The 72089-nt window shown below is 44.6% G+C and overlaps 1 protein-coding gene across 1 annotated transcript; it reads left to right on the forward strand.

Annotated features, from left to right (window-relative positions):
* Positions 1 to 5885: 5885 nt before the first annotated feature.
* LOC308164518 (rho-associated protein kinase 2-like) lies at positions 5886 to 47250 on the forward strand (the record flags this gene model as incomplete). The annotated part of the gene is made up of 13 exons (XM_080538588.1): positions 5886 to 5921; positions 28719 to 28870; positions 29221 to 29407; positions 35133 to 35226; positions 35537 to 35631; positions 36034 to 36225; positions 36724 to 36892; positions 40037 to 40107; positions 41941 to 42029; positions 42700 to 42778; positions 43550 to 43817; positions 46048 to 46103; positions 47092 to 47250. The coding sequence occupies 13 exons, from the start codon at positions 5886 to 5888 to the stop codon at positions 47248 to 47250; spliced, it is 1647 nt and encodes a 548-aa protein (XP_080394714.1).
* Between the last annotated feature and the right edge of the window lie 24839 nt (positions 47251 to 72089).

The following is a 72089-nucleotide window of genomic DNA, read 5'->3' on the forward strand; positions in this document are numbered from 1 at the left end:
CTGAATGGATGGGACAGTGTAACGACCCTGTATAAGGCCAAGCTGCTGAAGGCTGTGAGTTTGTAGCTTGCCCATTTGTATCTGAACATTCAAGGTTAATTTTTTATTGCCGCTGTTACCTTGATAAACTTGGGTTTGCTCTAAACAAAACATGACTGATTGATTGGGCTAATTTGTGTTGGGCTGTGTTTTAAATAATAATAATAATAATAATAATAATAATAATAAAATAGTGTTTTATTTGCCATGCAATCAACTTGTCAATCAATTGTTGGAATGTGGTATTTTTTTGCTCTAGGCACAGGGTCAGCCATAGTCAGTGCCCCTGTAGCGATTAGAGTTAGGGTTAGGGTTAGGTGCCTTGCAACAGCAGTGGTAGGCGCCTTAGATATAATGCCAGCAACCCTCCAGTCACCAGCAGCTCCCTCCTGAGGCTGGGATCGAACCAGCTAGCAATTGCTAGCCTGCCTCTCTAACCTCTAGGCTACCGCTGCCCCCACTTTTTACTTGTTCAGTTCGCCTTTGGAGCACAAGGCCGTCGTATCACATACATTTCTCAACCCTGTCTGGTCTATAAACATGTGGCAACTAGTATAGCATTTGCACTCTGTCAAGAACTAGGCTAACTAAATCTATAGTCTATATCAATAATATCATTCTCCATTAGTTCCGCATGTATTTAATTTCAAAGCTGTAAATGTGTTTCTAGCAGTAATACATTCTATACTAACTAATACTCAATTCGTTTTTTTATCCATGTTTTATGTTCTGTTGTCATGTTCATTCATAACTTTCATCAGGCTACTGTAGCCAACTCTTGTCCTCCATGCTTGTTGTTTGTGTCACAAAGTGATGATGTCAGGACTAACTGTCCTATAGGGAGTGACGAAAAATCACTTCAGGGCAAATAAGTTTGAAATGTGGTTTAAAATAGCCTATTCCACGTGGTTTCTGTATGTTCAAACATATTTTCGAATCAGATAGGATTTTTTTTTTTTTTATAATAATAATAATAATTCATTACATTTATATAGCGCTTTTCCGAGGCTCAAAGACGCTGACAATATAGGGGATATGGGAAACACAAAAACAACAATTAACATGGAACACAGAGTCAGCGAACGGGGAGGGGGGGGGGGGGGGTGGTGGGGACAGGGGAGGTGGTTAGGGGTAGGGGGGGCTGTATGCATATCAGGGGGGTGGCAGGGTTAGGGGAGATGGGTAGGGGTAGCGGAGGTTGTATGGGTGTCAAGGGGGGGGGGGGGGGCGGGGGCGCCGGGATGGGGGAGATGGCTAGGGGTAGGGGAGGCTGTAGGCAAGGGAGAACAGGTAGGTTTTGAGGTGGGATTTAAAAATGAGAAGTGAGGGTGAGTCTCTGAGTGGTTGGGGGAGAGAGTTCCAGAGGCGGGGTGCAGCTCGTGAAAAGGCACGGTGACCGAAGCCTTTGAGTTTTGAGGGTGGGACAGTGAGGGGAACAATGGATGAGGATCGGAGGGTACGGGTAGGGCGGTGGGGGAGAAGGAGGTCAGTCAGGTAAGGGGGGGCCAGGCTATGGAGGGCTTTGTATGTGAGGATGAGGATTTTGAATTGGATGCGTTCTTTGATGGGGAGCCAGTGGAGAGAGTGGAGGACAGGAGTGATGTGGTCACGGGAGCGGGTGTTTGAAAGGAGGCGTGCAGCAGAGTTTTGGACCATCTGGAGTCTATGGAGGGAGCGGGAGGTGATGCCGGTGAGTAGGGAGTTGCAGTAGTCAAGGCGGGAGGAGATGAAGGCGTGGATGAGGGATTCAGCAGCGGACGGGGAGAGGCAGTGTCTGTTTTTTGCTATATTGCGGAGGTGGAAGTAGGAGGTCTTGACGATGGAGCTGACGTGGGGATCAAATGAGAGGGTGGGGTCCAGGATGAAGCCGAGGTTGCGAGCCAGGGGGGAGGGGGTGATGGTGGTGTCATCGATGGTGAGTGTGATGGGTCCGGTTTTATTGAGGGTGGATTTGGTGCCGATGAGGATGACTTCGGTCTTTTCACTGTTGAGTTTGAGGAAGTTGTGTGTGAGCCAGGTTTTTATTACCTTAAGTATGTACCTTAGGTATGAATTAGCAGTCGAATGGAAGAGGCGAGTAGGCTAAATTCATCAAATAACATACATGAGGTACTTCAAATACAAACACGATCTTGAACAGAATAAATAACACAACAAATGTATTATTGTTTCACATAGGATTCACCATTATACTGTGTTGCAACTATTTTATGGAGCATTTTATTATTATTTAAAATACCTGTTTCCATCAGTATTTCTGAGGAAATAATGTGCTGTAATTATGAGGAAACGTCCATGTCAATGCCATATTGCAACAATGGCTACTTTCTGGCCTGCATAAACAACACAAAAAACGATTACCAAAGACTACCAAGTGATGCTGTATAAAGGTTCCCAAACAAACAAACAAGTATCAATACAGATTTGCTATTCTACTAATTTCACACAAATCACCATTAAAACACTGGCTGATAATACAGTGCATTAAAAAGTGTTTAACCTCAAACCGATTAAAACAACAATATCTTATGTGCAAGACTGTTTGTATACTTCTATAAAATCAAAGAAAAGAAAACATGAAATACCAATAAGAAATCATCACAACAAGCACCTGGGGAAACTCACAACAGACAAAATCAATTATACCAACTGTTTTCAAGTGTTAATTATATATGCTAAATAAGATGCTGTCAAATGAACAATCAGGATGCAATGTCCCACAGTGTTATCTTCGCCTGATTACTTGTCTTTTCTTATAGTAATTGTTGGATAACAAACAAGAGACATTCAATACAGAATAGGAAATAACGTATTTGCAAATTCAGTTGAATCTTACAGAGCCTGCAAACTCCCCAACATAGTATGTATGTGTAGTTGTATATAACATCTCGCCCACCTCTTGTCTATGAAGTGATTATAACAAACTGATAGGGTTTCATCATTGTGAAAAATGATTGATCCGTTTATTCTGATGTGGGCTGTGGGCCTTCTGCTTCTGATGTGAACAGAATAACACACTATAAGTGACAGTAATCTGTTTATAACAACACTGACTTAGATCAATCAATCAATCACACTTTATTTATATAACACAAGTCATGCATTGAATGCAAGTGCTGAACATAAAAACAATAGTAAATATATTACACTACAATAAGAGGTAGGAGATATGAAATAGATACATTGTATTTGTGTAAAATAAATACAACACAATAAAACCAGGAATAAAACAAGATATAGAAGATAACATAGGAGTAAAAGTGCAAGTTGACATATACTAGATAAAAGCAGGCTAAAACGTTTTTTTTTTAAGTCCTCCGGCAAGCCGTTCCACAGTGTCGGGCAATAGTGGATAAAAGTGGCCTCGCCATGGGTCTTAGACCGGACCCCTGGAACAGTACCAGAGGACCTGAGGGATCTATAGTCGGTACAACTCATCCCTGCGAGTTATTTCTCAGGTCACCTTAGGAAGCAATCCCCACCAAATGAAGAATTTACTTAGATAGGGGATAGATGTCCAGTGCCTCCATTCAGAGTCTGTGTTCTATGGGATGTTTTGTCTCCTACTCTTTACCTTACAGACTTACCTTATCCGACCGGTCTCAAAATGTAGCCTATAATTAATGCAAGTGCAATCAGGCTAACGTTACTCATTCTCGCAGTTCCAAATTAATGAACGTTGAAGCGCACTGCCGTCGGGTTGTAAAATAGCCTAGTTTGATAGGCCTATTGACAGCGAATAAAACAGTGAAGATGACAATTGTTTCTGCTGTTGTTATTAAAATCTGTTCTCCGTTGGTTGTATCTCAAAATGTGGCCTATTAAAATCTGTTCTCCGTTGGTTGTATCTCAAAATGTGGCCTATTAAAATCTGTTCTCCGTTGGTTGTATCTCAAAATGATGTGGCCTAACTAATGATGTGGCCTAACTAATTAATGCAAGAGCAGCCAGGGGCGTGTCCAGGGGGTGGCCTGGGGTAGCACGTGCCACCCCTGAAATCTGATTGGCCACCCCAGGTGCCACTCCCCTGATTGATTGGCACACAGCTGACATGATGTATATAATTTGATGTAAAGAACTCTCAAAAAACACATACGAAATATTGTTTTAAGTACAATAAAGCTTTATTTATTTTAAGAACGTGTGGAGTGCATCTCCAGCAGTGCGATATCTGTAAACATACTATCTGTAGACTCTCCGCTCAGGGTTGCCAGATGGGATTGACAATTTCGAGCCTAACCAGTCTAAAAACAGCTAAATCCACAAAAAACCAGCCCATCTGGCAACCCTGTCTCGTTCTGAATGTCGTCAGTGAATTGTTACTGCTGGGTCTTACCCCTCTCTCTCTCTCTCTCTTTATCTCCTTCCTCTCTCTCGCCCTCCTCTCTCTCCCTATCTATCCCCCTCTCTCTCCCTCCCCTCTCTCTCTATCTCCCTCCTCTCACTCTCTCTCTCCCTCCTCTCTCTCTCTCTCCCTATCCCTCCTCTCTCTATCTCCCTCCTCTCCCTCCTCTCTCTCTAACTTCCTCCTCTCTCTCCCTCCTCTCTCTCTCTCTCCCTCTCCTCTCCTCCATCAGTTACCTGGTTGTGTTCATCCCCTCTACGGCTCCTGTTGGTTCTGAAGTGGACCAGGCAGAACGCGACCAGGCAGAACGCGACCAAGACCCAGAGCAGACAGGACCAGTCCTGGACCAGCCAGGAGGTGGCCTCACTCTGGACCTCCTGGGCGGGCCACCCCGCCTGGGGGGGCATCTCCATACCCACCTGGGACCAGGAGGGAGACTCAGACAGCATCTCACGGATCATCTCTGATCTGTCTCTGTCTCTATACTGTTTTCTACCACATCTTTTCCTTCCCTTCGCCTCTCTATTAATTTGCTTGGACACAGAGCTCTGTGAACAGCCAGCCTCTTTAGCAATGACGTTTTGTGTCTTGCCCTCCTTGTGCAATGTGTCAATGGTCGTCTTTTGGACAACTGTCAGGTCAGCAGTCTTCCCCATGATTGTGTAGCCTACAGAACTGGACTGAGGGACCATTTAAAGGCGTTTGCAGGTATTTTGAGTTAATTAGCTGATTAGAGTGTGGCACCAGGGGTCTTCAATATTGAACCTTTTCACAATATTCTAATTTTCTGAGATACTAAATTTGGGGTTTTCATTAGTTGTCAGTAATAATCATCAAAATTAAAAGCAATAAACACTTGAAATATATCAGTCTATGTGGAATGAATGTATACATTATACAAGTTTCACTTTTTGAATGGAATTACTGAAATAAATCAACTTTTTGATGATATTCTAATTATATGACCAGCACCTGTATTAATGGTGGGACACGTGACAGAACGGACATTGTAGGAGGTAACTGCCTCCAGCAGAGGGCAGTAATGCAGCATCAAGGACGCACGCTGCCGTTAAAACCAAAAGAAGAAGAAGACGACGAGGTCTATTCCCGCGATACCAGGGAACGAGAAGTCGATCTAAGATGGCGGAGTCAGTAAACACACACCGTGCTGAAGACCTTACGAGTGATTATTAAGTTTACAACTGTGACAGAGGGCAAACATTAGTCACATCTCTGTATTTGGTTTCCTTTACTGCGTAGGAAAACATCTCAACAGTGAACAAGGAAGGTCAGTAGAAGCCTTTGTCTCAGCTCGCTGCCTCACTGTCTAACATGTAACTACTGACCACTTCTGTCTGCAGAGATAGGCTATTCTGTCACTATACAATGTTGTTATATATATAACACTATACAATGTTGTTATATATATATATAACACTATATAATGTTGTTATATATATATAATACTATATAGAATGTTGGCAGAACTTGTTATCAGTTTATGTCCGTGTCGCCTGGTCTGGACGAGCACACGGAGGTACTGATGGCGCTTCTCCACTATGGAAGGCCATCAACGCAAATAACGTCTAGAAATCCCGTGTCCACACGTAGCGCCATTGTAGTAGATTTTGGCACACATGCACACATAAACCGTATAAACTGTATAGTTTGCCTTTTGCTATAAGGACCCTCCTGACTATGGGGGCTAGGGGAGGGGAGGGGAGGGTAGGGTTTACGACCCTTTGTTAAAGCCATGTGGTCATCTCAAAATGGCTTCCTGTGTTCTGAGCCCTACCCCCTGACCTATAACCTGAAGTGACATCAGTCACATGAAGCAACAATACTATGTGCAATATGACAACCCTTGTGTACATAAGGTTCAGATATCGGAAAAGGATATTTATAGCATAGCATAGAGTACAGCACAGTGTTTTATTGTATAGTAGTATAGTATAGTAGATAGTGTACATAGCCTTTATTTATGTAAACCAGCTCTTTTCCCTTTTATCGCACCTTGGGCTTTTGGGCTTTTCTACAGTAAAGGTGATGGGATATTATTTGAAACTGTATTTACACATCATTGTTTACAAATAGGGGAGTGGAGCCAGGGGGTGAGGCTCTCTTCACCTCAGCCAGCCCCTCACCACCAGCAGCAGCTGCTCTTGTAACTGTTCCTTTGTTTGATAAATAGTCTGAGAACTCATTGGCTGACTGCCAGTTTAGGACAGAATGCTTCAAAGCATAACAATCATATTATTATGACGTCATGTTGTTTGTTATATTGAAATATATGGGTTAGGGTTAGAGAGGTTTTAGGTTTTATTTCATTTCTAACATTTCCCCATGCCAGTTATCCGGTATGACATGTTGTGAGTAAAGAGTCTAATAGCTCTTGACCTTTGTAAGGCAGTGAGGGTATGTCCAGAATGTCAGTAACACTAGGCTATGCTACACCCTCAAAACATTTTCATATCATTTAATAAACAGAGATTAATAGATTAAATAAATGTTTTTTTATAAACATTTTCCTTATTTTAACTTCATAAAGGGGTTTGGACATCACGTCACGTCATTGGGCCAGTTGCTTATGGTCCCTTGAAAAGGAGGGTGCCACATATTAAAGAGCTGTAACATCTAAACCATTCCTCCAACTTGGATCTGGATACCCTCAAATTAAAGAGGGTGTTTGACAGTCTGCACTTTAAGGCCATATTCATTCTATAACTAGAATATGTTTTGGTAAACAACTAAAATGACAACAGTTCTGTCAAAGAGTCCAAATGGACCTAACTGTAGCTTGGCTACTGTTTTCCAATTCTGGAAAAATAAATGTTCAATGTTTTGATTACATTTCCTCACTCTGTTTTAATATTTTGATCATCTGTGTTGGTAGGATTCCCTGCACTGTGAACTGTCCATCTGGGCAGAGAGATGGAGGCTTCTGCTTATTCAGTGTCAGAGAGCCAGAGGACACACCTTGGGTCCCCTGATGCAGAGGCAGAAGGACAGAACCACCGGAAGGACAATCTTATTAGGCTCCAGCCACCACCACCACCACCACCTCCCACCCACAGGGACCATCACTCTCCCAAAATTAAAGAAGAGTACGACACACCGTGGGACAGCTTTCTACGGGACTTTATCAAAAACCAAAAGGCCAAAGATGAGATGCTCAGCAGATCTGCGTCAGGGTGTCACCTCTCTGAAGCAGCGAATGACATGGATAGTGACAGTAATGACATGGATAGTGACAGTAACGGCAGTTCAGAGGTCAAGACTGGAGGTCAGGAGGTCAAGATCGAAGAGTGCTATGGTAGGAATTCCTCTCAGCAAAGGCCAACCACAGGCCGCGCTAGAGCTGACCAATCACATCCTGAGTCAGGTGGTCACAAGAGCAGCTCAGTGATTGGATTACAGGAGCAGCAGAGAAGGACAGCGGCAGGGCAAACCTCTGAGCAAAGGAAACATGGTTGTGGTCATGAGGACATGCGCCAGTGCTACGTCCAGTGTGGGAAGAAACTAAACACGGCGGATATTGTGAAAATACAGCAGCGAATTAGAAGACCAGACCAACACCGTTGTGCTACAACTGATCAGTAAGTCACACATGCTGCTAACGCTAACACGTGCTGCTAACGCTAACACATGCTGCTAATGCTAACACATGCTGCTAACCCTAACATGCTGCTAACCCCTAACACATGCTGCTAACGCTAACACATGCTGCTAACGCTAACACATGCTGCTAACGCTAACACATGCTGCTAAAGCTAACACATGCTGCTAACGCTAACACGTGCTGCTAACGCTAACACGTGCTGCTAACACATACACGTGCTGCTAACACATACACGTGCTGCTAACCCCTAACACATGCTGCTAACCCCTAACACATGCTGCTAACGCTAGTAGAGCCTAACTAGAAGATTATTTTCATAGTTTATTATGTGTTAACATTTTTCCTGGACACAAAATACATTTGGAACCATTTAATGTTTACTTTCCAGACCCTTCAATTACAGCAAATGCAATCAGTAATATTATTATTGTATTTGCAGGACGTGTCCTGTCAGTCTAGATGGGAGTTCAGTGAACTGTTTGTCTGTCATGTCTAATCGACCTGCGTTGTTTCTGCTTCCAGTGTTTCCAGCCGCAGGTCCTCTTCAGCTCATGTAACCATGGTAACCATGTATGAACCAGAATGCACCGAGTCCCCCAGATCTGGCCGTGGTTCTCCAGCCCTGAAAAGCCCACATTTGGGTCCAGAGATGGTGGCAGTGAAGCTGGAGGAAGAGGATGTAGAGGAGAATGGTGTGATGGTGAAAGAAGAGGATGGAGGAGGCCAAAGGAGGGAGGATGGAGTGATGGTGAAAAGCCCACAGTGGGGTCCAGAGATGGTGGCAGTGAAGCTGGAGGAAGAGGATGGAGAGGAGAATGGTGTGATGGTGAAAGAAGAGGATGGAGGAGACCAAAGGAGGGAGGAGGGAGTGATGGTGAATCAAGAGGACAGAGGAAGAGTGGAGATGAAAGACAGTGAGATGGATGGTAAGTCTTTGTTATTGGTGAGTGTCATTGCACTGTTGTAAAACCAATGCTGCCAGTGCAGTGTAAGTCAGTCAGTACCTGCATCGTCTGACAGTCCTGCTCTCTCCCGCTGTGTGGGGTTGATATATCAGGGCTAGTTCCCCAATCTAACCCAGTCCTGGACTACAGGACAGCCACATGTAAACACTTTTATCCCCAATCTAACCCAGTCCTGGACTACAGGACAGCCACATGTAAACACTTTTATCCAAAGTGACTTACTACATTTGTCTAAAGTAAGTGAATCAGTTTACAAAATTGGGGAATAAAACATAATAAAAAAGAGAGAAATATGATAGAAAATCCATTTTAGGAATAGCAACTGCACTCTACTGCTCTCTACTGCCCTCTACTGCTCTCTACTGCCCCCTACTGCTCTCTACTGCTCTCTACTGCCCCCTGCTGTTCTCTACTGCTCTCTATTGCCCCCTACTGCCCCCTGCTGTTCTCTACTGCTCTCTGCTGCCCTCTACTGCACTCTACTGCACTCTACTGCACTTTACTGCACTCTACTGCCCTCTACTGCTCTCTACTGCTCTCTACTGCCCTCTGCTGCTCTCTACTGCTCTCTACTGCCCTCTACTGCTCTCTACTGCCCTCTACCGCCCTCTACTGCCCTCTACTGCCCTCTGCTGCTCTCTACTGCTCCCTACTGCTCTCTACTGCTCTCTACTGCTCCCTACTGCTCTCTACTGCCCTCTGCTGCTCTCTACTGCCCTCTACTGCCCTCTACTGCTCTCTACTGCCCTCTACCGCCCTCTACTGCCCTCTACTGCCCTCTGCTGCTCTCTACTGCTCTCTACTGCCCCCTACCGCCCTCTACTGCCCTCTACTGCCCTCTGCTGCTCTCTACTGCTCTCTACTGCCCTCTACTGCCCTCTACTGCTCTCTACTGCCCCCTACTGCTCTCTACTGCTCTCTACTGCACTCTACTGCCCTCTACTGCTCTCTACTGCCCCCTACTGCTCTCTACTGACCCCTGCTGTTCTCTACTGCGCTCTACTGCTCTCTACTGCCCCCTGCTGTTCTCTACTGCTCTCTACTGCCCTCTACTGCACTCTACTGCACTCTACTGCCCTCTACTGCCCTCTACTGCCCTCTACTGCTCTCTACTGCTCTCTACTGCCCCCTGCTGTTCTCTACTGCTCTCTACTGCCCCCTGCTGTTCTCTACTGCTCTCTACTGCACTCTACTGCACTCTACTGCCCTCTACTGCCCTCTACTGCCCTCTACTGCACTCTACTGCCCTCTACTGCTCTCTACTGCTCTCTACTGCCCTCTACTGCCCTCTACTGCTCTCTACTGCCCTCTACCGCCCTCTACTGCCCTCTACTGCCCTCTGCTGCTCTCTACTGCTCTCTACTGCCCTCTACTGCTCTCTACTGCCCTCTACTGTCCTCCACGGCTCTCTCCTCTACTGCTCTCTACTGCCCTCTACTGCTCTCTACTTCCTTCTACTGCTCTCTACTGTCACACAATTATTCAGAGCTTTGAACGAGATTATTAACACCCGAACAGCCATGGGTGGGGTCATTAACACTAGAACAGCCATGGGTGGGGTCATTAACACTAGAACAGCCACGGGTGGGGTCATTAACACTAGAACTGCCATGGGTTGGGTCATTAACACTAGAACAGCCATGGGTTGGGTCATTAACACTAGAACAGCCATGGGTGGGGTCATTAACACTAGAACAGCCATGGGTGGGGTCGTTAACACTAGAACAGCCATGGGTGGGGTCAATAACACTAGAACAGCCATGGGTGGGGTCATTTGACCTAGTGAGTAAAAATAGATTCTACCTTTGAAGTCGATCAAATTTCAGGACCCTCCTTTCATGACTTTTCCGAGATAAGTGCGTTCTACCACCCAGTATCCTGACATGTTCTAAATCTACCTCGTATAAAGCTATTTCTATAACAGGTTTTACCCCAGTTACATACGCAGTAGTGATAGGATATTATATGTCTATGTACAGACAGTTATGAATGATAAACTTAACAGTAGGTCTCGCTATAGCTATCGCAGCAAAGTACTTGCAGTAGCCTACATTTGATTATGTCTGTAATCCTCAACGGATTTTCATGGAACATGGAACAAATACAATTTTATTTATGATACAGTATATAATGTGTATAAAGTGTATTTATGATACAGTATATAATGTATATCAATTTAAAAATATTAGCATATTTATTACTATTATTTTTTAATAATGATAATCAACCTCTTCTGCATCATATGTGCAGCCACTCCCCGTGATAATCTGACCGTAATCCTGTATGGTGGTACGATGCTTGTAGGAGGTGCAGAGGTTTGTCTCTCTGAGACATACTTAGATAGATTAACAAATGTTGATATTTAATTTCTCTCTATATTTTTTTTTCTTAATATCCTAATGCTGTATGTAAAGCACTTTGAATTGCCCTTGTTGTATCAAATGTGCTATACAAATAAACTTGCCTATGTAACCCTGTATATGTTCCTATTCTTACAGACCAGCAGAGCTCCAACCCAGGTTCAGACAGCGAGATGGAGGCTTCTGCTTACTCGGTGTCAGAGAGCCAGAGGACACACCTTGGGTCCCCTGATGCAGAGACAGAAGGACAGAACCACCGAAAGGACAATCTTATTAGGCTCCAGCCACCACCTCCCACCCACAGGGACCATCACTCTCCCAACATTAAAGAAGAGTACGACACACAGTGGGACAGGTTTCTACGGGACTTTATCAAAAACCAAAAGGCCAAAGATGAGATGCTCAGCAGAGTTACGTCAGGGTGTCACCTCTCTGAAGCAGCGAATGACATGGATAGTGACAGTAATGACATGGATAGTGACAGTAATGACATGGATAGTGACAGTAATGACATGGATAGTGACAGTAACGGCAGTTCAGAGGTCAAGACTGGAGGTCAGGAGGTCAAGATCGAAGAGTGCTATGGTAGGAATTCCTCTCAGCAAAGGCCAACCACGGGCCGCGCTAGAGCTGACCAATCACATCCTGAGTCAGGTGGTCACAAGAGCAGCTCAGTGATTGGATTACAGGAGCAGCAGAGAAGGACAGCGGCAGGGCAAACCTCTGAGCAAAGGAAACATAGTTGTGGTCATGAGGACATGCGCCAGTGCTACGTCCAGTGTGGGAAGAAACTAAACACGGCGGATATTGTGAAAATACAGCAGCGAATTAGAAGACCAGACCAACACCATTGTGCTACAACTGATCAGTAAGTCACACATGCTGCTAACGCTAACACATGCTGCTAACGCTAACACATGCTGCTAACCCCTAACACATGCTGCTAACCCCTAACTGTTAGGTTCTAGAGTTAAATACTATATTCTGATTCAGCCTGGTTGTAAAGCAGGTCATGCTAACCCATCGCTAGTTCAAACAGACCGTAGTAGACTTCAAACAACAAAGAGGCCCGGATTCATCATGATTCTTATTTTCTTGCCAAGGAGAGTGAATCCCGAGGTCTCCGAAAGACCCCGGATTCAAACTGATCTTTTCCCCTCCGAGCCTGGCATTTTATTCTCAAACACAGAAAGACACACATGGACAGCCTCGTGAGGAAGCACACATTGGTAGGAACACACATGGGTAGGGGGAGGCCTTTGATGAACAAGAACAGCGTTTAGCAAAATCAGATTTACGACAGGGCCCCCAGGAATGAAGCCAGCTGATAAGAATTTGTTACAATGGCCTTGTGAGCTTGTGCTTACAGCAAAAAGCACGGGGTTTGAGCCTACTGAACTCACAGAACACAAAATGTATAGGACAGAATGTACCGATGTGTCCTCTTTAAAACATTTATATGGTTATAACATTATGAAAACATCATTCAACTCTAACACTAACACATGCTGCTAACACTAACACATGCTGCTAACCCTAAAACATGAAAGGGCAATTGGTAATTAAACAGTAGGTAATTAAAGAGTAGGTAGTTAAAGGGCAGTTGGTAACTAAACAGTAGGTAATTAAACAGTAGGTAATTAAACAGTTGGTAGTTAAAGGGCAGAACTATAAGCACGTCTAACAGATGAATGTCATGTATGATAAGGCAGCAAGCTGGCTTGGAAGGGAGCTGCCAGTCAAGCGTGCAAAGGCCACGCCCACACAGCCTCAGAACTGTCTGACCAGGAAGTAGAGCCTAACTAGAAGATTATTTTCATAGTTTATTATGTGTCAACATTTTTCCTGGACACAAAATACATTTGGAACCATTTAATGTTTACTTTCCAGACCCTTAAATTACAGCAAATGCAATCAGTAATATTATTATTGCATTTGCAGGACGTGTCCTGTCAGTCTAGATGGAGTTCAGTGAACTGTTTGTCTGTCATGTCTAATCGACCTGTGTTGTTTCTGCCTCCAGTGTTTCCAGCCGCAGGTCCTCTTCAGCTCATGTAACCATGGTAACCATGTATGAACCAGAATGCACCGAGTCTCCCAGATCTGGCCGTGGTTCTCCAGCCCTGAAAAGCCCACATTGGGACAGAGGAAGAGGAAGAGGACAGAGGAAGAGTGGAGGACAAGAGGACAGAGGAAGAGTGGTGATGAAAGACAGTGAGATGGATGGTAAGTCTTTGTTATTGGTGAGTGTCATTGCACTGTTGTAAAACCAATGCTGCCAGTGCAGTGTAAGTCAGTCAGTACCTGCATCGTCTGACAGTCCTGCTCTCTCCCGCTGTGTGGGGTTGATATATCAGGGCTAGTTCCCCAATCTAACCCAGTCCTGGACTACAGGACAGCCACATGTAAACACTTTTATCCCCAATCTAACCCAGTCCTGGACTACAGGACAGTCACATGTAAACACTTTTATCCAAAGTGACTTACTACATTTGTCTAAAGTAAGTGAATCAGTTTACACAATTGGGGAATAAAACATAATAAAAACAGACAAGAGAGAAATATGATAGAAAATCCATTTAAGGAATAGCAACTGCACTCTACTGCTCTCTACTGCCCTCTACTGCTCTCTACTGCCCCCTACTGCTCTCTACTGCTCTCTACTGCCCCCTGCTGTTCTCTACTGCTCTCTACTGCCCCCTGCTGTTCTCTACTGCACTCTACTGCACTCTACTGCACTCTACTGCCCTCTACTGCTCTCTACTGCACTCTACTGCCCTCTACTGCTCTCTACTGCTCTCTACTGCTCTCTACTGCCCTCTACTGCTCTCTACTGCCCTCTACCGACCTCTACCGCCCTCTGCCGCTCTCTACTGCCCTCTACTGCCCTCTACTGCCCTCTACTGCCCTCTACTGCCCTCTACTGCTCTCTACTGTCACAAAATTATTCAGAGCTTTGAACGAGATTATTAACACCCGAACAGCCATGGGTGGGGTCATTAACACTAGAACAGCCATGGGTGGGGTCATTAACACTAGAACAGCCACGGGTGGGGTCATTAACACTAGAACAGCCATGGGTTGTGTCATTAACACTAGAACAGCCATGGGTTGGGTCATTAACACTAAGGCTGCCACGATTAGTCGACTAGTCACGACGACGTCGACTACCAAAATCGTCGCCGACATATTTGGTAATCGCCGTAGTCGCATGTTTTTTTGGAGCTGAAATTTTTTTTTTTTTTTTTTTTTTTTACCTTTATTTTACCAGGCAAGACAATTAAGAACAAAATTCTTATTTACAATGCCGGCCTGCAATAAGGGGATAATATGCAATATGCAAGATGCAATATAAGCGATAAGCATTCGTTTTTCTTCCCTGAAGCTGCCACTGGCTAGCGTCTCCCAGTGTCTTTGATGTACATGCGCAGTGTCGGTCATCCGGGACACACGTGACATCCCCGGAAAAACAAACGGAGAAATGTCTTCCCGTCCTCGTACGTCTAAAGTGTGGGAGCATTTCAACCACAACGTTGAAAAAAAGAATGTAAAATATACAATTTGCAAAGCTGAACTCGCTTATTCATAATATCATGGCAGCACGTCTATGATGCGCAAGCATCTCAAAAGGAAGCACGTTGTGGCAGATGACGAGGAAGACGATGGCTCGTCTCGGTAAGCTAGTTAGCTTGTTATTGGCTAACGATATCGTTACGTTAAAAGCCTTCTTACATTATTTTACGTTATGTGCTGTAACGTTGTCATCAAAGCGATACTTATCAAATAGCTAAAAAAATTGTCTTAACGTTACAGTGCTAAGAAGGCGCGTTCTACTATGGATAGTTATCTTGTCAAGATGCCAACGTGCATTTCCTCGCTATGAATGAATAGTCCACACAGGAGAGAAACAATTTCTTTGCTCAGTCTCCTGCACTTTTCTTTGTTATGTTATTTGATTGAGACCAAACCTTTTCTCTACAAACATTTCTTTTTGTGGATAATTGCTCTTTTTTAGTTGCCTTAGTGCCTACCTCATTTTATTTTGCAGCACTATTCAATACATTTAAAATGTATGTTTGATGCCAGAGATGAGTGAAGCAAAGCAAAACTTTTGTACTCTGTACAAGTATTTATTTTTGTTTTTGTATTCTTTTGGTTGCCTAGTGCCTAGCCTACCTCATTTTACTCAGCAGTTTGCACTCTCTACTACTCTTTACATTACATTACATGCAAGTGATGCCAGAAATAAATCTGCAAAGTTCATTAAAATATCTATTTTTGAGTGAACAATCATTTTAATTGTCTTTATTTTTAGTTAGCACATGCCTACAACAACAACTAACAACTTCAAGCTAAATTTAGAAGCTGATTTAGAAGATGATAGTTAAATAAGAGCGATTGAGTAATTGTGCGATAAGCTGTAATTTATGATCCGATTAGTCGACTAATCGTTAAAATAATCGGTGACTAGTCGACTATGAAAATAATCGTTTGTGGCAGCCCTAATTAACACTAGAACAGCCATGGATGGGGTCATTTACACTAGAACAGCCATGGGTGGGGTCGTTAACACTAGAACAGCCATGGGTGGGGTCGTTAACACTAGAACAGCCATGGGTGGGGTCAATAACACTAGAACAGCCATGGGTGGGGTCATTAACACTAGAACAGCCATGGGTGGGGTCATTAACACTAGAACAGCCATGGGTGGAGTCATTAACACTAGAACAGCCACGGGTGGGGTCATTAACACTAGAAGTCACGGATGGGGTCATTAACACTAGAACAGCCATGGGTGTTGTCATTAACACTAGAACAGCCATGGGTGTTGTCATTAACACTAGAACAGCCATGGGTGGGGTCATTAACACTAGAAGTCACAGATGGGGTCATTATGAATGAATGAATGAATGGTCTTTATTGTCATTGATATAGTACAGGTACCAAACAACGAAATTTGGGAGGGGGGGCTCCCATGGGTGGGGTCATTTAACCTAGTGAGTAAAAATAAATTCTACCTTTGAAGTCGATCAAATTTCAGGACCCTCCTTTCATGACTTTTCCGAGATAAGTGCGTTCTACCACCCATTATCCTGACATGTTCTAAATCTACTTCGTATAAAGCTATTTCAATCACAGGTTTTAGCCCAGTTACATACGCAGTAGTGATAGGATATTATATGTCAATGTACAGACAGTTATGAATGCTAAACTGTACAGTAGGTCTCGCTATAGCTATCGCAGCAAAGTACTTGCAGTAGCCTACATTTGATTATGTCTGTAATCCTCAACTGATTTTCATGGAACAACATGGAACAAATACAATTGTATTTATGATACAGTATATAATGTGTATTAAGTGTATTTATGATGCAGTATATAATGTATATCAATTTTCAAATATTAGCATATTTATTACTATTATTTTGTAATAATGATAATCAACCTCTTTTGCATCATATGTGCAGCCACTCCCCGTGATAATCTGACCGTAATCCTGTATGGTGGTACGATGCTTGTAGGAGGTGCAGAGGTTTATCTCTCTGAGAGACTTACTTAGATAGATAAACAAATGTTGATATTTAATTTCTCTCTATATTTTTTTTTCTTAATATCCTAATGCTGTATGTAAAGCACTTTGAATTGCCCTTGTTGTATAAAATGTGCTATACAAATAAACTTGCCTATGTAACCCTGTATATGTTCCTATTCTTACAGACCAGCAGAGCTCCAACCCAGGTTCAGACAGCGAGCCCAGCTCCACCACACCAGGAAACCATCAACAACACAGGAGCTCGAGGCGGAAGAAACACCTTAAAACACACCCACAGACTTACACCGGAGAGAAGACCTACCGCTGCCCACTGTGTGGGAAGAGTTTTAGTGGAGGAGGAGCCCTGAAGAAGCATCACAGAATACACACTGGGGAGAAACCATACCACTGCTCCCAGTGTGGGAAGAGTTTCAATCAATCAGGAAGTCTAAAGATTCACCAGAGAATACACACCGGGGAGAAACCATACCACTGCTCCCAGTGTGGGAAGAGGTTCAATGAATCAGGAAGTCTAAAGATTCACCAGAGAATACACACCGGGGAGAAACCATACCACTGCTCCCAGTGTGGGAAGAGTTTTAGTGAATTAGGAAGTCTAAAGATTCACCAGAGAATACACACCGGGGAGAAACCATACCACTGCTCCCAGTGTGGGAAGAGTTTCAGTCAAGCAGGAGACCTGAAGAAGCATCAGAGAATACACACCGGAGAGAAACCATACCACTGCTCCCAGTGTGGGAAGAGTTTCAGTAAAGCAGGAGACCTGAAGATTCACCAGAGAATACACACCGGGGAGAAACCATACCACTGCTCCCAGTGTGGGAAGAGTTTCAGTCAAGCAGGAGACCTGAAGAAGCATCAGAGAATACACACCGGAGAGAAACCATACCACTGCTCCCAGTGTGAGAAGAGTTTCAATGAATCAGGAAGTCTAAAGAATCATCAGAGAATACACACAGGAGAAAAACCATACCACTGCTCCCAGTGTGGGAAGAGTTTCAATCGAGCAGATTCCCTAAAGAAGCATCAGAGAATACACACAGGAGAGTAACCATACCACTGCTCTGGAAACGATCGTAGCTGTACGTCGGGTATTACCTACTGGTTATGCAGAGTTATTACAGGCATGTGAGCCGCACTGCCTATACTGTAATTCATGCGAAGTGAATGTGGCTCGTAATAAAATTAACGATGTTGTTATCAGCTGAGAAAATGAGTTAAGAAATGATTTTCTTTTACAACTTGAGTACAAGCATTTGCCTGGTTAGTAATCGAACGTTAAATCACCCTTCTCTGCCCTCTCCCGCTTCCAGACGAACGCCTACCCTATATTTTAGCACTTGGCTTAATTCAGCCGCTTTTCTTTGAGCCGCTATTCACCTGCTGTTACGGCTGTAGTGGTTGCAGCCGTAGTGTGTGTTGTTTCTTGTGTTGTTTCTCCCAGGTGATTGTCCTTCCTCCTGCCTGCGGCCATGGCGACGGCCTGATTGAGCACAGGTGTGCTTGAGAGTTGTTCTTGTTTTGGTTATTGTTAAATGCAGCTGTAATTTTGTATACCTTAGTTTTGTAGTTTGTGTTCATTAGTCTTAGGTTCAGTGTTTAGTGTTATTTGTAGTTTGATCACTAGGCCTATTAAGTTTCTTCATTTATTCTTTATTACCGTTAATATTATATATTCATTCACTCTTTGTTTTGATAGAGTAGTTTTGAGTTCAGGAGTTTCACGGAAACCAGTTTTTTGTTTATTCTAAAATAAATCTTGTTTATTTTACATTGCCGTTTCTCCTCTCATTCTTGTCCCCCCGGTTTTATTTAATTGTTACCCCCTTTAATTCCTAGACCATCTAGGGGGTCGTAACACCTGCGTTCTTTTTAAAGTATATTTGGTATTTATAGAAGGAAGCACGTATGCAATGTTAAACAAGCGCAGCTCGTTTTATAAATTATGCTTACGTCCGTTTAGAAAAATGTGCTCACGTGAAAGTCAAAGATGACGTTCAGGTACCTTTTTTATAAATGAGGCCCCAGGGGTGGCCAACCAGTTGGAGACTAAGAGCCCCAAATAATTGTTGGGGTACCAGAAAGAGCCACATCATACATGCAGGCTCACAAAAGCTCTCACTCACACACACGCAATACATTTCCAATAGGCTATGAGACCAGTGGTGTCATTTCAGCAAAAGCCAAGGCATGGCAAGGTACAGAATAGGGGGGTTGAGGGGGGGTTTCAAATCAGTTGTGCAATAGTCTATTTTGGTGAGTTCTTTCTATACAATTGACTTATATTACATTAAGGTAATGAATAAAGGAGACAGCTACAGTATGTAGGTAGTAATCTACATCTTTCCTAGCAGGTGGACCTGGTTCAATCTCCTTAGAAACAAAATAGAATAGATAGAATAGAATAGACTTTATTGTCGTTGTACAGTTGCCTATACAATGAAATTGTAGTGGCTTTTCCGAAGGTGCAAAAAAACAGAAAACATATTCACATATTCACAAACATAAACACATAAGATAAACATTTATGAACATGTCTTATGTCTACTGTTCAGTGTTCTGATGGTCCATGGGTAGAAACTGTTGGACAGCCTGTTTGTTCTAGCCTTTATGCTCCTGTACCTCACTCCAGAGCGCATCAGGCTGAACAGGTGGTGACCAGGGTGGAGGTGGTCTTTAAGAATCATTCCTGCTCTGGAGAGGCACCGAGAGCGTGCCACGTCATCCAGGGAGGGCAGGGGACAGCCGATTATTTTTTCCGCTGACTTCACCACTCTCTGCAGTCTCTTTTTGTCCACTACCTTGCAGCCAGCGTACCATGCTGTGATGGAGAATGTCAGCACACTCTCAATGATGGAGTGGTAGAAGGTTACCAGCAGCTTCTCCTCCACCCTGTTTCTTTTGAGAACATTACAGATTTAGCTATTCTCAACTCTAGATCAACTGCACTGTTAAAACATTTTTTTTTATTTGTTATTAAGTGAGTCGATTGACAATATCAAAAACATGCTTGCACACACACATATAACTTACTCACACACAAGTTAGTGTTACTGGCCCCAATTTGGTACAATTATTACAGAAATGATTGAGAATAGAGACATGGTTGACATTAAACTAGCTGTTGTACCCTTTAACATTCGCTAACTAGCTTGTTACAGTGAGCTTCACAATCGCGGGTGACGTTAGGTCGGATTTTTCACTAAAATAAAATGTAATTAGAACATGTTTGTACTGACACAACATGACATGAACTTGTTCATTAATATATTACATTTGAACCAACAGTATTATGGCGTTTATACAGTTTGTTTAACCCACCTGAATGAATGAGAATCGTGGACAAGGTTTTAACATTAACGTTACTCATGGCTTGTTTATTGAGGAACCGATGTCCCGCTCCAGTGTTAGCAGATTGGGCTACTTTTGGTCACTCTGGACGGGTGGATTCGGCAGCTTTTAGACTGAAATTGTCAATCCCGTCTGGCAACCCTGCGCTCCACTACAGCGCCTGGCTGGGGGGGGTGAGATGGAGCCGGGAGGATGTTGAGTTACCGTTGTGGATAAAATCACCAACATGACAACACGTGTTTCAGATACAATTTTCAGGTTTTTTTTTTTTTTTTGCAGGTATGGCGTGTGCCATGAATTGCTAAACCAAAACGACGGCTATTGAGACACAGCGAGCGAGCCACGCACTTTTAAAGAATGGATTAAAGAGCCGCACACAGACAGGCAAAATAAAATTGCGTACGTACTAAAGTCTATAAATACCAAATATACTTGAGAATGAGCTTTGTATTTACGCCCTGAGATAGTGGCTCAATTATAGCGGCTGAATTAAGCCAAGTGAGCGGGAGAGGGCAGAGAAGGGTGGCTTCTCTGTAAGTTGCATTTGTAGTGAGGCTGATAGGCATAACAATTGTGCATTTTATGACTAAAGCATGAAACTTTCTACAGTGTTTCTATAGACTGTAAAGTTGTAAACTTCATTTTTAGACGTGGAACCACTTCAGATTTGACCTCTGGCGTCAGGTAGACTAAAGCCCCGGGCTGGCCTGCTTCTTTGGCGCTTTTCCATTTGTCGCCCGGGTCGCCTCGGCTCGGTTCGGGTCGCTTCTTTAGCTACCCTTCTTAACCAGGAACCAAATTTAGACCCGGAACCTTTTTGCCAGGCTGCGTGTGACGTGTGACGCTGCACACCGTTGATTGGTCAATGGAAATCATCATCCCATGTTCATAGATTTCTTCGCTAACCGCCATCTTTAAATACCACATTCGCTCTTGGAAAATGTCACTACAGTTTCTGTAATAGCTTATTAATAAAGATTCGAAAAATTATGCTGACCATCGTATTATCTTAGTTTAATGTCATTTCAATGCATCATATAACTTTTATTTACAACAAGCATAACACAAAAATCGCTATTATGCACCGTCTTTGCCCGTGAATAACACCGGCTGTGAATGTGGTAGAAACACAATACTCCTTTGCTAACTTCACCATCGGTATACGGTCATTTTGAGCCCTTAACCACCGCGCTGACACCCCGAGAAGTTATGCTTTTAACCGTAAACTCAATGAACCGGGAGTTCACCTGCTGCTGCCTGCAGCACCGCGCCTGCTGGTTGAAACTCCCGTTGACAGCGGGGGGAGAGAATCGTTTTAACAGGGAATTCGCTCCTTGCTGTGTCGACGGTGATAGGAGTGTAGGATCGACACCATTCAAATGGTTTTGGATTCCCTGTCCTCTCCCCTATCCGGACACGTTTGAATTGTTATCCTAACCCACGGTAAACCGAAGTTATTAACCCGCAAAGGGTGCCTCCGTTTACCGTCTTTGCCCGTGAATAACACCGGCTGTGGAGGTGGTACAAACACAATACTCCTTTGCTAACTTCACCATCGGTATACGGTCATTTTGAGCCCTTAACCACCACGCTGACACCCCGAGAAGTTATGCTTTTAACCTTAAACTGAACCGGGAGTTCACCGCTGCTCTAAGCAGCAGCACGTCATGGAGGATATCAGCGGGGGGAGAGACAATTTCTACCAGGGAACTCGCTCTGCGCTTTGTCAACTGTGATAACAGTGTCGTATCGACACCATTCAAATGGTTTTGGATTCCCTGTCCTCTCCCCTATCCGGACGTTTGAATTGTTATCCTAACCCACGGTAGATCACAGTTATTAACCTGCAAAGGGCACCGTGTTTGTCCGTGAATAACACGGCACACAATGATACTACAGTTCATAAAGCAGACAAGTGAAGGCAGTGGTTTTAAGGGTTAAAAAAACATAACTTTATTATGTGTACATAGCTTCCTCTCTCTCTTTCTCTTTCTCTCCAAAAAACCACGGTTAATAATATACCACATGCCGAGGGAAAGGCATACGATAGCTTCAAGTTCCTCCATGTCGCTGTTGTTGTGGCTGTGTTGTGTCTCGTGAAAATATACGTCACCACCATGGCGCGCTTTTATGACGCGTAACTCCGCCTACTATCGCCTACTCGTTCCTGGTCTGTTGTGTATAGTGGAAAACCAGAACTGTTCAAAAGCGGGCCGAAGCGTGCCGAAGCGACCCGACCCGAAGCGATCCGGGCCGCTGATGGAAAAGCGCCATAAAGGTAGACACTAATTTTCAGGAGTAAAATATTTCTGCAAATCATTCTAGAATTTTGCTGTGCAATCTAGAACTTCCATTAACTGCAATGTATAATGTCTGCTTGAGTGCATTATGACATCAAATGGAATATTTAGGATGTATGCAACATTCTTAGAACATGGAAGCAATTTACCATGAGTAAAAAAATCATTTTGATCATTCTATGATCATTCTATAGTATAATATGATATATTATTATCATTCAAAGATTTTTTTTTTAAAGGATGGATATATTAGACTGCCAGCCATGTTCAGAGCGGAGAGCTCCACACTGCCAGACTTTTGGGGCATTTTCGCTGAACTTTGAAGACCCACCAAATATTGACTTTTCGGACTACATAAACATTGAACATATCTACCAAAACTTTAGACTCTCTTCTTTCATCAGAAAAAGAAAGTTTGTTTCTAGCCTCTTTGAGTGTTTAGAAATCGGCCGTAGAACATAGGGTGGTTTCAGCAAAAACACCTGATTTTGACCAATAAACAGAGAAAACGGGTTTTTTCTGCAGAACTTTTTTTTTTTGTTTGTTTTTGCTGCACTTTTTCTGTATCGTCCGACTCTGAACTGTTTGAAGAGTCGCGCGATGGCCGCGATGCTCCGCAATGCTCCGCGCCGCGTTTGGCACATACCCTGATCCGTTTCGCCATTACTACAACCCACAGCAAGCCACTTCCTTCTCCATGCTTTTGTAGCTGAGCTAAATCGAACTACTGCCCCCATCTGAGACCGAAATACATTACACCCAAGTCTGAAATTCACACACTAGGTGTAGAACATGTCAATAACGCGATCCCCGCGGGAAAAAAAAAAAAATTTGCCGTCTTTGGCAGTCAACGTTACTATTCTATAAGACGCCAATTGGCGTCTTTGGCAGTCAATGAGTTAATGGTGGGACACATATGACAGAACGGACATTGTAGGAGGTAACTGCCTCCAGCAGAGGGCAGTAATGCAGCATCAAGGACGCACGCTGCCGTTAAAACCAAAAGAAGAAGAAGACGACGACGATGTGGTCTATTCCCCCAAGGAACGAGAAGTCGATCTAAGAGGGCGGAGTCAGTAAACACACACCGTGCTGAAGCTGAAGACCTTACGAGTGATTATTACGTTTACAACTATGACAGAGGGCAAACATTACAGCAGCAATGCAACATCTGTAGTGATGGCAAGATGAAGCTTCATGAACTGACTATGTTACATAGTGAAGGACTTCGCACAAACTAATGTCAGGAGGAGAGGACGTGTTGGTCATTGTTAAAGGTAAGAATGGTCTATTATTATTTGATTTTATTAGAGATATTGTATTAATCTATGAATCAAATTAACTCGGGGTGGTGGGTATTAGGGTTAGGGTTAACTAACGGTCTATGCTGTAGTAGGGTTAGGGTTAACTAACGGTCTACTCCAGGGGTCGGCAATTAGGTTTGGCCTCGGGCCAATTGTATTTTGAGCCACTAGATGGCGGGCCCGAACTTTTTTTTTTTTTTTTTTCTCCTAACACCAGGGGAGCCACCCCTCCTAAATTTCGTTGTTTGGTACCTGTACTGTAGCAATGACAATAAAGACCATTCATTCATTCCATTCATTCATTCATAAGTAATTGATTGTTAAAAAATGTGACACATTCTAATGCTTTGACTTTTCTTTCGAAAAATGTACACATCGCTAGTCAACTAACACAGCTTGTTTTGTGAGCCTGCTAACAATGTAAAGTAGTGTTGTAGTTAACTAGGTAACAATGTAAAGTAGTGTTGTAGTTAACTAGGTAACAATGTAAAGTAGTGTTCTAGTTAACTAGGTAACAATGTAAAGTAGTGTTGTAGTTAACTAGGTAACAATGTAAAGTAGTGTTGTAGTTAACTAGGTAACAATGTAAAGTAGTGTTGTAGTTAACTAGGTAACAATGTAAAGTAGTGTTCTAGTTAACTAGGTAACAATGTAAAGTAGTGTTCTAGTTAACTAGGTAACAATGTAAAGTAGTGTTGTAGTTAACTAGGTAACAATGTAAAGTAGTGTTGTAGTTAACTAGGTAACAATGTAAAGTAGTGTTGTAGTTAACTAGGTAACAATGTAAAGTAGTGTTGTAGTTAACTAGGTAGCAGTCCAATCCATTACGTTGCAGTATTTTGGCTTGACTAGCAAGTTTGTGTTGTGATTCTCAACAACGTTGAAACGTAGTTTCACCCTTTTCCATAGTTTTGAATAATAAATGTGTGGACTGACGATGTAGCGCAGCCTAGCTTATTCTAATAATTATTTAACATACTTTCATTCTGAATGATTCCCCCCTCCTCCCAGACAAGGTCACATTATTATTGGATTGGTTGTTTGCGTGTCGGGTGAAGTTAGCTAAACATTTAACCTGCTAGCAAGAGAAACATAATGTCACTCTCCAAAGGTGTAAAGAGGAAAGTTGACGGTGAAAACAGGGCATTTAAAGAGGAATGGACAGCGAACTATAATGTTCATCCTACCTGGTTTCATCAACGCAAAGCCGTTGTGAGACTCACATCTTCCGTGCTCACAATGTTCCCTTTCTATACATGCGAGTCGTCCTTTTCCTCAATGAATGTGATAACGAGAGGAATCGATTGATGCAAAAAAAAACTTGAGAACTGCCTGCGGATTAAAGTGACGTCCATATAACCAGATATCAAGCAAATACTGACCGATGGGAGATGCCACTTTTCACATTAAGTGAGTACCAAGCCTGTCGTTATTGTATTTAATAACCTAATTGTATTTTGTATATTTTGAATGAATGGCTCATTGTAATTATTATCCCTAATAGCGTGTTTGCTCTGTCGTTTCAGGAGCATAGGCCTATGCACCACCACCCCTCGCATAAGCGGATTACTTTTCTTTCTTTTCTTTTTTTCACCGATTTTGTTGTCAATGTTTTTCAGAATATTAAACTGAATTTGCTTTGTTACTGTTCATATGTGTGTTGCAGTCACATATACGTAAACATTACGTTTGAATTATTTACTGAGCTGGTGTTATTTTTTTCAAACCACACACGGCTATTTCAGCACTACACGTTGTCCACCTACTTATGATTCACTATGAGGGGTTCAGCGTCAGTGCGCTTCGGTGCACCCCGCTGCCTGATTGTCTGTCCCTGTGTCATTCACTCTCAACATGGATAAAAGTACAATAAGCATTATTCAGGTGGAGGTAGATTCTCTATTCTGACATTATAGGCGCTATATGTGGGACTGTCGGTCGGATATTGTAAAAAAAAAAAAAAAGTGGATTCTCCAAATATTCTGCTGGGCCAAATATTATTGGTGATGGGCCAGCAATGGCCCGCGGGCCGCCTATTGCCGACCCCTGGTCTACTCTATGCTCTAGTAGGGTTAGGGTTAACTAACGGTCTATGCTGTAGTAGGGTTAACTAATGGTCTATGCTGTAGTAGGGTTAGGGTTAACTAACGGTCTATGCTGTAGGGTTAGGGTTAACTAACGGTCTATGCTGTAGGGTTAGGGTTAACTAACGGTCTATGCTGTAGTAGGGTTAACTAACGGTCTATGCTGTAGGGTTAGGGTTAACTAACGGTCTATGCTGTAGTAGGGTTAGGGTTAACTAACGGTCTATGCTGTAGTAGGGTTAGGGTTAACTAACGGTCTATGCTGTAGTAGGGTTAGGGTTAACTAACGGTCTATGCTGTAGGGTTAGGGTTAACTAACGGTCTATGCTGTTGGGTTAGGGTTAACTAACGGTCTATGCTGTAGTAGGGTTAACTAACGGTCTATGCTGTAGGGTTAGGGTTAACTAACGGTCTATGCTGTAGTTGTCAGGTTGGGGATCGCTCTACCTTGGAGCGACCCGTTGGCGCCCCCTATGTTGTGTACTGTTTCTCTGTCTGTCCTATATGTCTGTGATTGTGAACAGCTGTGAGTGATTGTCTAGGTCTATTTAGTTCCCCCTGTGTTTTCCCTCTGTGTCGATTGTTCACTTTATGTTGCGTCGTGTGTGTGCGTGTTGTCTTAGTCTTGTCGCAGCCTTATTGCTCCTCGTATGCCCAGGAGATAAGTATCGTATGACTATTGCTAATCCTTTGTTTTGCCTTGTTAGGAGACTTGCTTTCTCCCCGTTTATTTCATCGCTTACTGTGCGGTTTATTATTTCCTGTTTACTCAAATAAAGAGTACCGTATTTTCCGCCCTATAAGGCGCACTTAAAAGTCCCCAAAAAAAAAAAAAAACGACAGTGCGCCTTATAACCCGGTGCGCCTTATATATGGATCAAAATGTAAAAATTACATGACCAATATTTTTTTTTTTATAATAATAAAATGTTTCAGTACGACTGGTAAACTACAAAGCCGCACCGCTTGCAGCATTACGGTAATCAGTAAACGACGGCCGCCATCTTGGAATCTCCGCGAATGCTATTGTTATTCTATCATGTGCTCTGAATGGATGCCGTACTCACCCAACTGTTCAATTCGGACACTCACACCGCTTGCAGCATTACGGTAATCAGTAAACACCGGTGTTGTGCTTACTCACAGTCCCACACCACAAGACCCCAAGTAAAGAAGACTAAACAGAGTTTCCGAGGGAACAAAGTGAGATTCTTGGTGCTTTCAACTTGAAGTTTTAAAGTACCCACTCGATATAATAAACAACAGTTTAACGATCACTAAACACTTATCATTTGTGTATTGGATTCATTATTCTCGTTTGCCGGAGGCTACCGGTAAGGGAGGGTTGATTTGTAAACATACTTTCGTTTTAGCTCGTGTTCAAAAGCAAGAACTGTGTGTTCATCTAGTTATGTGTAGTTATGTGTTTTTAGCATGTCGATGTTCTCCCAGTATGTTGTCATGTTATTAAAATACAGTTTAGACCTTCGTAGCGATGTGTTTTGTTAGCTGTTAGCCGCTAGCAGCGTTTGTTGTGGTTTGGTCAGATTCACTTTTCTCCCATTCAGTGTTTGAGATGAACCAACATTCAAATACGCCTGTCGTGTTCAATCTATCTCTGATTTGAATGTATGACACATCATTTGAAAGCTTACAATCTGTAGTTTAAGCATGTGTAAAAACTGAAAAAGTACGTTGCACATTTCACCAGGAGCTGTCACATATTGGTTGTTGGTTATAATTGTATAGCCTATTGGTTGTTTTCTGGTGTTGTTTTGCTCTGTTTGTAGTCTACTTGATGTATTTTTATCAGCTGTTAAATCACCACAGCGGTTAATCCACTAATAGAGATAATAGCAGATTGAAAATGCTTGTAGCTAACTACTCTATATCTCGTGGTTGCAGCTATTGCGAATTGCTATTCACGCGAGTCAGCTGTGAATCACCGCAGGTCCTTGACGCTTGTTGCAAAAATGGATGACGAACGGCTGATACTTGAGGTGGAAAAATATATATTTTTGACAGTGGAGCAGGTAGAACGTTGATGGTGACAACGCTCAGGTGGAGCTTGGACAACGGGAAGTTGACACAACACCGATGGAGAGGTGACGCAACGCAGTAGGTGGAGCTTGGGCGTAACGCAACCCCAGTCAAACGTTTGACTGCAGTATCTATTCTATGCGCCTTATAAGCCGGTGCGCCTTATAAGCCGGTGCGCCTTGTATAGGAAAACATTTCTAAAATAGGCCATTCATTGAAGGTGCGCCTTATACTCCGGTGCGCCTTATAGGGCGGAAAATACGGTACCTTTATTTTGGAATCATATCCCTGCATCGTTTCCATTCTGTTCTGCTCTGCATCTGGGTCCAAACACATTGACTAACCGTAACAGTAGTAGGGTTGGGGTTAACTAACGGTCTATGCTGTAGTAGGGTTAGGGTTAACTAACGGTCTATGCTGTAGGGTTAGGGTTAACTAACGGTCTATGCTGTAGGGTTAGGGTTGGGTGAGATGGAGCCGGGAGGATGTTGAGTTACCGTTGTGGATAAAATCACCAACATGACAACACGTGTTTCAGATACAATTTTCAGGGGATTTTTTTTTTATGCAGGTATGGCGAGTGCCATGAATTGCTAAACCAAATTACATGCAGACGCTGTATAAGACGCAGGTGATAGTTGTCCTGGTTGTGGTGTTGTAGATGCTGTATAAGACGCAGGTGATAGTTGTCCTGGTTGTGGTGTTGCAGACGCTGTATAAGACACAGGTGATAGTTGTCCTGGTTGTGGTGTTGCAGACGCTGTATAAGACGCAGGTGATAGTTTTCCTGGTTGTGGTGTTGCAGACACTGTATAAGACGCAGGTGCGCGAGCTGAAGGAGGAGTGTGAGGAGAAGAACAAGCTGTACAAGGACATGCAGCAGTCACTCCAGGAGCTGCAGGAGGAGAGGTGGGTCTGGGGTTGAGTTGTTGTTTGTTTTCTCTTTCTTTACGTCAGCTCGATGTAGCATGCATACTGCAATGGACATAATGGAATAGTCCCAAAACTGCTAAACTTAAGATATGTATGTTATAGTACATGTGGGAATACGGTACATGTGGGAAAACTAGCGTTAGGGTTATGTGCTAGGGTGCTAGGGTTAGGGTTAAGGTTAGACATGCCAGCATATACCAAGTCACCCTAGCACCTAACCCTAACCCTAGTTTTCCCACATGTACCGTAACATGTATATAGCTTAATCCCCCCCAATCCCCCCAACTGATCTGATTGGCCCATGTTGACCCACTTGACCCCCACAGGGACTCCCTGGCGGCCCAGCTGGAGATCACGCTGACCAAGGCGGACTCGGAGCAGCTGGCCCGGTCCATCGCGGAGGAGCAGTACTCTGACCTGGAGAAGGAGAAGATCATGAAGGAGCTGGAGCTGAAGGAGATGATGGCCCGACACAGGCAGGAGCTGGGCGACAAGGACGTCACCATCGGCTCGGTGAGTGGACAGGCGCTAGGGATGGGGGTGAGTGGACAGGGGATAGGGATAGGGGTGAGTGGACAGGGGCTAGGGGTGAGTGGACAGGGGATAGGGGTGAGTGGACAGGGGATAGGGGTGAGTGGACAGGGGCTAGGGATAGGGGTGAGTGGACAGGGGATAGGGGTGAGTGGACAGGGGCTAGGGGTGAGTGGACAGGGGCTAGGGCAGGGGTCGGCAACCTTAAATGTTGAAAGAGCCATATTGGACCAAAAAACAAAAAAAAGAATCTGTCTGGAGCCGCAAAAAATGTAAAGCCTTATATAAGCCTTATAATGAAGGCAACACATGCTGTAAGTGTCTATATAGCCTACTATCAAAATAGTAGGCTACAAATACATAAGCCTTAGCACATATGCATACAACCGAATGCAAACGTATTGTGCTTTACAAAAGTGAAACACTAGGATAGCGTAAAGGGGGTCTGGGGGGTTCCCCCAAAACATTTTTTAACAGAGTAGATGCAATTTCGTGTATTCTGGTGCCTTTTAACAAGTGGGTTGATACTTTTATCTGGCTATACTAGCCTGAGAAAAAATATGGATAAGTTTGAAATTTCATCCGGAGGAAGTGAGCAAACCAAGAGATCGTCAGCCAAAAAATAGACAAATCTACAGACTGTAGACTACAGTACCAAATGAAAACTAGCCTCCCTCGTCCTCTTTTCACTATTTTAAGTTAAACCCTCGCAGACCCACAGGAACGCCGGCGCTCCCAAATACCATACCTTCTTTAGAAGTTCATAACTCGGAAACGGTTTGAGCTAAAGACAAGCCGCTTTTTGCATTTAAAAGTAGGCAAATAGCGCTCACCGGGAAGCTCCCGTTCATTGATGTGCGTCGCCGATGTCCGTCTATAAATCTAGCTACAAAGTTGTAGACAATGCGGATAGTTTCTTGCTTTGCCTGCCGCAGTACTTCGTCAATCCCTGTGGATATAGGTCTACTCTTGAAAAAAACCTGTCACATCCAGTCTCATGTTGGGTCCAGTCAAAATACTAGTCATGTGCCAACATATCCGAATCCTATTGGCCCTCGTACAACATTACAGCGTAAGCAGGGAGTTGTAGTTCAAGGAGAGACACCGCGGCAACGTAAAAAATAAATAATCGTTGTTAATTTCCATTTGTGGTCAAAGCCACAGGGAGCCACTGAAGATGGGCAAAAGAGCCGCATGCGACTCCGGAGCCGCGGGTTGCCGACCCCTGGGCTAGGGATAGGGGTGAGTGGACAGGGGCTAGGGATAGGGGTGAGTGGACAGGGGCTAGGGATAGGGGTGAGTGGACAGGGGCTAGGGATAGGGGTGAGTGGACAGGGGCTAGGGATAGGGGTGAGTGGACAGGGGATAGGGATAGGGGTGAGTGGACAGGGGATAGGGATAGGGGTGAGTGGACAGGGGATAGGGATAGGGGTGAGTGGACAGGGGATAGGGATAGGGGTGAGTGGACAGGCGCTAGGGATGGGGGTGAGTGGACAGGGGATAGGGATAGGGGTGAGTGGACAGGGGATAGGGGTGAGTGGACAGGGGCTAGGGATAGGGGTGAGTGGACCCCAGGGGATAGGGATAGGGGTGAGTGGACAGGGGATAGGGATAGGGGTGAGTGGACAGGGGCTAGGGATGGGGGTGAGTGGACAGGGGATAGGGATAGGGGTGAGTGGACAGGGGATAGGGGTGAGTGGAGAGGGGCTAGGGATAGGGGTGAGTGGACAGGGGCTAGGGATGGGGGTGAGTGGACAGGGGATAGGGATAGGGGTGAGTGGACAGGGGATAGGGGTGAGTGGAGAGGGGCTAGGGATAGGGGTGAGTGGACAGGGGCTAGGGATGGGGGTGAGTGGACAGGGGATAGGGATAGGGGTGAGTGGACAGGGGATAGGGGTGAGTGGACAGGGGCTAGGGATAGGGGTGAGTGGACAGGGGATAGGGATAGGGGTGAGTGGACAGGGGATAGGGGTGAGTGGACAGGGGATAGGGGTGAGTGGACAGGGGATAGGGGTGAGTGGACAGGGGCTAGGGGTGAGTGGACAGGGGCTAGGGGTGAGTGGACAGGGGATAGGGATAGGGGTGAGTGGACAGGGGATAGGGGTGAGTGGACAGGGGCTAGGGGTGAGTGGACAGGGGATAGGGATAGGGGTGAGTGGACAGGGGATAGGGATAGGGGTGAGTGGACAGGGGATAGGGATAGGGGTGAGTGGACACTGGACAGGGGCTCGGGATAGGGGTGAGTGGACAGGGGCTGAGCTGCGTTCACACAGAGTTAGTTTAGATTTGGAGATCTAGAAGGCGAAACCTGATGAACAGAATGGAAAACGACATTTTCACATTTTGTATGTTTCAATGATATAAGGCCCTTTATGAGTGTAAAGAGTATTTCAAATCAAATCAAATGTTATTTGTATAGCGCATTTCTTACAAGATGCAACTCAATGCGCTTCACACAATGAAAATGTTCAGTCAATCAGTCAATCAATCAATCAATACTGACAGAGCCGCGAGCAGGCAAAAGTAAAAACCTGTACACTATGTAGCCAGGAAAAATTCCCTTGCAGCCCTCTACCAATAGAGCGACTACTAGCCAGTTTGCTTACCAGTACCCAGCGGTCCCCAAGGGGAGGCCAAGGACCACCGGCACAAAGCAAGCAAGCAAGGGCAAAAACCTGTACACCATGTATCCAGGAAAAATTCCTTGCATATTATCGGCGTACACACTGTCCATAAATGTAGTGTTATATTTGCATCGTTCTGCATCCAGTATGGTCACAGGTCCTGCCAAAAGAGAATCTTAAGCACAGTTATGATGCAACAACACAATAAAGATGACAGCAATACAACCTGATGGTGGTCCTGGTACACCCTTGTACCGGTTCCAGTACTGCTCTAGGTGCTATTTGGAGCTGACAGTGCCTCATCAGCACCCGGGTCCATTTTCCTGTCAACACAAATCTCAAAACACGAGTATGGTGTAATGGCCTAGTGATCCTAGTTCTATAATGTCCAATGTCTCCCTTAGTATCAAAAGGCGACATTGAATAAGTAGGTTTTGAGGTCACGCTTAAAAATGTCCTGAGTTTTAGACAACCTCAGGCCCTCAGGTAGGGTGTTCCACAATCTAGGAGCATATATGCTAAAAGCTGATCCTCCAAATCTCTTTGTCCTAGCCTCTGGCACTATTAAAAGTTCCGTGCCACTAGACCGTAGGGGTCTAGCTGGTGTGTATCTTATGATCATGTCCACCATGTAATTGGGTGCATCACAGTGAAGTGATTTATAAACTAGTAAAAGGATCTTAAAGTCTATTCTATGACTGACAGGGAGCCAGTGTAGTGATCTCAAGACAGGTGTGATGTGCGCTCTTCGTTTGGTCCTAGTAAGGACACGAGCAGCAGCATTTTGAACCATTTGTAGTCTATTTATCATTTTTTTGGGGAGACCTGTCAGGAGAGCATTACAGTAATCTAGCCCAGAGGTTCCCAAACTTTTTTTAACCAAGGCACCCCTGAAGCTTTCCCCCTTCTCCAAGGCACCCCAACTCTACGAAGATTTAAAAAAATGCCTCGGAGCTTAAACTAAAAACAATACACGATGAATTGGTTTGAAAATGTGTGTTTATATATAATACATAAGTATTGCCCCAATGAATTTTAACAAGATAATAAAAGTCATAAATGAACTGTAATGGATGGGCAAGAATGCATAGGTCAGTCAAACTATCGCTAAATTAAATAAAATTGTGGCCCTCAAGGATTGTACAATATGGGAGGAGACTTAGAGGGAATTCTTCACACAAATAAAATATCAAAGGCCTGTATAATCAATCAATGGAACAATGCTTTTTTGGGGGGCTTAAAATAATGCCTTAAAATGTAATTCTCATTTCAATGCTCATTCTGAGATTATTATTTCACATCTGAACCAAACGGGTAACTCACAACTATAATAATTTAACAATAATAATCATGACAGAATTGTAAAAATTGAGAGAAATACAAAACAAAGAAATATGTTGTGCGCATTAGTGGGACACATGCGCCTGCTTTTGGGAGCAGAGTCTCTTTATGCGGGGAGAGATAGTGGACAGCGCGACACGCAGGTCCTGTTCCACTGACAGTCGCGTGCGTGTCTTGTTCTTGACGTATGCTAGAGAAGAAAAAGCCAGCTCGTCAAAACCTATCCAAACCTAGCTCACCATGTTTGAGCTTCAGTGTGCGGTCCATAATGAGCTCTGCCAGTTCATCTTGAGCTTTGCTGCTCAAACTAGCGGCTGATGCTGATGAGAGGGGGTTGAACGGATCCCGGAGCCAGTCGAAGTCTTCGTTCATTGGAGGGAAATAGGACTCAAATCTCTCCTCCAGCATACGTAGGTGCGCAGCGATCAGATTCAAGAAAGACGCTGACTTGTGTGCTGCGTCATTGGCCGTCAACGTAAACATTTCAATGTTTTTCTTCGTGCTCACTGACAAAAGTTATCAGTTCATCTCGGAGCTCATAGACACGGGATAACACCTTGCCCCGCGACAGCCAGCGGACCTCTGTGTGTAATAAGAGCCCCTCATGCTCGGACCCCATCTCATTGCACAATGTGCTGAACAGCCGTGACTTCAGCGGGCGTGATTTTACATAATTAACCATTTTCACCGCTTGGTCCAAGACTTCAGTGAGGAATAGTTAGTTAGTAACTAGTAGGCCTAGTTAGTAAATTAATATCTTTCAAATCTGAGAAATATATATTTTATTTGCTTATGAACTCCATTGCACATGTAATAAACAAACGTTTATTAATGTATTATTATAATTTTATATTATACTTTTTTTTTTTTTTTTTTTTTTTTTTACCAGCAGATTTGGCGGCACCCCCGGACAGGGTGCCGCGGCACCCACTTTGGGAACCTCTGATCTAGCCTACTAGTAACAAACGCATGCATTAATTTTTCAGTGTCTGCCTGGGAGAGAAATGATTGTACCTTAGTGATGTTTCTTAGATGGTAGAAGGATGTTTTAATAGTGTTATTAATATGAGTTTCAAAATTTAGATCTGGGTCAATTATGACACCAAGATTCCTGGCCTGACACTTAGTGTTAAGAGCTAGTGTTTTCAAGTGTGCAGATAATTTCTCTCTCCCAGTTTTCTCGCCAATGATCAATACCTCTGTTTTTTCTTGATTGAGTTTGAGAAAGTTTTGTGTCATCCAAATATTAATATCGGCAATACAATCTATCAGGTGGTCGATCATCTTGTAGTCGTTGGGAGTTACTGAGATATAAAGCTGAGTGTCGTCAGCATAGCTGTGGTAGTTAACGCTATGCTTCTTGGTAACAGAACTGAGGGGTAGCATGTATAGGCTAAAAAGCAACGGTCCTAAAATGGACCCCTGGGGAACTCCACAGGTTGTGCTATAATGTTTTGACTTATGGTCACCAAGGGCTACAAAGTAGTCTCGGTCAGCCAGGTAAGTCCTGAACCAGTTTAAGACCGGACCTGAGAGGCCAACCCAGTTTTCAAGTCTCTCAATAAGTATGGAGTGGTCTACCGTATCAAAGGCTGCACTTAAGTCTAAGAGTACAAGAATCGAGAGTTTTTTCGAGTCTGCATTTATCCTAAGGTCATTAGTTACCTTAAGCAAAGCGGTTTCTGTGCTGTGGTATGATCGGAAATTTATGGAAATATTTGGTGGATTATGTTCCTATGTAGTTGGAGGAATCCAACAGAACTCTGACTGGTGACGTGGCCAACCTCGCCAACGAGAAGGAGGAGCTGAACAACAGACTGAAGGACACGCATGAAGGTAAACTGTTCCTTATTTCAATTTATTTCCTTTTTTTGTTTTAATCGCCCCGGATTTGGATAGCAAGAGAACATCTCCATAACTATGAACTGCAACGATGTGATTGCTCTCACAGTTAACTACAGTTCAATTAGTGACGCATTTCTTTCCAAAGTACTATTGTCATGTGTACTGGGATCCAGGGGTACGGACTGGTTTTACTAGATGGACAATTGTGGTATTGAAAAGAAAGGCGTGACTTTACAACTGTACATGAGCAGGGCTGTTTACAACTGTACATGAGCAGGGCTGTCTGGTCTGTTGTGTTCAGAGCTGCAGACATCGAAGGACGACGAGCAGCAGATGAGCCAGATGAAGATCACGTTTGAGAAGCAGCTGCAGTCAGAGAGAACGCTGAAGACCCAGGTACGTCTGCTGGGTGTTTTAGACCCAGGTACGTCTGCTGGGTGTTTTAGACCCAGGTACGTCTGCTGGGTGTTTTCGACCCAGGTACGTCTCTGCTGGGTGTTTTTACCCAGGTACGTCTGCTGGGAGGGTTAGACCCAGGTACGTCTCTGCTGGGAGGGTTAGACCCAGGTACGTCTGCTGGGTGTTTTAGACCCAGGTACGTCTGCTGGGAGGGTTAGACCCAGGTACGTCTGCTGGGAGGGAAGGATAGTTTAGACATGTTTCCCTGATTTAACCTGACTGTGTTGTAATATTAGTTAACTTATTAGTCAAATGTTTTTTCTACATTACACTCAGTACTCTTAATTATAGGGTCATTACAAGTGCGTGTGTGTGTGTGTGTACGAACGTGTGTTTTAGGCTGTGAACAAGCTGGCAGAGATCATGAACAGGAAAGAGATGCGTGGCGGAGGCAGTCGTCGTGGTAACGACACGGATGTGCGACGGAAGGAGAAAGAGAACAGGAAGTTGCATCTGGAGCTGCGGTCGGAGAAGGAGAAGCTTAACAGCACCATCATCAAGTACCAGAGGGAGATCAACGACATGCAGGCGGTCAGCACCACCACCTTACACCAACCCTAACCCTAACTCTAACCCTAACCACCACCTTACACTAACTGTCACAACCACAACCTTACACTAAGGGCTAAACCACAACTGTCACAACCACAACCACCACCTCACACTAACTGTCACAACCACAACCTTACACTAAGGGCTAAACCACAACTGTCACAACCACAACCACCACCTCACACTAACTGTCACAACCACAACCTTACACTAACAGTAACACAACCACGACCACACACTAACCGTCAACCACAACCACTTCAATAACAGCATCGTCAAGTTCCGAGGGAGGTCGACGGTATGCAATGTGGTCATCAACACAACCAACGACACCTGACCCTAACCGTTTCAACAACAGCGGCCGTCGACGTGCCAGCGATCAATAACATGCCGACAAACAACGTCAACAGGGGCCGCAGACGGAAAAACTATGGATGACTAAAAGAATGTCCTTTTCGTCCGTCTTTCTGTCTGCAGCAAATTGCAGACGAGAGTCAGCTGCGCATCGAGCTGCAGATGGCCCTGGACAGCAAGGACAGCGACATCGAACAGCTGCGCGGCCTCCTCAACTCCGTCAGCGTCCACTCCTTAGAGGCGGCGAGCATCAGCAGCGGGCCTGACCTCGACATGGACGACGCCTACGCAGGTAATGTCTGTGGCCGTGGTAGCCTAGAGGTTAGAGAGGTAGCCTAGAGGTTAGAGAGGTAGTCTAGAGGTTAGAGAGGCAGGTAGTCTAGAGGTTAGAGAGGCAGGTAGCCTAGAGGTTAGAGAGGCAGTCTAGAGGTTAGAGAGGTAGTCTAGGGGTTAGAGAGGCAGGTAGTCTAGAGGTTAGAGAGGTAGCCTAGAGGTTAGAGAGGTAGCCTAGAGGTTAGAGAGGCAGGTAGTCTAGAGGTTAGAGAGGCAGGTAGTCTAGAGGTTAGAGAGGTAGCCTAGAGGTTAGAGAGGTAGCCTAGAGGTTAGAGAGGTAGCAGGGTTGCCACGCTACCTGGAAAACAGGGAAAACATGGAAATTATTGAGCCCTGTTCCATACCTGGAAAAGGCATGGAAACTGAGCAAAATTGAAATGGAAAAATTGTGTTGTCCAGGAAAATTTGATAGGCTTTCTAAAACATTTAATAATTGAAGTTTATTCTCAACTTTAAGTAGTTGGCTTGGAACTGTCTGTGGCTGTTCTAAATGTGGCTTTATCAATGTTGGTTGGCAAGCACATGGTTCATTGTTGCAAACAAACATTGATGTGCTAAAACGGTCATATCTCAGCGTAGGAACGTTGGATTTACTCAGGAAGTGGTAGAAGTTTGACTGGCGGTCAATGCAAATGTGTGATCTTTGCTACTTTAACAGATGATGCATATGCCAAGTGATCAGTATTTAGCCTGTATGGTATATATATAGTATATGTATGTGTGTATATATATATATTTTTTTTTTAAATATGAAGATGTTATAGCTAGCTAGCTATGATTTATTATCAAAATAATGAACAGCAAGCTAGATCCAAAACTAGGGCCGGTGGAGGAGGGCAAGTGTCACATTGGACAGACTACCAAAACAGAAAAATAAAGTATCTTAACTACAGCAAGTGATAGATGTCAGAAATACATTATCTGGAGATTCAATAAGGTAGTTGTATGCAGGTTAGGGTTATGACATCTCAGGGTTAGGGTCGTTCAGCCACATAGATGGAGGCAGACTGAAAGGACACACATCAACCTCTATTTCATGATTTTTAAAATATATAACGACGTAGATCATTGATCGGCAACGACACTATATAATTGTTTGCCTGACTGGCCATCTGATTTGGGCTCCTAATTGCTAAAAAGCAATACTGTTTTCTTATTTTAACGTATAAAAGTAGCAAAGACCATACATTTGCATTGACCGCAAGTCAAACCTCTAACAATTCTGCCACCCAAAAGGGGGCGTGATCGTTCTGATGACAGGGAGATGACGTATGACTGCTCTGATGAATTGGAATCACCACCATCACCTATACGTTTTAGGGAACCAAGTTTTTCAGCCCAGTGGTGTTCTAGGCTGGAAATGAGTTCTAGTTTAATACATCTACACTGAGCAATCAAAACACTGGTTAGACAGCGAACTATCTCTAAGCATTTAAGAGCTGATCGCACATCTAGACTAGACTGCACATCTAGACGGCACATCTTTTAAATCAAGTAAGTAGTCAGGTGTCCTCTGGGGGTGGGGGTGGGCCGGTGTGGTGGACGGGCGGGGGCGGAACGTTTTAACGGTCTAGATATCATCACAAAACATGGTACCTGGAAAATCAAGAGGTGGTATGGAAAATTATTTCAAGGCAAGCGTGGCAACCCTGAGGTAGTCTAGAGGTTAGAGAGGCAGATAGCCTAGAGGTTAGAGAGGCAGGTAGTCTAGAGGTTAGAGAGGCAGGTAGTCTAGAGGTTAGAGAGGCAGGTAGTCTAGAGGTTAGAGAGGCAGGTAGCCTAGAGGTTAGAGAGGCAGGTAGTCTAGAGGTTAGAGAGGCAGATAGTCTAGAGGTTAGAGAGGCAGGTAGTCTAGAGGTTAGAGAGGCAGGTAGCCTAGAGGTTAGAGAGGCAGGTAGTCTAGAGGTTAGAGAGGCAGGTAGTCTAGAGGTTAGAGAGGCAGGTAGTCTAGAGGTTAGAGAGGCAGGTAGTCTAGAGGTTAGAGAGGCAGGTAGTCTAGAGGTTAGAGAGGCAGGTAGTCTAGAGGTTAGAGAGGCAGGTAGTCTAGAGGTTAGAGAGGCAGGTAGTCTAGAGGTTAGAGAGGCAGGTAGTCTAGAGGTTAGAGAGGTAGCCTAGAGGTTAGAGAGGCAGGTAGTCTAGAGGTTAGAGAGGCAGGTAGTCTAGAGGTTAGAGAGGCAGGTAGTCTAGAGGTTAGAGAGGCAGGTAGTCTAGAGGTTAGAGAGGCAGGTAGTCTAGAGGTTAGAGAGGCAGGTAGTCTAGAGGTTAGAGAGGCAGGTAGCCTAGAGGTTAGAGAGGCAGGTAGTCTAGAGGTTAGAGAGGCAGGTAGTCTAGAGGTTAGAGAGGCAGGTAGTCTAGAGGTTAGAGAGGCAGGTAGTCTAGAGGTTAGAGAGGCAGGTAGCCTAGAGGTTAGAGAGGTAGCCTAGAGGTTAGAGAGGCAGGTAGTCTAGAGGTTAGAGAGGCAGGTAGCCTAGAGGTTAGAGAGGCAGGTAGTCTAGAGGTTAGAGAGGCAGGTAGTCTAGAGGTTAGAGAGACAGGTAGTCTAGAGGTTAGAGAGGCAGGTAGTCTAGAGATTAGAGAGGCAGGTAGCCTAGAGGTTAGAGAGGCAGGTAGTCTAGAGGTTAGAGAGGCAGGTAGTCTAGAGGTTAGAGAGGTAGGAGAGGAATTAGAGAGGAACTAAAGCAGAGTACCATCCCCCATTTTTCACACTCTGACTCCGGCAAGGTTGGAAACAGTTCAGTTGCAAACAACTGATTTTCCGTGTGTGTGAACCCCTATCTGAACATGGCTCTTCCACAGCGTTTACGGCTAATCTGTGCGTTTGTCACATCAGTAACAGAAGAACATGGGATTTCCACAGGAATTTAAAGATTGTCAAAAATAACAGATATTTGAGGGCTATTTTCATTAGTGGTGTTGCTAACTCTGGATCATGCTGTCTAACTGGCTCATTTGGACAATTGCTATGGTTCATTCATTGATCTTTTCTTTAACCTCTCCCCAGCTCAAAGACAAGACAACCCCCCCCCCCCCCCATTCAGGTACTGCCCTGCATATTGTCCAATGTTACCCTGCTGTTTAAATGTGTCTCTCCTTTTCCTCCTAGAAACCAGGCTGGAGGGATGGCTGTCACTGCCTGTCAGGAACAACACCAAGAAGTTTGGATGGGAGAGAAAGGTACATAGAACATGTTTGACACAGTTCCATATTCACTAACACTTTGTTTTAGGAGTTCACATTTAACACACAAAATACTTGTAACTGACCGTTAGTTAACGTGCTGAGCCAAACCCCCCGGAGATCTGTGAGAAGATGTTCCTTCTGGAGAGGGTTCCCCCCTCACAACAACAGGTGGTGGTTTAGAAAGATCGCATCACAATGACACCCAGGGTACTGGGTGTCCCATGTACACTTGGAAGGAACCCACTAAATTAGGCCATGTCGACTTTTATTGTGATTAATTAGTATAATACCGTATTCTCTGGACTATAAGTCGCACTGGACTATAAGTCGCATTTATTTAGAAATATATTTCACAAAATCCAAGACCAAGAGCAGACATTTAATCTGGAAAGGCAAGTTTATTAAACTACACAATAGCACACAGAACAACAGGCTGAATAGAGGTCCGGTATGTTAACGTAACACATTAACAGTTATTCAGCTACACAATAGCATAAAGAACATACCTGGGAGGCTGAATATGCTAAATGAACATAACAAGCCAGCGAGTCCAACAAGCAAGTTACCAGTAAGCAAGTTCACCAAGCTACCGTTTGCTTAGCTTCAACAAGCTAATGTTTCATTTCTTCAGTGGTATAGGAGCAGCATATAGTTGTCACAAGCCCAGAGCGCCCTCTGTCGGCTGTAGACGGTAATGTTTACTCCTTGGTTCATGTCAGTCAGTATGAAATTATATATATTGATATATAAGTCGCAGGACCAGCCAAACTATGGAAAAAATAGTCCGGAAAATACGGTATATATATTATTATAACTGATTAATTATTTTATCCATTTCATTTTCTGGAAAAAATGGCTTTAATGAAAATGCTGATTTAAACATCAGCCGTGTTTACCTGAAACCTATAAAGCTGTTTCAGGTCCGCTGCCACAGGCCTGGCGGGAGTTTCACATTTGCGGAAGCTATTTATTTTTTTCACTGTAGTCTGGGTGTCCTCCCCCACAAAAGAGTTAACATTTTAAAGCCCCTACACACATTCCATACAATTCTACACATGATGATAAATGGATGGGATGGAACGATGCATCGCCAGACAGTTTAATATCGCTACAAATTTGAGACGTTTCAAATCGGTGAAATTAAAAAAACAATCGCAATACTCTTTTAACCCTTAAAAATCTGTTAAAAGCACACATTCTCATTACCGTAATTCCTAAACTATATGTGCTATGGAAGAAATTCCGCCTTCTACCCATATAGGGTTTATTACTCAGAGTACGAAGCTCAAGGAGAGCTGCGGCGATTTGAAGAGAGAAGCGGCATTACGAGTGAGCATGTTCTAGTGGTGTTTTACAAGTGGTGCTTTTATACTTTTGGGAGTTTGTGTACATATGTGAAATGTCATGTGTAAAATGTCACAAAGATCATCTAGGGTTACCAAACCACCCAAAAGGCAAAACCCAGAGAGCCAGTATGGGGCGAGCACAGTGCACTCTGCAGAAGGAGCGCTCCCTGGCCTGTGTCTGCAGCTAGTGAGAAACGTTATACCCTACCTCAGGAATAAAAAGGGATTCTTTAAGAAAATACAGTATTTTGTAGTTTTTGTCTGAGAAAGACATTTATTAAAATCTTTTTCAGTCATAATTTGTCTGCAATCTAATTTTGTAAAAGAAATCGTAGCGGGAATTGTATCGAATCGTGAGTTGAGTGTATCGTTACATCGCTACTTGACAGTGTAAATGGCTTCTGTTGATGCGTAACTTGAGATCTGAAAATGTCTGAGAAACATATTTCTGAGTGAATTGTATTTTCTTGTCTTTTTACAGTATGTGGTAGTGAGCAGCAAGAAGATTCTTTTTTATAACAGTGAGCAAGACAAAGAGCTGTCCAACCCCTACATGGTGCTGGATATCGAGTGAGTAACGTGTTCTGTGTGGAAGCCCATTAAAAGGGTCTTCAAAGGACCTTGTAAAGATGTATTTTGATAAGTGCATTACAGCAACAACCTGCAAAGTAGAGAAACAGCCACTCAATTTCAGTTTTGTTTATCTGAATGGAGATTCGGCCAATTCGCTAATTCTCTAGTTCACAAGCACACACACACACACACACACACACACACACACACACACACACACACACACACACACACACTCACACACACACACACACAGCTGGGACAAACTCGTTCTGATTTACATCCATGTTGAACACTTTTGTGCATAATATTTGTTTGGAATGTGGTTTGCATGGTGTAGCATAAGAAGCGACAGATTTGTTTGGGGACTTAACTGAAGCATTTACATAAAGGAGAACCAATTGAAAGAAGAAGAACCAATTGTGTGTACAGTTTAACTTTTTTAACTTAAGCAAATGGCTGGTGTACAGTGCGGGAAATAAGTATTCAACACATCAACAATTCATTAGAATCAAGTTATTCATTAGAATGTTTGTAATTTAGACCAGTCATTGGTTATTAACTCGGCTTAAGAAATTGCTACATTCCAATCCATAAAAAAAGCTATGTTCAACCCTAACCCACATTTTTAAACACATTTTATTTAAACGTTTTTATCTTCTTGCAGCAAACTGTTCCATGTGCGGCCTGTCACCCAGACAGACGTGTACCGCGCTGACGCCAAAGAGATCCCCAGGATATTCCAGGTCATTCCTGTCACCCTCACCCTCAGTCTGTCTCTCTGCATCTTATTTGTTATTTTTCATTGATAATGCATTATAGCTAATTTGATTAGTGCTAGAATGACAATAGCCTATATATATATAACGTATAGATTTGATTTTGCTCCTAGGAGAATAACTGCAAAACAAACTGCTGTTTACAGACTCTGTTTTACACCCAGTTCTATTTACTTCCACCACAACGTGATCTGTGTGGGAGGATTTGTGTGATCAGATCTACCTGGCTGATTTTTTGTTTTATTGGGGAAATCAGCCGATAATCGATCTGGTCCTGGATAGCAGATTAACAGTTTTGAACAACTGGTCCCACGTCCAAAATGTATACTTAGGATCCAGTTCATGTCTGGAACAACAGTCAGGGGTCTCGGTTATGTGTCATAATAAATACATTGCCCATATGTACCCATCCACTGCTCTGTGTCAGGGGAGCAACACAGTAACTGCTCACGTTCATCAGGCCAGCAGACCTGTGAAGAACCACATGTTTCATGAGAGCAGCGCGTTTACCTAGTCGCCCCAGTAGTATTACTGTTCACATGAACCAGGCAAGCATCAGTTATTGTAGCCCGTCTATGGTTGGTGCTACATGCTACATCTCAGCCCACACAGCCACAGAACAGTGATGGTGACCCTCTCCCTCTGCAGATCCTCTAACCCTAACCCTCTAACCCTAACCCTCTAACCCTAACCCTCTCCCTCTCCAGATCCTCTAACCCTAACCCTCTCCCTCTCCAGATCCTCTACGCCAACGAAGGCGAGAGCAAAAAAGAGCCTGAGTTCCCAGTGGAGCCGCTGACCATCGGCGAGAAGTCGGGCTACATCTGCCACAAGGGTCACAAGTTCATTCCCACGCTCTACCACTTCCCCACCAACTGCGAGGCCTGCACCAAGCCCCTCTGGAACATGTTCAAGCCCCCGCCTGCCCTGGAGTGCCGGCGCTGCCATATCAAGTGTCATAAAGACCACATGGACAAGAAGGAGGAGATCATCGCGCCCTGCAGAGGTAAGTGGGGGGTGGTGGGGTTAGTTGGTGGGCAGAACTTTGGTTAGGCCAATGTCAATTACCTGAGCTGCACTTTTAAACAGAGAGCAGGGCAGGGGGGGGGGGGGGGGGGGGGGGGGCATCACGAGCAGCTCAGGGGGGGGGGGGGGGCATCACGAGCAGCTCAGATAAACATTTGGGGGGCGTGGAAACTTGCTGACAACTTCCCGTCCTCAGAGTTTACTTATTAATACCCCAGAATCTCAATCGAGAGATTGATGGGACCTACCCAGTCTCCAAATGATTATGTTCGGGGGAATAGTTTCTGCTGACCAAAGAAGACTTGTAGCCTGAATGTTGCTGGCAGATACCGCAGGCCGCCACTAGGCGAAGTCAAGAGCAGTGAAGGAAGTTTGGAAAGAGAGATCCTTCTGTCGGTAGAAATGACTAACCTGCGCCACTCCTCAAGGATGAAGGAGTATAAACGTTAGTCGACTGTAGCAGTTCGTCTCCTTTGGTTATAGTGAATGCGGTTATACTTAACAACCCTTACAGTGATCAAAAGCCATTGGACTGAATCCAAGGCTGTATACCTCACTGTTGGGGGCCAATTTGTATTTCTTGCATCTTTGACAAGAGAAAGTAAATATGACTGAGAACAGGTCCAGGCAATGTTTAAGTTTGACTCTGTCTGGCTCCTTTTGCACGTCGCTCTTCTGTCATCTGATCGTAATGATCAGAATACATTCCATTCATAAACTTGAACAGGGGTGCAAACTTGTCACGTTTCTGCACAAATTAGCTGTTTTTATCTCAAAATATGTAATCCATGTTAATTGTGTAGATCTGCAAAAAAAGAAATTGAGGGGGGGGGTGTAAGTGTCATCCAAGTCACATGATGCGCGAGCTAACTAATCTCCCTGTCTGCTAAACTCTTCTGCTGTTGAAATAAAGTTTAGTTTCAGGGAGCTAGGTACAATTCCAGACAGCATAGAGAACACAGTCACGGTAAACTGTTTTCGAAGTAATTCGGTCAGGGCTGCCGCTACTTACACATGCATCATTGTTAGACCACTGTTAGTGCTAGCGATATCTATTTAACACCATTAGTGCTAGCGCTATTCCCCCCCTAAGGTTAGCCGCAAAAAGAAAATGTGTCACCTTTTTGGGCCATCACCAGTTTGCACCCCTGTTGAATGTCTACACCTGCCATTTGATGCGTTCCCTACCCGCCTCCTTTACCCACATTGTAATCAGATTTTAAAAAATATTCAAGTATGCCTTGTTCTCACACAAGACTTGTATTAGTGACAACATCTCTGGTCACACTGCTTCAGTTCTATTAACACTAGAATAGCCACGGTGGGGTCATGGTGACCCTGTGAGTAAAACATTTGTTATACCTTTGCACTCGATCACATTTCAGGACTGTCCTTTCATTTCCTAGATATGTGTGCTTACATTTTCGAAATCACATCAAGATAAGCTAGTATAAAGCTATTTTCCAGTTTTTCTGTGTAGAAGGCAGGCTAATTTACAAGAAGTGCCCTCTAGTGGTCTTTGTGTGTAATGAATGAATGAATGGTCTTTATTGTCATTGCTATAGTACAGGTACCAAACAACGACATTTGGGAGGGGTGGCTCCCCTGGTGCTAGGAAAGAGAAAAAAAAAACTAAAAAAACAAGAAGGGAAAGGAGCTAGTTTACATAAATAAAGGCTATGTACACTATCCACTATACTATACTGTACAGATAAAACGACTAGGGTTGTCATATTGCACATAGTGTTATTGCACATTCATTTAAAGTGTCGCAGTTTGCAGGTAAGTAGCAGATTACCATTGTAAAGAGGGAGGCGGCTCTAATAGTAGGTAAAATCGGCACGGCTGTTCGAGTGTTAAGCTAACCTTGGAGTTTCACCTCATCCCATTTCCCCTCACATCATTCCTGTCATGGCGACCTGGTGGTGATCAGACACACTCAGGGCTTGCTACGTTTTAATGCCCACAGATGTCCACATAATTAGGAACAACAGCTTTTAGCTACTGTTAGCCATTTAACGTTTTGTTTGTTTAGAAAGATCTACACGTTTGCTGCTATTAGCAAACGCAGCATATGTATATTTTAACATGTTCAGTGTGGCCAAAGAGGACAGCGACATGCAAAAAACGACATGCATTCCTTTGAAATTCACCATTCAACCACTTGAAATCGTACAGATTGTCCCTTTGGTCCTTCTCTCTCCCTGCAGTGATGTTGCGGATCACTGTGGGGAAAGAGTTCCAAAGGGTGGGTGCTGCCAGAAGGGTCTGTCCCCAAAGGTTCGTAGGTTGGTGCGGGGGGGGTGGAGAGCAGACCCATGTCTGAGGACTGCAGGTACCAGGATGGGGTATATTGGCGGAGAAGGTCAGACAGATGAATGAATGAATGAATGAATGAATGGACTTTATTGTCATTGCTACAGTACAGGTACCCAACAACGAAATTTAGGAGGGGTGGCTCCTCTGGTGTTAGGAAAGGGGAAAAAAAAAAACTTTAAAAAAAAAAATCACAAGAAGGGAAGGAGCTGGTTTACATAAATAAAGGCTATGTACACAATCCACTGTACTATACTGTACAGATAGACGACTAGGGTTGTCATATTGCACAATAGTATTGTTTCACGTTATTTAAAGTGTCACAGTTTGCAGGCTTGAAATGTACATGTTTGTGCCTCAGCACTACACCTGATTTTTTCAGTCCAGCAGCTGCCATACAATCCGTCCAGACTGTCCAGGGCCCAGAACTTAGGTCTTTGCTGTGTTCAGGGCCTGGACGGCCCTGTGGTAGAAGCTGTTCTTCAGTCTGTTTGTCTTAGCGGCCAGGGTCCTGAACCGCCTTTTCGAGGGCAGCCTGGTAAAGTGTACGTACCCAGGGTGGGTCGGGTCCCTGGAGATCTTGGAGGCCTTCCTGAGACAGCGTGTGTTGTACAGCTCTTCCAGAGAGGGGAGGGGGGCGCCGGTGATCTTCTGTGCTGTTCTCACGACTCTCTGTAGCGCATTTCTCTCCGCTGTTGTGCAGCTGGAGAACCAGTTGCAGATGCCGTAGGTGAGGATGCTCTCCACTGCGCCGCGGTAAAAGGTCACCAGTATCTCCTAGGTACTAGGGGGCGTGAGCATGGAGGGATTTGTAGGTGAGGAGGAGGATTTTGTAAAGGATGCGTGACTTGACCGGGACCAGTGGAGGTGGATGAGGGTGGGGTAATGTACTGCTCTACCCTGGCAGCTGAGTTCTGCACAAACTGGAGCCTGTCCAGGGCTTTGCTGGGTACCCCAAACAGGACTCCGTTGCAATAGTCCAGGCGGGAGGTGACGAAGGCGTGGACGAGGGTTTCGGCTACAGAGTTGGACGATCGGAGTCTGGCAATGTTTTTGAGGTGGAAGAAGGCAGATTTGGTGATGGATCTGATGTGTGACTGGAAGGAGAAGGTGCAGTCAAGGATGACACCTAGGTTGCGGACTTTGGGGGATGGGGAGATGGAGCAGCCGTCGACCTGGAGGAGAAAGTCACCAACCTTCCGGAGCAGCGCCTTGGGTGCCACAACCATGAGCTCTGTTTTCTTACTGTTGAGTTTGAGTAGGTTAGATGACATCCATGTTTTTATTTCAAGCAGGCAGTTGACAACATTGAGGGGGGAGCTGAGAGGATGGTGTTGTGCTGAGATACATTTGCGTGTCATCGGCATTGCAGTGGAAGTTTAGGCCCTGGTGGCGGATGATCTGGCCGAGAGGGGAAGCATGTCGATAGTGAAGAGGAGGGGTCCAAGCACAGAGGCTTGAGGCATGCCTTGGTTGACTGGGGCTGGGGAGGAACTGGAGCCGTTGATGGTGACAAACTGTTTCCTGTAGGAAAGGTAGGACTGGAACCACATCTACTTAACATTTGAATTCATTTCGAGAGAAATGCTTCACTTCACATGAATTGAATTTGAATTGACCTCAACTCTGAAAGTCAGACCTCTTGGGATTGGTGAAAAAGGGTGTAATCTAAATTCAATGTAGTTGTTATGAAGGCCCACAATTTAGAGCCAGTTTAGTTTCCCCAAATCAGCCCTATTTTGCCCTGTTATTTCCTTTATTATTTTCTATACTATTCCTGTACGTTTATGAAGGTGTATGTATTGTTATTGTAATGTTTATGTATATGTTTAATGACGTGGTATATCCGGGGTGTGTCCGTGACCCGGATGCTAGGTTCGGTGGTGTATATATAGGGACGGAAGTGCTCTGTGAGTCAGTGTGACGAGAATCAGAGTGATGAGAGTAACGAGAGAGAGAGTAACGAGAGAGAAGTAACGAGAAGTCGACCTAAGATGGCGGAGTCAGTAAAACGCACACCGTGCTGAAGCTGAAGACGCCAAGTGATTATTGAGTTCACAACTGTGATAGCCCGTTTAGCTGTGTCCCCGTTAGCCAGCCTTGCTAGCAGCCGGCTGCGAACGTTGGACCAAGCGAGACCCAAGCTGGACAGAGCCGTCGCCTCCACGCGTGGATTGCGACCGACCGCTGACTCCACCGGAGCTTACCGTGGACACCGGACCCTTCGCCACACACCTCGTCGTGGACCACGAAGAAGCCCCTTTCCCTTCGCGTTGCTACGTCACCCTCCCCCTTTGTCTGCTGCCTTCCTCAAAGCACATGCGAGCTCCAACCAGGCCTCAACGCGCTCCTTGCAGTCCGAGACTCTAAGCCTTTTCCAGGCTAGGTACTGTGAGTGAGTGATTGAGTGTGTGTGTGGCCGGCGGGGAGGGAATATATATATGGGGATGTATATATCAGTTGTGTAAATAAATGTGTTTGTTCATATGGGATACCGTTATTGTGTGTTTAGTCGTCTGTTAGCTAATGTTAGTGCTAATGCTAATGCTAATGCTAATGCTAATGCTAACGATAGTACTGCTAGTCTAAAGGGTGGCTGGCGCCCCCTGCCTGTATCCTCCTACACTGCCTATTTAGCTCAGAGTTAGTTAGATAACCAGCCCTTCCTAAATTCTACAGTCCTTTTAGCTACTCCCTGGTTACAATTGGTCCTTCGAGCCGGATAGGTTGTGTAGTGATAGCATGGCTGAGCGCAGCCAACCAGACAAGACAGTTACCCCCCCTTCTCCGCCCCCTGAGACAGAGCCACGACCACAGAGAGTCCCGCGATTGCCTCCGAGGTTACAGGAGTATGAGCTTGAGCTCGAAAGCTCACTGAGTGGTAGTGAGGAGCGCACTCCACGGGATACAGTGGTCGGAGAGGCCGAGGTGTCCGCCGGCGCGCGGGTGGCTAGCACCGAGACAGCCCTCAAAGAGCACCAGCCTGAGGATAAGATGGCAGAACAGCAGGGTTTTGCCGTAGACACGGAAGAGCAGGAAGGAGAGGCCCGGTCTGACAGCGCCTGCGGGCGGAAGAGGGAGGGCCTCAGCCTTAACGATCTGCCTCCCAGTACGGCGCGCGCGAGACCTAGCTCCTGCCGTTCAGTGGCTTCCTCCCGGTCCAGGGTTTCCGTGGGCAGTTCTGCCTCTGGGGCGGATAGCATGCACTCCAGAGGGAGTAGTGCCGCGCTGTCAGAATGTATGCGCCAACAGGCCGAGATGGCGTTAGAGCGGGAACGCCTCCAGTTCGAGCGTGAACGCTTCCAGATGGAAGGAGCGGAACGTGCGGCGGAGGGACAGCGCCAGGAGGCGTTAGAGAGGGAACGCATCCAGTTCGAGCGCGAGCGCCTCCAGATGGGGAGAGAGCAACTGCACGCGGAGACGATGGCGGAAGTGATGCAGACCATGCGCGACGTGTGCATCAGCAGAGCTCCGTCGGCCCGTAGCTCCAGAGCATCATCCGCACGGCCCTCTCGAGTGCCATCTCCTGAACCCCCCGCCGATGGCTCCATGACCCCCGCCATGACTGTCCAACTACAGGCCCAGCTGACCACCTTGAAGGAAGAGGACCAGGGACCCGACCGCTACGCGGCCCAGAGGGAGCCAGCGTCGCTGCCCGGGAGGGGAGCCATTCCCCAAGAGCGTAGCACACCCCTAGGTCCTCCAGTGCACCAAAATGCATGCAGGCCGGACACCCAGACCGTCACTCCAGCCCCGATCATCCACTACAGGATGTTTCCCCAGGTGGAGGGACCCAAGTTCCCCTTCTTCAAGGACGAGGACAGGAGCCAGTATGTGGAACTACGCATCTGCCTAGACACGCTCTTGGACGACTCCTGCTCAGAGTCCTACAAATATGCGATTCTCCTTCAGCATGTGAGGAACCCCAGAGCCCACAACATGGTTCTGGCCCATGCCTCCGCACCGACACCTTACACCAGAGCGCTCGCCGACTTGGATGCCCGCTACGGTCGTCCCTGGAACCACGCCCTTGCTGAACTGCAAGCCCTCGAACAGCAGGCCCCCATCAAGGATGACCGGGCGCTGGATGACTTCGCGCTCCGCGTGCACACCTTGGTTGGAATGCTGAAGACGCAGGGCCCAGCTGGCGCCAGCGAGATCAACAGCACCTCCAACGTAGAGCGGCTGCTCCGCAAGATCCCACGCTTCCGGCAGGAGAGGTTCCGGCGACAGCAGCGCGTTCGTAACCCCGGGAAGTTGGGTCTGAGCATGGCTGCCTTCGCGGAGTTCCTACTGGAGGAAGTGCATGACACCAACGTAGACGCCATGGGTTACGCTGAGCCGAAGAAGGAGAGGGAGAAGGGAGACCGCTGGGACGGGCCGAGCTCGAACAGAGGACGCCCAGTAGGAGTGCTGCACACGGAGGAGGAGCCTCGGAGAGAGAGGAAAGCCCGACCTGAGGGAAGGGATTCCTCTCAACCCCCTCAAAAGGGACGGAGAGGTCCACCGCCATGCCCGTACTGCACCAGCGAGCACTGGTTCAATGAGTGCAGTGACTTCAACAACCTGAGTACCGAGGCCAAGCAGAGGTGGCTCGAGGAGAACAAGAGGTGCTGGAACTGTGGGCGCGACCATCTGGCTAAGAACTGCACCTTGAGGAGAAAGTGCAACCGCTGTGAGGAGGTCCACCTCAACATCCTACACGAGGTCTCCCTCGCCAGGTCCACGGAGGGCACCAGAAGCCCTAGGTCCGGTAGCGCACCGGAAGAGGAAACACCTGTCTACTATCTAGACTCGCCACAGAGCAGCGGCTCCAAGGTCCTACTGAAGGTGGTGAAGGTCCGACTTCACCACAACAACGCTGTGTACGACACGTACGCCGTTCTAGACGACGGGTCGGAACGGACCATCCTTCTCCAGGGGGCAGTGCGCCAGTTGGGGCTCCAAGGGACTGAGGAGAAGCTGACTCTGCGCACGATACGTCGCGACCTTAAAGAGGTCACCGGGGCGAGAATCAACTTCTCTATCTCCCCGGCGGGGCGGCCGTCGGCCAGATATCGGCTTCAGAATGTCTTCACCGCAGACCAGCTAGCGCTCTCCCGCTACGACTACCCCCTGGAGAGATTACGCGCAAGATATTCCCACCTACGGCGAGTAGACCTACATCCGATAGAAGGAGCGGAGCCAACCCTTCTCATCGGCTCGGACAACGCTGCACTGATCGTGTCGCTCCGTCCTCCGCTGAGAGGACCCCGAGGCTGCCCGATGGCTGTTAAGACTGCGCTTGGGTGGGCCCTCCAAGGCGCTACCGAGTGGAGAGATAGAGACGGGAGAGCTACGTCATCCCTCCATGTCCGAACCGAAGAAGTGCAGACCATCAACTGCCTTCACACCGGGGTGGACTCCATGAATGCGGCGCTACGGGATAACGTCCAGAAACCCGAGGGAGAGAGGAACAGCTTTGATTCCCTGCAGAAGGAATTCCAGGAGGTCCTCGATGAGCTGGTCGGAGAGAAGAGCCTGGATAAGTTCAGGGTTGAATATGAGAAGCTGACTAGTGCCCTGTTGAAGTCCCACGTGGGTGAGAAGCGGCTGATGACAAAATGCAGAGAGCTGAATGCGGAGACAGTGACCAACTCAGTGAAGGTTGCCACTGCACTAAAGCTATCCCAGGAAGACCAGACTACTATCACGTCTCTGGAGAAGGAAGTGAAGCAGCTGCACACGGAGCTGGACGCCAAGCAGTCGGACATCAAAGTGCTGAACCAGCCGGGCCAGCGAAGCAGAGAGGAGCAGCAGAGGCTGGAGCAGCAGCTGCGGGAGCAGACGATCAACAATGAGAGAACCACAAAGGAGCTGGAGCAGCTGCAAGTCGGAAACACCAAACTCCAGCAGGAGAACGAGCACAACGCCTTGAGTATGGAGCAACAGTCCCTGGACAATCAGCAAAGGGCATCTGACCTCAGGATTAAAGAGGAGGAGGTGAATCAGATGCGTCAGGAGATTGCCAAACAAACGAAGTTGAGAGAGGCCACCCAGAGGAAGTTCCGACATATGGAGGATCAGAAGTTGGATGTGGAGCAGCAAAGGGACATGCTGAAAACCCAGATAGCTGGGCTGGAGAGAGAATTGGAGTCTTCCAGAAAGCAGATGGAGATTGACAAAAAAGTCAGGCAGAAGTGGACGAGGGAGAGAGACAACTTGTCCGAAGGTGCCGTGGTACTGGTGATCGACCAGTCCCTTCCACGCGCCGCCTGGCAGACAGGCAGAGTGACCAAGGTCCTGCCGGGTCCGGATGGAAGGGTGCGGACGGCCATCGTGGACGTTGGTGGTCGCACTTACACCCGACCTGTGGCACGCCTGATTGAGCTCCCTCAAATTACCAAGGACACTATCACCTCATACCTCACGCTGCTAGAGCAGCCTAGCCAGTGTGCCTTCCCTAGTTAACTGAAACCGAGGGTTTCATGGGGCGGCTGTTATGAAGGCCCACAATTTAGAGCCAGTTTAGTTTCCCCAAATCAGCCCTATTTTGCCCTGTTATTTCCTTTATTATTTTCTATACTATTCCTGTACGTTTATGAAGGTGTATGTATTGTTATTGTAATGTTTATGTATATGTTTAATGACGTGGTATATCCGGGGTGTGTCCGTGACCCGGATGCTAGGTTCGGTGGTGTATATATAGGGACGGAAGTGCTCTGTGAGTCAGTGTGACGAGAATCAGAGTGATGAGAGTAACGAGAGAGAGAGTAACGAGAGAGAAGTAACGAGAAGTCGACCTAAGATGGCGGAGTCAGTAAAACGCACACCGTGCTGAAGCTGAAGACGCCAAGTGATTATTGAGTTCACAACTGTGATAGCCCGTTTAGCTGTGTCCCCGTTAGCCAGCCTTGCCAGCAGCCGGCTGCGAACGTTGGACCAAGCGAGACCCAAGCTGGACAGAGCCGTCGCCTCCACGCGTGGATTGCGACCGACCGCTGACTCCACCGGAGCTTACCGTGGACACCGGACCCTTCGCCACACACCTCGTCGTGGACCACGAAGAAGCCCCTTTCCCTTCGCGTTGCTACGTCACCCTCCCCCTTTGTCTGCTGCCTTCCTCAAAGCACATGCGAGCTCCAACCAGGCCTCAACGCGCTCCTTGCAGTCCGAGACTCTAAGCCTTTTCCAGGCTAGGTACTGTGAGTGAGTGATTGAGTGTGTGTGTGGCCGGCGGGGAGGGAATATATATATGGGGATGTATATATCAGTTGTGTAAATAAATGTGTTTGTTCATATGGGATACCGTTATTGTGTGTTTAGTCGTCTGTTAGCTAATGTTAGTGCTAATGCTAATGCTAATGCTAATGCTAATGCTAACGATAGTACTGCTAGTCTAAAGGGTGGCTGGCGCCCCCTGCCTGTATCCTCCTACACTGCCTATTTAGCTCAGAGTTAGTTAGATAACCAGCCCTTCCTAAATTCTACAGTCCTTTTAGCTACTCCCTGGTTACAGTAGTATTTGGTTATTCAGTATTCTGTGGATGGATATAGCATATCATGGTCTTTATTCCTCCACGCTCCATTCCAAATTAGATATTTGAACAATATCCCCATGCTACATGACAAGCTCCTTTTTTTCTCAGGTTATTGTCCATAGCATGGAGAACATGCTCAATGGTATGTCCCACATCGGATAATAGAGACAGCATGGAGCCTATTCTTCCATGTGTCTAACCTGCTCCATGCTACGGTCAACATCAGAGACTCTCACTTCCTCCATGACACATGCTCCTCCTTTTTCACATTTAATTCCAAATGTGTTCATTAAAGATAAACTATGTCCTGTTCCCGTTAATGTTGAACGTGTCGGGCGTCACATGATTAGGGACCCGAGAAATGATTGTCTACTTGGATTTAACTTGGATTTAACTGGCTGATCTCTCATTCCCTCACCGTCTATTTGCAACCCTGAGAAACCTCTCCTTTAAGAGTGTGCTGCATTCCTCACTGGAGATACATAAAAAGTGTGAAAGACGGCACGAGTTAGAAGTAGCGCAGCAATTGCGCACACGTGCGTGTGCATCACAAGGTCAATGTCTGTACTGAAAATAATAATAATAATAATAATAATAATAATAATAATAATGCTATACGTCTTTCATATCAGCCTCCTCCTGACCCCCCTGGGACCTCTGTCCCTCTGACCTCAGCCCCCCACCATGACATAGGACTCCCAACAGTGGACACAAATCACGACTTTCATGACCCTATTCTGTCCGTGTGTGAGTGTCTACTGTGCATGTGTATGTGTGTGTGCATGTGCGCGTGTGTTTCACTTTGACTAGTCATTTTTTTATGTAAAAGAGAATGTTCATAATATGGTTTGTATTTACTGTGACGTTTTGCAATAAAACATTCAACACCCAGGGCTGGTTGTGAGGCGTGGTTCTGGATGGCTGTGAGTGCGCCTGTGTTTGTACGGATTTGTGGAAGTAGTCTGTTTCTTGGTTGTCTGTGGAGAGGCAGTCGCATGAGGCGGAACAGGCAATTTTGGTGTTCGAGAAGATCGACCTGAGCACATCTGCTATAGGCTAGGTGCACGATCTCCACTACTTCCTGAAAGGCACCTTGCATGAACATATCCTGTCTCACTCTATTGGGTTAATTGATTAATCAGCTGTGCGGTAAACTGTTGGAACACACAGTGCACAGCTGATTAATCAATTAAACCAATAGAGTGAAAAAGGGTATGTTCATGCAAGGTGCCTTTCAGGAAGTAGTGGAGATCGTGCACCTAGCCTATTCTGCTTCAGTCGGTATGACTTAATGGCTAGTTGTCGATAATGAAAGGTGATTTGTATCTCAGTGATCATGTTCTCTGACTCGTCTCCCAAGTCAGATGTGTGCCTCCCACCAATGACTCCTGGCTAACCTTCTGCTTAACATGCAGGAAATGTGTTATTCGGTTAAGTCGTGACGTCCAAAGTTGGCTGAGGCGCTCTCTTCGAAATGCCAGTAATAATAATAATTCATTATATTTATATAGCGCTTTTCCGAGGCTCAAAGACGCTGACAAATATGGGGAAAAACGGGAAAGTGCTGCTGTGTCCCTTGTTTTATTAATAGATTCCAGTCTAAAAAACGATTGAACTGTCATTCTACCGCTGTAGTACACTGGTACTCTGGTGGAGGGAATTTCTGGTTTGGACCCGGAAATTGCTAAACGTCACGTTTGACGTCAGACTTAACAACCGAATTGTTAATCCTCCATTTCATTCTGAACCCCATCTAAATGCTGAATTAGCCTTCAAATATGTACCGTCTTGTCTTGGTGTAACTCTAAGAGGTAATGCGTTTAGTTGTCATACACTTTTATTACCCTTATGCAGGGCTTGACATTAAGACTTGTCCACTTGTCCGGGACAAGTATATTTTATGTTCGGACAAGTGGACTTCCTCCTGCAGTTGTCCGACGGACAAGTCAAAACAAAGAGAAACATAAATAAATCAATGTATTAATAATATCCGCAAAAAAATAATGTCTGATCGAAAAAGTAATAAATGTATTAATGACCTATGTAGCTGCCTTGTCAATGTAGCTGCCATGTCAATGTATGCTGCCTTGTCAATATCTGCTGCCTTGTCAATGTGTGCTGCCTTGTCAATGTCGCTATCATGTCAATGTAGCTGCCTTGTCAATGTAGCTGCCCTGTCAATGTATGCTGCCATGTCAATGTATGCTGCCTTGTCAATGTATGCTGCCATGTCAATGTAGCTGCCTTGTCAATGTATGCTGCCATGTCAATGTAGCTGCCATGTCAATGTAGCTGCCCTGTCAATGTAGCTGCCTTGTCAATGTAGCTATCATGTCAATGTATGCTGCCATGTCAATGTAGCTATCATGTCAATGTATGCTGCCATGTCAATGTATGCTGCCTTGTCAATATCTGCTGCCTTGTCAATGTGTGCTGCCTTGTCAATGTCTGCTGCCTTGTCAATGTAGCTATCATGTCAATGTATGCTGCCGTGTCAATGTAGCTGCCCTGTCAATGTATGCTGCCATGTCAATGTAGCTGCCTTGTCAATGTAGCTGCCTTGTCAATCTATGCTGCCTTGTCATTGTAGCTGCCTTGTCAATGTAGCTGCCATGTCAATGTAGCTGCCTTGTCAATGTATGCTGCCTTGTCAATGTCTGCTGCCATGTCAATGTCTGCTGCCATGTCAATGTCAGCTGCCTTGTCAATGTAATTTTAATAAATAATAATTTTGCCATTTAGCAGACGCTTTTATCCAAAGCGACTTACAATTACGAATTACAGGGACATTCCCCCTGGAGTAACTGAGGGCTAAGTGCCTTACCCAAGGGCACACTAGTAGTGGTGTGGCTTCAGGCGGGATTTGAACTCACAACCTTCCGATCACAAGTCCAACTCACTATCCACTAGACCACCACTACCCCTCAATGAAGCTGCCTTGTCAATGTATGCTGCCTTGTCAATGTATGCTGCCTTGTCAATGTAGCTGCCATGTCAATGTAGCTGCCTTGTCAATGTATGCTGCCTTGTCAATGTCTGCTGCCTTGTCAATGTATGCTGCCTTGTCAATGTAGCTGCCTTGTCAATGTAGCTGCCTTGTCAAACAATCTATGTCCACTGAGTAGGGGAGTGCGGACATGTTGTCATGCCTAGAGAATCTGGCATCATGCCTTTGAATCAAAACATTAATGCTGGCAGGATCACGTTCTCTGGCGTGCACGTAGATCCACAGTAATTGTTGGAATTGTAATGTAAGGTATTACTGGGTTGTAGTGTGTTAGTAGACAGACACACACACGCGCATCGTCATATTTGGACAAGTAACTTGAGCTCTCGGACAAGTAAAAGATAAGTTCTCTTGTCCGAAGGACAAGTACCTGAAAAAGCTTAATGTCAAGCCCTGCCTTATGACTGGTATTCTGACATGTAGGACTGTGTTATGCACTTTGGGACACTTATTTGACACTATGGAGAAACTAACTCTTCCCTCATCTCTGTCTGTTTTTTCCATTTAACCTTACTGGGGAGGTGTGGTGCAGCTTCAAGGTGGTGGGTGCTTCCTCCTGTCACACAATCAAAAAGGACTGATGACAAACAATGTTCCACTCAGCATATCCCAAAAAACGAATGCACACATAGGATCCTCCTTCACGCTTCTCCCAGAGGACTTCTCTCTCTGTCCCGCTTCTGCCTTTTTAGAGTCGTAGTCTTTTTGTCCTGTGTCGAAATGTGAGTTATGCCAGTCATTCAACACTGCTAGTCCATCGACAGATGACGTGCCAACCAGCTCATGTACCTGTAGTCTGTGCTTATGTGATGCACCCTCTCCCCAGACTCCTTAAGGTGAAGGAGGGTGTCTAGGGTTTGATATTGGGCCTGGAGGCTCCTGAAGTTCCCTCGCCACAGAACACAGAGCTCTCATAATGGCAGGGGGGCGAGGAGGACTGAAGCACTTACCTTTTACACTTACCAGAAGAACCGGACTGGCAAAAGTGGAGAGGATTGAGCTCCTCTGCCATCCTGAATGCTTGTGGCCAAGGTGAATAGTTTTATTTTTGGTATTATACAGTGAATGATTACAATGCATCTGAAGTATCTAGTACAGAACACTACACCCACAAGAGAAGAATAGTACTGTACACTGGTATGTGTCACCAGGGGAAGTTGCTCATATAGGTCTGATAGCTCTTCACTCTGGCAATAACTTGTATTTACTTACCACACAGCATGATGGTTATTAGAGGGAAGTATGTTTACTACAGCCAGCTTGAATGCAAGAGGGGGAACCAATAGAACAGCTTGACTCCTTTATGGTATGAATTTACGTCTGGGCAAACCAATGATAGAACACAATGACTTAAAACATGTTGAAGTAGATTTGGACCTTTCATGCGTTTCGTTTTGCCCTTAAACGTATGGCGTAGCCTTCATGTTGAGGTGAAATATCATCTTACCCTGAATTATCCTCATAGGCCAGTCTTCTCCACTGTTCCGTTGGTAGCTAGCCTAACCCTAACCACAGCAAAAGCTAACAGGAAAGCAGTGGCCTCTCCAATAGATGGGATTCCAAGGAATTTAGCTTTGTCTGAATTACCTGCTATAAATCTCATCAGAAACGTGATATTCAAACAATGTTTAGTAGCCACTATATACTAGACAACCCTGCACATGCTTTTTGACATTTGTTCCAGTTCTCAGCAAATAGATTATAGAGACTGTGCATACTATTGACAATAAAATAGTTACTTCAATAAATCATTTTTAAGCATAACATGCTACTAAACATAGTTTAGTTTCTCTGACAGCATTTTGGCTCAAATCAGACCATGCTAATGTTCGGTACCTTGGAATCCTGTCTATCTGAGAAACCGCTGTTGACTATTAGCTTTTGCTGGGAGTAGCACAGCAGAGAACGCAATACCAGAGATTATTTCACTACTGGTCTGTGAGGATATTCACCCAAACATGAAAATAGGCTGAACCATCCCTTTAAGGTAACTATGTAAGTGCTGTTGCCTTCATGCCTTTGGTAAATCCACCTGTAGTAAGAATGTGTATTTTTAAATATTATTCCTGGTAACAAGAGGGTAAAGTTTACAAATGTTTTTGTTAAAAAGAACGTTTTAAAAAATCTGCAAATATCTCCCACAAGCTGAAGCAGTGAACGGTAACATGTAATGCTTTTTGAATGTCATGCTCTGATATTTTTGTAAAGAATTCCTCTTGGGCACGTGGTGTGTATCTAGCTCATATGTTACAGGTGGAGAGTAGTGGTGTGCTTTGTAGTGCCCTCCTTTATCCAAGAAGTTTCTGAAAAGCACGTTTTATACATATATAAATAAATATACACAGTATATATTTTCCATGATGACATACAGTGCACATTGTATTATTTATACTGCCTTGTCCACTTTGTATCTAAAGGCGCTTGCATCCAGACCGCATGTTTGATATTGCTACAATAGAGCTCAGTGATAACCCATTAAACATTGAAAAGGTGTTTGGATCATTGTGTGGTGTCTTTTTACATGAGTGAGTTTGTAAACTTATGGGGCCACTTGCAACGGCACTAGAATGTCAGTGTCTAAATGAAGGTAACTACTTTAGGCTAGTAAGGCATGGTGATTAGTTAAACCGTGTGTTGCTGTCTTTGCCTGATATCTAGTTAGCTTTGAGCTAGGAAAAAAAACATTGTGAATGTTGTAAATGACCCAAGGCCTACAGCTGATCCACCTGTCCGGACCCGATAAACAGCTCTGATCAGGAGTGTTTCATATATTTGTTGGTATGTCAATCCCAATTCATCCAAACCTGCACTACAATCTAGCAGGAGCCTATGCTAACGTGCACCAGTATGCAAAGTGATCGCCTATAGGCTTTAGGATTAGCCTTTTGAAAGAAATAGAAGCCGCACACTCAGGTTCCAGATGCAAAAGAAAATGTTTAATAGGACAACGGTTTCGGCCGTAGTAAATACATACAAACAGTGCAAGAAAGCCATTATATAGTCAGGTAGGCTAATTGAATAGATAGCACCTTGATAGAAGGTTGTTAAGGCCTCCACCACGTCAGGGGAGGGAGACCTTTTCAATACCTATGGAGCCTACCTAAAAGTGAACTATCTTGATTCTGACATCCTTGGACATCTGTTTAGAGGAACCCATGGTTTTTAACACCAGACACAACAGCCACCGCAGTTGGATACTTTAGAAGGCTTGGAGTTACTTCAGAGTATATAGTTCAACACTGGAATTATATTCACCTGACTCATTGAAGCCCTAACGAGTAAATCACTTTGGTCTGGGCCTTAAGAGAGAAGGGTCCAGCTGCATCCGCAGGGTGTCGACACCCGGACGCATGAAGACCATGGTTCGAGCGCGTCATCACATAAGTAACCGCGAGAAACCTCGAGATTTTAAAGGACTTTAGAGGACCGCGAGATTTTAAAGGACAATGGCAAATACAGCTCAGGTGAGAATTTTGAAATATGATTAATGAACATATATGTATATGATTAATGAACGTTATAGTTTTCATATACACTGAATGTATTTATTATTTAGGTTGTTGGATGTGTTACGCATTTGGCTGTTTCGCACGTAGTTTTGTTCATAAATCAGGCTTGGCTAACTGGGTAATCCTATGTGGTTTAGCGTTATCAGATATGAGATTAGATTCAAGATTCAAGATTGCTTTATTGTCTGTCACAGAGTGACAGAAATTCTCCTTTGACAGGCTTTGTGCAGTTCATGAATACGGTATCCACATTAAAAACACACAAAGGTCACATACATAAAATAAAAACAGACAGATATAGCAGTGTTTATAAAATGTAGTGCCTATTTAAAAAGTCTAGTCATTTAAAAAATAATAGTAAGAAAAACGGTATTATGATTTAAAAGCTAAAATGCTAAAATGTTGTGGTTTAAAAGAAAAACTGTGTGCTTCCTATTTTAAAATGTTCAGGGCGGTGGTTGCAGTGGGAATGAATGATTTTTTATCTGTGTTTTTCCGGGCCAGTGGAGTTCTATAACGGCGGCCTGATGGAAGTGCCTGAAATGATTGGTGGAGGGGGTGAGAGGGGTCCTGTGTGATTTGTGTGGCTTTCCTGATTAGTGACCGGTTGTAGATTTCAGACAGGGGAGTTTGAGGTGAGCTGATGATTTTACTTGCCTGATTGACTGTACGGGAGAGTTTGGTTTTGTGTTTGACAGTGAGGGAGTTGTATGTGTTATTGAAGGTGATAATTCAACTTTATTGTCATTGCTGAGTACAAGTACCAACAACAAAATGCAGTTTGGCATATAACCAGAACTGCAAATAGTGACAAAACAAAGATAATTATATACAGTTATGAGCTATGTACAGTTAATGTATTTCTATTCTATTTTTATTTAAATCCCCCCTATGTCTATTTATGTCTAATTCTTGTTTTTTTAATTATCTGTGGACTGTGTTTCCAATAAGAAAGCCATGGAAATGTATACATTTGGACCACAGTATGACTTGAGGTAAGCTGGAGAGTGCTAATACAATTTCCATGACAGTTTGCAACCACTGATGCATGTGAGTTTCTTAAATTATTTATTAATCACTTTATAACATTTTGTCTCAACAGTGAGAAGCAGCTGTTTGACCATTACATGGTCGAAAATTTGAGCAAAGAAGAAAAAAGGAAGCTGAAAGACCATAGAGACAATGTTAAAAGAGCATTGGCGATAAAGTGCAAACAGCAATGATTTATCACTCATAAGATACACACCGGCTAGACCCCTAAGGTCTAGTGGCACTTTTCCTGGAGGCGCTGTGTACAGGTTTTTCGGCCCTGCTTGCCTGCCGTGCGCTGGGCTCCCTGGGCCGGCCTGCGTGCTTGGTGTGTTCTGCCGCTGGGGCACCTGACCCGGCTAGCCTCGTGCAGGGCTATGATAGTCTGAGCCTGGTGGGCTGGGCCGGGTGTGCCGGTGGTGGGGCGGGTCGGGCGTGTGGGGTCCCTCGGGGGGGTTGTGGGCGCCGCAGCTTTGCACTGGTGGGCAAACTGGTAAGTAGTCGCTCTACGACTAGAGGGCTGCAGGGGAATTTTCCTGGATGCACAGTGCACAGGTTTTTTACCCTTGCGTCCTTTTGACCAAGCTGGAACCAACCTTTTGGAACCTGGAACCTGGACACTGGACACAACACTGAACACTACACTACACTGGACACTGAACATCTGTCATTATGAATAAACAAACAAATACAACTTGAATTGATTTGATCCCTTGTACACTTTTTTTGGCATTTGTGTTGCAACACACCTGTACATTCTGCACTCTGCCCTGTTAGGCCCTTATTTTACTCTTGACAGAAGGGTTGTTATTAATTCCATTTGGTATACCTCATCAACTTTCTTGCATTTCTGGTGTTTGCATTTTACATATTCTAAATATATGCTATCTACATGTCGCACTGGATGGGGTTAGTGCTGTTGACTCATCAGAAAGTAAAGACTAATTCACAGAGTGTATGGAGATTCCAGTAAGGGTTTTGTGAAGGAGCCCTAGTGCTGTTGACTCATCAGAAATAGAATGTTTTATTTAGCTCATCAGTGGGCACTCAGCACCATGGACACCTCCAGCCCAGCACCTTGCACCACGGTTCCTGCCCTGCTCCATGGATTACAACGATGATCGCCTGACCCTTGCCTGACTCCACCAAGTCCTTTGCCTGACCCCTCAAACCTGTTTGACTTAATAAAGTCCCACACCTGGGGTCATTGATATTCATTTATTTATATACAGTTAGGTCTGGGAGTATTTGGACAGTGACACAATTTCCATAATTTGGGCTCTGTATGCCACCACAAAGGATTTGAAATGAAACAATCAAGATGTAATTGAAGTGCATACTTTCAGCTTTAATTCAAGGGGTTGAACAAAAATATTGTATGAAACGTTTAGGAATTGCAACCATTTTTATACACAGTCCCCTATTTTCAGGAGCTCAAAAGTAATTGGACAAATTAACATAATCATAAATAAAATGTTCATTTTTAATACTTTGTCGAGAATCCTTTGCAGGCAATGACTGCCTGAAGTCTGGAACACATGGACATCACCAAATGCTGGGTTTCCTCCTTTGTGATGCTTTGTCAGGCCTTTACTGCAGCAGTCTTCAGTTGTTGTTTGTTCGTGGGTCTTTCTGCCTTTAGTTTTGTCTTCAGCAAGTGAAATGCATGCTTGATTGGGTTGAGATCAGGTGATTGACTCTGGCCATTGCAGAATATTCCACTTCTTTGCCTTAAAGAAGTCCTGGGTTGCTTACACACTATATTTTGGGTCATTGTCCATCTGTATTGTGAAGCACCATCCAATCAACTTTGCTGAATTTGTCTGAATCTGAGCAGACAGAATATCCCTAAACACTTCAGAATTCATCTGTCTGCTTCTGTCTTCTGTCACATCATCAATAAACACTAGTGACCCAGTGCCATCGGAAGCCATGAATGTCCATGTCATCACACTGCCTCCACGTTTTTTCACAGATGATGTGGTATGCGTCGGATCATGAGCCATTCCAAGCCTTCTCCATACTTTTCCCATCATTCTGGTACAGGTTGATCTTAGTTCCATCGGTCCAAAGAATGCTGTTCCAGAACAGGGCTGGCTTTTTTAGATGTTTTTTGTCAAAGTCTAATCTGGCCTTTCTATTCTTGAGGCTTATGAATGGCTTGCACCTTGTGGTGAACCCTCTGTATTTGCTTGTGTGAAGTCTTTCTTTTATGGTACACATGGATAATGATATGCCTACCTCCTGGAGACTGTTCTTCACTTGGCTGGATGTTGTGATGGGGTTTTTCTTTACCATGTAAAGGATCCTGTGATCATCTACCACTCTTGTCTTCCATGGACGTCCAGACCTTTTTGTGGTGCCGAGCTCACCAGTGCGTTCTTTTTTTCTCAGAATGTACCGAACAGTTAATTTGGCCACTATTAATGTTCCCACTATCTCTCTGATGGATTTTGTTTTTGTTTTTACAGCCTAAGGATGGCCTGTTTCACTTGCATTGAGAGCTCTGTTGACTGCATGTTGTGCGTATACAGCAACAGCTTCCAAATGCAAATGCCACACTTGGAATCAACTCAGACCTTTTACCTGCTTAATTGATAAAGAAATAATGAAGGAATAAATAGCCCACACTGGCCCATGAAACAGCTTTTGAGTCAATTGTCCAATTACTTTTGGTTATTATATATAAAAGAGCTATAATTCATAAACCCTTCCTTCAATTTGGATGTGAATACCCTTAACCTAAAGCTGAGAGTCTGCACTTTAAGCCCACTCCTATATTAGACAGTAAATTCTGTTGGAAATCTCATATAAGATACGTTAGATCCAAAGTATCAAGGAGTATTGCAGTATTGTGCAGGGCAAAACATATTCTGGAACAGAGGATGTTGTATACTCTATATTGTTGTCTTGTCTTACCCTATTTGAGTTACTGTGTGGAGATGTGAATGAATGGTCTTTATTGTCATTGATATAGTACAGGTACCAAACAACGAAATTTGGGAGGGGGGGCTCCCCTGGTGCTAGGAAAAATAACTAAAAACAAGAAGGGAAAAGAGCTGGTTTACATAAATTTACATTTTAGATAAATTTACATTTTACATAAATATGGGGAAATGCATTTAAAAGCACTTTAAACCCATTGATTACACTACAGAAAAAAGCTATGAGAATTGCACATGAGGTCGGATATCGTGATCACACAAATAACTTGTTCCTAATGTCAAATGCCTTAAAGCTCATGGACTTATTCAAATTTAAATTGGCACAGTTAATGTATAAAGCAAAGACTCAAGAACTCCCAGGTAACATTAACAAATTATTTATAGAGAGGGATAAGGGATATCATTTGAGAGGTAACCACAATTTTAACAAGGGTTATGCTCACATTATCAGGAGCAGGTGCATATCATTCTACGGAGTTACCATGGAATGGGCTAGAGGAAAATATGAAGGAAAGCAGAAATATTGCTCTTTTTGAAAAAAGAAAAAAGATTTTTGTTAAATACCAAAATTAGGAAAGGGAAGATTGTTAATCTTCTGGAAACTAAGGTGTGGTTTTCTGTGTCTTTTTCTTCTGTATTACATTGTGGATACTGATGTTTTTATGTATTTATTTTGTGTTGTTTCAGTATTAAGAATGGAAAATTATGTTTATTTATTTATTTTGTGTTGTATCAATATTAAGAATGAAAAAGTATTAGAACGGATGATACTGAAATATATGTATTAATTAATTGGATTATATAATATATTGGATTGTTAAGTATAAACAGGGGTAGGACAGGCTTCTTCCTACTCCTTTTCGAACAATTGATAGGATAGAGCTGTCCTCTCCACCTGTGGGAAAGAGAGAGGAAAGGGAGCAGTGTTTTCTGGCTGGTTGGTAAGTCTTGGTAAGATCAGCTGTTCAGGGTCAGCTGGATGCGTGTAATGCTATTGTTGCTGTCTTTTTTGCCAGAATGACGAAGTAACCTCACACAGAATACTCGAGGAGGGGGGGGAGAGCAGAGCATACCACACTAAGGCTTATCACTGCTGGCAGCTTTAAGAAGTACCCTGCGTTTATCTGCTGTTTTGATGGGTGCACTGTGTTATTATGGCCTATGGAGATGTAGGGCTGTGTGGCTCGGGGGCCCTCCCCTGTTGTTATACCCCTATCAGGCACCTGGTGGGTAATACACAGAGAATTAAAGCTCTGGCCCAAACGTGTCATTACACAGCCCTATGGACGCCTTCCTTCCTCCCCCTTCATACTGTACTATACCTCTCCTCCACACACCCCTCTCCTTTCTCACCTTGTTTTATTACCAGCATCCCAGCATACACCTCTCTCACCTGCCCCACCCCACCCCACCACCCAACAGATATACCTATCTCTGTTTATTACACACACACACACACACACACACACACACACACACACACACACACACGCACGCACGCACGCACACACTGAGAGAGAGAGATAGAAATCCTACTCTATTTGAGGTATCTCTCTTTATTTTGGTGAAAGGAGATTTTTCAAAGATTCTCAATCATGACTGATGACTCAATCATTTGGTTGCTACATCATGAGCAGAATCAAGAACACACGTTCAGTACCATGTACTGAATTCACAAGGTATTGACATGACTGTTGAAGCTGTGCCATGTTGTACAACAGAGCATTTAGTATATCAGCCTTTTAATACAAGATGTGAACATGTTAGAATTCATTTGAGTAAACAATGTGTTATAAAATAACAGCATCCGCACACTCAAACACTGTGCAAAAACATTGTTTTATTGCGAGCTTTCGGTCATTGACCTTCTTCAGGCATAAAGCAGACAAGTGAATGTAGTGGTGTAAAGGGTTCAAACAACATCACTTGATTTAGCCAATGCACAACATCTGTGTCAAACATCCACCTAGTGGCAAGGCATCAGGGGTGAACAATGTGATGTCAGATGTATCAGATGTATCAGAATTCAGAATGTTGGCCTATCATTAGAATGTGTATGGTTTCCAACGGAATGCATCTTTTGAAAGGCAACTGGCAAAAGTAGAACATTCCAAATCATTTCCAATGTTTACTTTGCATGGTGAAGTCGACAAGGATGTTATTTTAGAAAACAATGGCGCAAAATCAACCACTTGGAGACAGATACCTCTTGAAACTGAAATCCCAGACTGATTCAGATACAGCAGGTATTTATGAAACTCAACTACAAAACCAGACAGTTGTTTGTGGTGTATATAAAGGTTCAGATGGTTATTCCTCAGGTTGAAACTGTACAGGTGTATATAAAGGTTCAGATGGTTATTCCTCAGGTTGAAACTGTACAGGTGTGTCTTTTGGTGATGGGGGATATGGTTCTAAATGCTTCAATCGTGAATTCAAAAGATTTTTGTTTTAATGTCAATTGAGCCTCTACTGTATAGATTTCAGTTGAATATACACTGTAAAAAATTGGCCGTAAATTTTACAGTAAAATGCAGGCAGCAGTGCGACCAGTTGAATACTGTACTTTTACGGTATTTCTTATTCTTACTGTAATATTAAAATACAGTAAAATACAAATTTAATAGATTTTACGGTAAAATACAGGCAGCAGTGCGACCAGTTGAATACTGTACTTTTACAGGATTTCAACATCTTACTGTAATATCAAAATACAGTAACATACTGGGCTTTATCATTTTAGAGTAACTTACTGTCAGCGTCATGACTGTTATTTTACGGTATTTTGCTGCCCATAAATTACAGTAATTTTGGAGTTACAGTAACAATAAAAGACAGCTAAATGCTGTATCCACTTAGTACATTTACAGTGCATTACTGGCAGTAGGCTTGAATGAAAAACTTGTACTGAACAGCAGAGAAGAGTCAAGAGAAGCACAACTACATTTTAACCTATTTATTTTACATGTAATCAAATGTACACAAATAATTTGAACTTGACTGACAAATAACATAAATGCCATCACTTGCCACACCATGTGGTATATGCAAAACAAATAAGAAATGCTGGAGAGAATAGGCTAGGTGCACCAGCTCCTCTACTTCTTGAAAGGAAGTGGGCATCTTTACTTCCTGTCTCATACTATTGGATTAAGTGATTAATCAGGTGTGTGGCACACCCAGCGCACACCTGATTAATCACTACCAATACCAATAGTATAGGACAGGAAGTAAAGATGCCCACTTCCTTTCAGGAAATAGAGGAGCTGGTGCACCTAGCCTATTTGAAGGACATACAGCATTTATTTATTTTTTTTGAAATAAAATTAGGATTAAACCGAAAAAAATGTGCAGAGAAAGAATAGAGTAAATTATAACAATCGTATAGAGTGTAGAAGGTCTAGTTGCCTTAGATGGAGCACACATGTTGGCATGCAAGACTCACAGGTCAAAAGTCTCTCAGCAGGAGGTTCATGGAGGGGGGGTCTGCAGCGATGGGGGAGGGGTCTTGGAGCGATGGGGGAAGGGTCTTGGAGGGGGGGCCTGCAGCGATGGGGGAGGGGTCTTGGAGCGATGGGGGAAGGGTCTTGGAGGGGGGGCCTGCAGCGATGGGGGAGGGTCTTGGAGCGATGGGGGAAGGGTCTTGGAGGGGGGGCCTGCAGCGATGGGGGAGGGTCTTGGAGCGATGGGGGAAGGGTCTTGGAGGGGGGGCCTGCAGCGATGGGGGAGGGTCTTGGAACCTCTGGACATACAGTGGCGCACATTGGCATACGGGTCGAAAGTCTTTCTCAGCAGGACCCTACAGAGTAGAAAAATAGCTGTTAAGGCAAAGTGACATTTTGGCACCTAGGCCATTTCCACCAATTGATAAGAAATGCAACAGCATTACAGGCATAAGGCACTGGTCGGGTGAATACATGGTGATGGCTACAATCTTACAGAAAGGGAAGAGTTCTGTAATTCCCATCCATTAGTATAGTGGTCTGACATTGGGTGGATTGTGATGTGCATTCAGGTACCTTTTAAAGTAATCTTGCTCTTCTCCAGACTCCTTGGCATCTGGGGATAAAAAATCATTAGTTGTGGCACTTTTACGTCCCCTTCTGGTGAAAATGAGAACTACAGAATGCAAATAATAAAATACTGAGTGCATACTGTTTTCAATAAAAATAACAGGACAATATAAATAAAATATGAAATTACCTGATTTAGTCACCATTGTTCCCCAGGTTGTACTGGAAGTCTGTAAACCTCCTGAGAAGAGTGGACACGTGTGGGTTGACCATTACTGGCTTCTTATGCACTACTCGTCCGGTCCTCTTTGAAGTCACTTTCCCCTTGCTGGCCTTCGTACCCCTGTCAGGATTTATGCCAATGAAGCGCCTGAAAGATTAAACAAAGATAACACATTGCTTAGGAGAGAGACGCTAGCGGATGTTTAAATAAATAAACATCAGGTTTTGTTTACATCAGTTCCATAAACGCGTTTGAAAGAACAACCTCCTTTAATTGAAAAATGCCCAGTCACTGAAAAATGACCAGGCGTAGACACACGGCAATGACCAAAGTCAATGGTACTGTCACTTTGAAAATCTCACCCCTATTGGAATTAAGAGGTCACCATAAAAGTAAAACATTTGAGTGATGTAGTGTATTTGTTTTCAAGTTAGTGTGACTGACCTCTGAATGAATTCAAGAGTGGCTGCAGCCTCTTCTTGATAGGCAAGGTTGAAGACATAGTATGTTGAGAAGAGCGCTGCGAGGCCAGATAACAGGGTTGGTTGTTGGCCTTCGCAAATCACCTGTCCTTCGATGCTCAACAGCCACGGCCCATCCAGAGTGTCATCTAAAGGCATATGAGGGAAGTGAGTGAGCGAGTGAGTATGATTATGTGAATGAGAGTGAGCGAGCAAGCATGACACATACCTCGAATGATCAGCCGAGGACTCCCAGAGAGCGGAAGAGTTGACTCGACATCCACAGCAGTAGTAGACCTCTGCAGGACACACAAATGAGTGACTGAATGATTGACTGAGTGAGCACATGTGAGTGTAACTACACTGGCTGTGTTATAGAAATACTTACGTCTGCATGGAGTAGCAGTCCCTCCTCCCCCTCTCGAAAGTGGGCCATCAGTAGCCTGAGGACCATGGACACCATCCCATCTCCGGTCTTCCTAAGCACTTCTTTCACTTGGTTGTTGGTTGGTGAATTTTTGAAAAAGTCAATTAAGACTTGCCCGCTTTCTTGCAGCGCCTGTGCAAGGACATTGCCAACATGGATGTCGGTCAGCATTTGAAAGTGATCAATGATGCCTTTTTGAGTGCAAAGTAAAGGCCACTTGGCTTTGATTGTTCCAAAGGAAGGGGCTGGTGAGGTGTTCAAGCAGCAGCGCTGCAGGTAGTAAGTCTCCTTCATTAACTTGGACACTTCTTGTCGATCGATGGCTGAAGCTCCTTCTTGGTGGTAAAACTCTTCTATTTTGATTCGCTTTGCTTCTTGTTGGACCTCTGTCTCACCAATTGGGATCTCCGGCTGCCACTTTGTGCACCCGTACATATCTGTGGGGCCCCTCTTCCGTCCACCCTCTGCAGAGTTTGGCTCCTTCCGCTTCTCTGAGCGGCGTCGCACTAAGGTGTTATTTCTGTTCAGGTTTTCGATTCGTGATTTCAACTGTAGGAGTAGTGACTGCTCACCGGCTGACTGATCACCGTTTCCACTAACGTGGAAATCTGCAAAGCTCTGCGGGTAGTCCTGCACTATTCTATGGGCAATACAAAGACACTGTGCTCTTGTAGGATTTTTTTCGACTTTCCTTATTTCATCAGCTAGTATCCTGATCATCTGCCTGCGGTCAGCTGCTGCGGGCCTCTTGCCATTAGTAATGGCTTCCCTTAGGTCCTGTGGCATTTGCTCCCAGGGAATTTGAAATCGTTCAAGCCAAGTAGAAGATGATGGCAGACTCCTTGACCTCTGGGCTGTAGAGGGCGATGGCAGACTTCTTGGGCTGTGGGCTGTAGATGACGAGGACAGACTTCTTGGGCTGTGGGCTGTAGATGACGAGGACGATGCCCAACTACTTTGGCTGTGGGCTGTAGAGGACGAGGACAGACTTCTTGGGCTGTAAGCATCTGATGAGGCTGATGAAGGACTTCCAGGAGGACCAGGCTCTTGAACAACTAATAAACAGACAATACATGATAAACAAAGTATAATATCACTGCAACACATCACTTACAGTTATGAGTATGGAACGGACAGTATGAACATTGTTGGGATACTATTCACCGTACTGAGCAGTTGTCCATGAACTTTCCATAAAAGTTGTAGATTCATTAGTGTGGCATAGCAGAATCATACTAAATATTATAATTTGGATCCAATGCTATACAAAGTAAAAAATAAATATATATATATGTACACTGTAGAATATGCATATATATATACCTTTCTTAAATCTGTCAAAGAGTTTTCTTATTTGGATGGGTGGCAACAAGTCAGACAGTGACACCCCGGGTGCTGTCTCAACATACTGGAGGTCTTCTTTGCTCTCTACGCCGAGTCCAACAAGCCTCTCAGTCAGCTGCTCCACTTTATCAAGGGCCAGATTGGGCAGTGCTTGGGTGATACATTGTTTGATGTCTTCTGCTAAGTGAGACATTATTCTAGACATGGGAAAGAATGGTGAAGGAGAATTACTGACAAGCCACATATTTCATATTCAGGCAAAGGGTAATAATCAGCAAGACTCTCTTGGTCAATACAACACAGTTGTCTCTGCACAGGTGTGGTTGCAAGGCAATAAATGCCTTGATCAGTGAGCCTCACCGATTGGAAATTTTGTGTGACAAAAAATACAGACTCTCCCTGAATTATAATAATTCTTATTTTACCAAATATGAGCCCCACATCATTGCTGTTCATTACAAGACACATGTTCTTTCTATATTTAGTACCCTTCACAATGATGTCATGTGCTACAACAGTGTCAATAGGCTGAAAGTTATGGTGAGAAACTGCTTGTCTAATCTCCTCATTATAGTCTCCAGAGACAAAATCAGTTGTCTTCTCAGCTACAACACGTGGTGGGAATAAGTTGCCAGCACTTAAGAAAGCTTGAAGAAGCTGATGCCTCTCTGCAAGAGTAGAACACAAATTCTTAAAATTGTGTAACTTTCTCGCACACTGCTTAAAATATGTGTGCTTACTCTCAAATCTTAGGGTCCACAGACGAATGAGAGGGCCAAAGCGAACAATCAGGTCTGGGTAATGAGTGATGTAGTGGTGCTTGGGTTTCAGGGGATGATTGGGAAATGCCTCCAATCGAAAATGCAAATACTCATCAATCAGAATGCTTAAATAGGCTATCTGACCAGGGGTAATAGTAGGTGCACAAATGAACTCAACGATCTGCCTAAGTTGCAACACTAGTTGCCACACTTTATTGTCAGTTGGGCTTTCGATCTTATCTCCAACCAAGACTGGTAGCAATCGCAGGAAACACCAGTTCTGCACAGCATGACCCCCAAGCTTCTCACTCCCAGGATTAATCTCACAAGGTTTGTCATGAGCATCATTACCAAGATACTTAAGCTGATTTATTCTTCTGTTCAACTCAGTATAGGTGAAGTGTTTGTCTTTAGTGACAAGATGTTTGATATTTAATGCCAGATCATACGACACAACACCTTCAAATAGATCATGACCAAGGCATGGAGGTAAGCCTGGCTGACAAACGTGATAGTACTGGAGTTCGTTAAAGAGAGAGTCAAACTTAATACCTGTAGTATTACCCTGTGCATCATCGCCCTGAGTTTGTACAGCATTTTTGTAGGACTCCACGGTCCTGTTCAAACCTTTTGCTAGAGGGTCAGACTCAAATGCAGTCCTGTCAATGTCACAGTATCTGCAAAAGTGTTTACTTTT

The sequence above is a fragment of the Nansenia antarctica genome (assembly GCF_963989245.1).
Source record: "Nansenia antarctica genome assembly, chromosome: 8".
NCBI classification, from domain to species: domain Eukaryota; kingdom Metazoa; phylum Chordata; class Actinopteri; order Argentiniformes; family Microstomatidae; genus Nansenia; species Nansenia antarctica.